The 72,089-nt window shown below is 47.5% G+C and overlaps 2 protein-coding genes and 1 long non-coding RNA gene across 3 annotated transcripts; 1 reads left to right on the top strand and 2 right to left on the bottom strand.

Moving 5' to 3' along the window:
* The first annotated feature begins 18,505 nt into the window (after window positions 1-18,505).
* On the top strand, window positions 18,506-19,126 carry LOC139832241 (uncharacterized). Its single transcript, XR_011747026.1, has 2 exons — window positions 18,506-18,676; window positions 18,859-19,126. It is a non-coding gene; the product is annotated as an uncharacterized lncRNA (long non-coding RNA).
* Window positions 19,127-19,273: 147 nt separating this feature from the next.
* Window positions 19,274-21,840, bottom strand: LOC127321062 (G-type lectin S-receptor-like serine/threonine-protein kinase SD2-5). Its single transcript, XM_051350103.2, has one exon. The coding sequence runs from the start codon at window positions 21,838-21,840 to the stop codon at window positions 19,351-19,353; it is 2,490 nt and encodes an 829-aa protein (XP_051206063.2). The 3' UTR covers window positions 19,274-19,350.
* Window positions 21,841-47,525: 25,685 nt separating this feature from the next.
* Window positions 47,526-50,547, bottom strand: LOC127321065 (U-box domain-containing protein 4). Its single transcript, XM_051350105.2, has one exon. The coding sequence runs from the start codon at window positions 50,188-50,190 to the stop codon at window positions 47,986-47,988; it is 2,205 nt and encodes a 734-aa protein (XP_051206065.1). The 5' UTR covers window positions 50,191-50,547; the 3' UTR covers window positions 47,526-47,985.
* Between the last annotated feature and the right edge of the window lie 21,542 nt (window positions 50,548-72,089).

The following is a 72,089-nucleotide window of genomic DNA, read 5'->3' as shown; positions in this document are numbered from 1 at the left end:
TTCCCATGCTTGTGCAACATGCTCAGTATCCAATTGTTTAAAATTCATTATGCTACTCCTCAAAGATATAATTTTAGCAGGGGGATAATATCTACCAATAAAAGCATCCTTGCATTTAGTCCATGAATCAATACTATTCTTAGGTAGAGATAGCAACCAATTTTTAGCTCTTCCTCTTAATGAGAAAGGAAACAATTTTAATTTTATAATGTCACCATCTACATCCTTATACTTTTGCATTTCGCAAAGTTCAACAAAGTTATTGAGATGGGCAGCAGCATCATCAGAACTAACACCAGAAAATTGCTCTCGCATAACAAGATTTAGTAAAGCATGTTTAATTTCAAAGAATTCTGCTGCAGTAGCAGGTGGAGCAATAGGCGTGCATAAGAAATCATTATTATTTGTGGTTGTGAAGTCACACAACTTAGTATTTTCAGGAGTACCCATTTTAGCAATAGTAAATAAAGTAAACTAGATAAAGTAAATGCAAGTAACTAATTTTTTTGTGTTTTTGATATAGCAAACAAGATAGCAAATAAAGTAAAACTAGCAACTAATTTTTTTTGTATTTTGATTTAGTGCAGCAAACAAAGTAGTAAATAAAATAAAGCAAGATAAAAACAAAGTAAAGAGATTGGGATGTGGAGACTCCCCTTGCAGCGTGTCTTGATCTCCCCGGTAACGGCGCCAGAAATTTAGCTTGACACGCGTACAACACGCGACCGTTGGGAACCCCAAGTGGAAGGTGTGATGCGTACAGCAGTAAGTTTCCCTCAGTTAGAAACCGAGGTTTATCGAACCAGTAGGAGTCAAGAAGCACGTTGAAGGTTGATGGCGGCGAGATGTAGTGCGGCGCAACACCAGGGATTCCGGCGCCAACGTGGAACCTGCACAACACAACCAAAGCACTTTGCCCCAACGAAACAGTGAGGTTGTCAACCTCACCGGCTTGCTCTAACAAAGGATTAGATGTATAGTGTGGATGATGATTGTTTGCAGAAAACAGTAGAACAAGTATTGCAGTAGATTGTATCGATGTAAAAGAATAGGACCGGGGTCCACAGTTCACTAGAGGTGTCTCTCCCATAAGATAAATAGCATGTTGGGTGAACAAATTACAGTTGGGCAATTGACAAATAGAGAGGGCATGACAATGCACATACATGATATGATGAGTATTGTGAGATTTAATTGGGCATTACGACAAAGTACATAGACCGCTATCCAGCATGCATCTATGCCTAAAAAGTCCACCTTCAGGTTATCATCCGAACCCCTTCCAGTATTAAGTTGCAAACAACAGACAATTGCATTAAGTATGGTGCGTAATGTAATCAATAACTACATCCTCGGACATAGCATCAATATTTTATCCCTAGTGGCAACAGCACATCCACAACCTTAGGAGTTTCTGTCACTCCCCCAGATTCAATAGAGGCATGAACCCACTATCGAGCATAAATACTCCCTCTTGGAGTTACAAGCATCAACTTGGCCAAAGCATCTACTAGTAACGGAGAGCATGCAAGATCATAAACAACACATAGATAGATTGATAATCAACATAACATAGTATTCTCTATCCATCGGATCCCAACAAACACAACATATAGCATTACAGATAGATGATCTTGATCATGTTAGGAAGCTCACAAGACCCGACAATGAAGCATAATGAGGAGAAGACAACCATCTAGCTACTGCTATGGACCCATAGTCCAGGGGTGAACTACTCACTCATCACTCCGGAGGCGACCATGGCGGTGTAGAGTCCTCCGGGAGATGATTCCCCTCTCCGGCAGGGTGCCGGAGGCGATCTCCTGAATCCCCCGAGATGGGATTGGCGGCGGCGGCGTCTCTGGAAGGTTTTCCGTATCGTGGCTCTCGGTACTGGGGGTTTCGCGACGAAGACTATATGTAGGCGGAAGGGCAGGTCAGGGGGCCTCACGGGGGCCCCACACGCTAGGGCCGCGCGGGCCCCCCTAGGCCGCGCCGCCCTAGTGTGGTAGCGCCCCGTGGCCCCACTTCGTCTTCCCTTCGGTCTTCTGGAAGCTTCGTGTGAAAATAGGCCCCTGGGCGTTGATTTCGTCCAATTCTGGGAATATTTCCTTACTAGGATTTCTGAAACCAAAAACAGCAGAAAACAGCAACTGGCTCTTCGGCATCTCGTTAATAGGTTAGTGCCGGAAAATGCATAAATATGACATAAAGTATGCATAAAACATGTAGATATCATCAATAATGTGGCATGGAACATAAGAAATTATCGATACGTCGGAGACGTATCACCGGCCGTGAAGAAGACAACCGCCCGGAAGAAGCCCACCGCTCCCACGCCCGCGATCGCCGACACGCCGCCCATCGTGCACGAGGTGCTTGATAATAATCTCGCAACATCATTCATGGGGCTTCTCCAAGAAGCGGAGGTGGACATCAGGGCTGCTCCTCTCGAGTCTTTTGGTTTTGGTGGTGAGGAGGAGGAAGAGGGTGATGGCGAGGAGAAAGAGGGTGATGATGAGGAGGTGACCGAGATAGAGGAGGAGATGTTCACCGCCGTTGGCCACTCCACCCCGCGATCGACAAACTATACCGAGGCCGAAGATATTCTCTTGGTTCGTGCTTGGGAAAGCGTGGGGATGGATGCAAACACGGGTACTGATCAAACCGGTAAACGATATTGGCAACGCATAGAAGACACCTATTGCAAGATCAAGCCGAAGACCGGTGGGTACATCTCTCGTTCATACCGGTCGCTTCAAGGCCGATGGGAGTTGATGAAGCCGTGTTGTGCTCGTTGGAGTGCGGCAATGGACCAAGTGATGAATGCACCGCCTAGTGGATGCGTGGAGAGTGACTATGTGAGTACATATGTGCTCATTTTTTATTTTCTTGCATTGTTGGGTTCATATGTGAGTACATATGTGTACATATGTTTGTTTACTATGCTATTGGTGGGTTTGTAGGAGACAATTGCCGGTTTGAGGTACAAGGAGATGCCCGCTTCCAAGGGCAAATCATTCTCATTTAAGCATGCTTGGGCAATTCTTCAAACTTTTGACAAGTGGAAGTTGAGGGATCAAGAGACCGCACCCAAGAAGGCGGCAATGCTTAGGATGGATGATAGTGATGAGGAGGAAAGAACTTGTGCAAGCCCGAGGGAACCAACAAGGCAAAGCTAAGGATCAAGATGGAAGGAGAGGCGTCAAACTTAAGAGAGAAGATGGAGCAAATGATGAAGTCTAGGGAGACATTGACAATGAAGACATTGAAGACAAAGCTTCTTATCACCGAGAAGCTTGCACAAGTTGAAGCACGGCGTGAACAAGCGAAGCGCAAGGCCGATATGGAGGAGAGGATGCTCAAGCTCAAGGAAGCAAAGGCATGGAAAGAGATCATGACCGAGGAGAAGGAGCACATGATGATGTGCAAAAAGGACATGGATGAAGACCAATTGGCATGGTGGAAGGAGACCAAGGAGGACATCGCCGAGAGGAAGAGGCTACTTCGTGGTGCGTCCTCTACTCTTCGAGGTGACACTCCGATGAGTTGTTGTGGCGATGGCGGTGTGGAGGACTCCACCACCGGTGCCTATGGAGGTGCTTGAGGCGATGGCGGTGTGGAGGAGATGGTGCCGAGGTGCAACTTTTTGGTGACGGTGTCGATGAGAGGTGGAAGATGATGATTTTGTGATGTAAACTATTAAACCATGCATCAATGATTTTCATTTCCTAGTTGTTTCAATGTTGTTTGTGTTTTTCTAGTGATAATTGTGATATGTCATATGACAATTAGAAGGGTTGGGGTTGGGGCAAAGACTAGAACCCTCAAACCCAACCCTTATAATATTAAGGGTTGGGTTTGAGGGTTCTAGTCTTTGCCTCTGTTTTTCAACCTCTAAAACTGCCAAAAAATACCCATTCTCAACCCTTAAACTGGTTTGAGGATTTGAGTGTTTAGGGTACTAGTACTAGTGATGCTCTAAGAAGGGCAAGAACTCGCACGCGAGCAGGGAGATCTCATCTCACACACAATTCTTTTTGAACTAGCTACCTAAGCGTCCTTCTCTGGCTAGGACGTACGTACCCGTGGAGCATCGATGGTGATGGTTGTTATAGCGGTGTTGTTGGTGGCGACGGCATCTTGGTCCGTGGAGGGCCAAACACCGGAGTGCCAGACGATGGGGTGCGTCGTCGACAAGGCGGAGATGTTCTTGTGTTTGCTAGTGGGCGACGGAGCTCATCCCTGGAACTATATTAGAAGCTGCTGCCAGGTTTTGAGGAGTAAAGTCAACTGTTACCTGCAGTGCGCCCTCGGCAAGGAACTCCGACCGACGATTGAAGGGCTTCATGTCAGGAGATGCTTCAGAGCAGGGATCACTTGCCCAACCGATGGACCCTGATTTCGGCTGATATGCTTCTTCCTAGAGTTTCCCTTCCGGGGCCTAGCTACTTTCTTGTATCCTACATTCATACGCTCCATCACGCATGAATCCGAGTTACTATTGTTATACCCTTTTCCTTTCTGTCTTTCCCATTCTCCAGACTCGCATGATGCCCTTTTCGAGACTATCTGCTTCTTCCTAAAGTTTCCCTTCTACTGCGCGATATTTTATTAAACCTTGTACCTCATGTATTGCCGTATTGGTTATAATAACATCTTTATGCTACGGGATAGATCTTTATGCTACGGGATAGTGAGATATTTTTTTCCAACTGTTGTGGTACCAAATGCTATTGGGTTAGCTTTGTTGTGACCTAAGCTGAGCCAGTGCCTTGAGATAATTGCATCCTTAGAGCAACTCTAGAACATCCCTAAAAAGATCTAGAATGTGGGCAGTAAAAGTAATGCAGCCTCAACACGGCCCACAAGCATCATGAGGCCCATGTCCCACCTGCTCCCGTCGTAGACTCACAGTCACTCTTCCCGTCCCCACAGGCGGAGAAAAATCAGGACACCATCCAAATCCCACGGCGGCCGGAGACGGGTGACCCCGTACCCTCTTCACCTTCGCCTTCTTCCTCCAGGAGATATTTTTGAGCCGCGTCGTGCACCAAGCTCGAAGAGTTCGCCGGCGGTGGTGCGGCGCGGCGAGGAGAGGAGAGAGCGGCCATCGGCGCCCACAATGGGGATGGAGGAGGAATGGTTCTAGGAAGGTTTCCCGGTGCTGGTGCAGTTGCCGGGAGAGCCTGAAAGTGCCGGCCACGCGCAGAGAGGATGGGAGGCAGAAGGGAGACGCTTAGGGGTGGACACAAAGCTCAAGGCTCGAGGCTCGGCTCGGCTCGGGCTCGACTCGGCTCGAAGGTTGGACAAGCCAAGCCTAAACCTTTCGATCAAGGCTCGAGGCTCGACAAGCCCGCTCGATGAAGCTCGCGAGCCGGCTCGAAAGCTCGATGTAATAAAAAAGATTGCCACTATCTTTGCTAAAAATGTAACAAGGATATCAAATTACCAATAACACCATAACAAGGATATTGGTATATAACAAGTTTAAAACACAAATACCACTTGGTCCAAACAGAGCGGCATATATTAAAAATAGAATTTAAAAAATCGTTATCAAATAATATCGAACCAAATTGTCTATAGCATGCTTAACGTTCTGCAACCATCCTGCTCAAGTAGGAAAGGGAGTGAAATTTTCCTTTTGAGTTTTCTCAGCGTTTAGAGCTCCTTATCCTTGTCTGTATACTATAAGTTAAATAACGAGGGTAGAATAGATATTTGATGCGGTAATTTCTTGCTTGATCTCCCAGAAATAGTGAGAACTAGACTAAACAAAAAGAAAGACCCTCAACATATACTCTGTAGAGGCAAACACCGACAGCTATCAGGTGGACAAGAGCTGAAAATGTAAATTCGATCAAACCAAAATATACATGCCTAAAGATATCAATATGCCTCACTATGTTTCAGCTAATCCAATATTGCCATCTAACAGTTGGTATCGTGTACAGCCAGGCCTTGCCTTGTAGCTTTGGAGTATGGACCATCCAACGAGTTGGCGACGTACTGAAACAGAGCAGGCTGCAGCCTAACAGTTGGTATCGTATCAATTTGTTCGCCTACTGAAACACGAGCACCCAAGGGAGGCAGCGGACCGTAGACTGCTGGTGCGCGCTGGCCGTAGTCGCGCGGCCCCGCCGCAAGCAATTCAGTGGATCGGGACGGGCAGATGGGGGCGGTGATCCAGTGGGTCTGGTCGCGGCGGGCGGCGGACGGCGTAGTCGAGAAGAACCACGAGCGGAGGGACTCGGGGTTGCTCGGAGATGCATAGACTGTTGATGGACAGAGTGAGGCAGAGTGGAGGTGGTTGCGCTTGCGCCGGCGGCGGACGAGGAACCCTAGGCTGGGATCTTTCTATCGCTGGTTGATTTGCTCGAGCGAAACAGAGAGATCGGTCATAGGTGAGTACTGGCATCAATGAGTGAGTGGCGGATGGTTGTACGGAAAGAGAGTGGCGACGCGGCGGGCGATTCAATTTCAACCCAATCTGGGCCGGCGACGCCGTCGGTAGGGGATGACCGGCGGGCGGTGGCGCCGCGGTCCGCACCTCCGCGTGGGACAGGGGCTCCCCGCGGCAGGTTCTGGGCGCTGGATGTTGGCTGGAGCGACGGTGACGAGGGGACGTGCTGGACCTCGTCGGACGACGGCCCTGAGGCCGGAGAGGACTCGGGATCTGACGGGGAGATAGATGAAGCGAACAAGCGGCGGAGTGCGGCGCCGGTGACCCTGGAGGGATTCATCTGCCGGGCGGCGGAGCTTGGGGGAAAGCTCCGACACGGGCCGAGGGTGGCCTTTGCGCCGGGCGGCCGGGGGGCGCGTGTCCAATCTGCTCGCAGTTCGAGGTTTCTCCGGCTGGGGGACGTGAGGCTCGAGACGGCTTGTCGTCGGGCGCGGCCTGGTGGAAACGTCGGTGGGAGGATGAGGTCGGCGGAGCCTCTCGCTGCGGCGGCGGCGGCGCTGGGGCGAACGGAGGTGGTAGGGGAGGATCCCCCAACCCTGGCTGCGCTCGTGGGGGAGCGGGCCACCGGTCCTGGGCCTGGGGATAGCGGCCCACTTGGGCCTGTTGTGATGGAGCCTGTGGCTCTTCTTTGCTCACCGACGGGCTGGGAAGGTGGGCTTCTGTCTGAGGTGGAAGGCCCGCTTGGCCCAGCGGTGGCCTCGAACCAGCTGGCCTTTCGGCCTGGGCCCAATCCGGCGGTGCCGAAATGCTTCCAGTGGCTGTGGATGCCTAAAGGATGCTGCTCCCCCGATCTAGGGTTTCCAGCCCGATTCAGTGAGGTCAAACAGCAGCTCTCTAATCCTCTTGCCCCTCCTCACAGACTTCTTCGGAGAACCACCGGCCCAGCGCCCCTTGTACGCTCCTTCGTCGACGTGGTCATGGACCGCGGGGCGGACGACGGCCGCAAGCGGCGGTTCGATGGGGACCTGCGGCTGGAGGGGGAGGGATTCGGGCGGAGGGACGGCGGCGGGAGGTTTGGCGACGGGAATGGCGGGGGCGGCGGTGGGAGACAAGACGGCGGCGGAAGATTCGGCGGCGACGGCTCGTTCGGGGGCGGAGGTGGCCAAGGCGGCCGCGGATTCAGCACCAACAACAGGGACGGAGGGTTCGACCGTGACCGCGTCGGCGGCGGCGGTGGCCGCGATGGTGGTGCTGGAGGCGGCCGGGATGGCAGCCGGGCTGGCGGTGGCGGTTGGCGCGACGACGGAGGGAGACAGGACGGCGGGGCAAGATTCTTGGATGGGGAGCAGAGCTACCGCTATCAGGAGAGGGGGTGGGACAGGGAGTCGCCCCCGCCATGGTGGAGGGAGCAGCGGCTCCGTGAGGAAGCGCTGGCCAAGAGGCCGGCAGACCAGAGCGCGTCCAGGGGGCAGGGCGACCGCGATGGCTCACTTGGTCAGGGCGACCGTGAGCGCGGGCAGCGTCCACAGATGAGGAACAAAGGGGGGAAGAAGATGGGCGCCGGGGCGGCGGCTCCCCAAGCGGCAAAGGGCAAGTCCAAGACCAATCCGTCACGGGCAGGGGCTCCGGTGGGCGGCGAATGCTTCAAGTGCGGCCGCGAAGGGCACTTCCAATCGGAGTGTCTCTTCCAGCCTCTCTGTGTGCTGTGCAGCGAGGAAGGACACACGTCGGCGCATTGCCCGTCGAGGGGGAAAAACATGCGCTTGATCTCTATGGGACATGCGATCAACGGCGGAGGTTTTTTCAACATCGATGTCGAACCACTTGGTGCTGCCCAGAACCCCGGGGAGGTGCTCTCGGCTATCATCAAGTTCAAGGATGCTCCCCTCTCTAAGGAAGCGCTGGCGGAGGAGATGAAGAAGCTGGTGGATGAGACGTGGGATTGGCAGGTTTGCAAGTTGACTGAGATGGAGTTCTCGGTCGTCTTCCCGTCAAAGGCCACTCTCCGTCTGGCGACGGCTAGCGGCAAGCTCTACCTGCCCTTCAGCGAGAAGAATACGGAGATTCGGGAGGCTTTCCTTGCGCCGAAGCCGACCCAGATTCTTCCCTCGGCTTGGGTTAAGCTGACGGGTGTGCCTGAGGACTTGATGACCAAGGAGAGGCTGATGGCGGCTTTTGTGATGATTGGGTGCCCCATTGATGTGGATGAACTTTCGATCATGAAGAGAGATCGCGAGCCGATTCGCATGCGTTTCCAGGGCAGGTTTCCAGAGCGCATCACGGGGTCCGTCCAGCTGTTTGTCAATGGAGAGGGGTACACCATTGGTCTGCAGGTGGAGGCCGGCCCTCGGGGGGCTGCTGGAGGAGCAGGGGATCCTCCGCCACCTCCGCCTCGGGATGACGGAGACGAATATGACTAGGATTACATATCGTCCGATGGGGAGTGGAACAAACACGGACGCCGGAAGAAGAAAGACGACTCGAACAAGGCTTGCATTGGCTCGGAGAAGGACAAGACGGTGGCTGCGGGGACAGCGGGCACTAAAACCGCGGGCTCCAACAGCGCCCCACCTGCGTTGAGGGCTCGAGATGGGCTTTGGGAGGCGGACGTCCAGCTCTTTGACCAATACGGGTCAAACCTGGGGCTGGGCCTCCGGGCAACGTCCAGGGAGGACGAAAGGCGCTCGCCGCCGCCGCTGTTGGTGAACAAGCAAGGGGCCCCTGAGCCCATCGAGCTGGTGGTGGTGGACCCTGATGAGTCTTCACTCTCTGCGGAGACAGACTCACAGGTTACAGACCCGTTGGCGTCGTGGGTGGCTGAGAGCCCACCTGAGCCTCCACTCAAGATCACCAAGCGAGGCACCTCTCGTGACATTCTGGAGGGTGCAGCTCTGTCGGAGGAGGCTGGAGAGGGGACGGTCGTGGAGCTGATGGCGGCTGAGGGGGCGGCGGTGCGGGAGAAGGGAGGGGAGCTGGACACCGGGAACCATGACCTGCGCGCGGAGGCTCTGGCGGACCTGCCCCTGGCGCAGGGACGGCGCTCCTTGGCGGTGGCCGTCTCCTCGAGGAAGGTGAAGAAGCTGGTGGCTCCCACGCCGGTGCGCAAGAGCGGGAGGAACCAAGGCGCGGCGGCGGGCACACCGATCCTGGAGTTGGCACAGCGCTTGGCGGCGGAGAAGAACCTGGAGACGAACAAGGCCAAGCCTAAAGGTAACAGCTCGTCGGCTCGGGATATCCTTTCCGATTCGCATATTTTGTCTGTCGTTAGGGATAGCTGCTTGGTGTTCCATCCGAGGGTGGGAGCTCCTTTGGAAGCCATCTCCCTTATTCGTGCCAAGGAGAAGGCACAAGAGGCGCTTGCGGCGACAAGGAGGCGATTGGACTTGGAGGAAGAAGCTAGGTTGGCGGCCAGGGAGGCTGCCATACCTACTGCGGTTGCGCCGACGGAGGGTTCGCCCTCGGCTGCGACGCATGCCAACGCCAGGGAGGCGGTGGCCGGCCTACGGGAACTTGGCACGGACCAGGACACGGACACGGTGGGGGAGGGGGAGAAGGGCTCTCCTCCTACTGGGAGACCAATTCGCAAGTGTGTCAAAGGACGGAGGCCTCAGACGTGTGTCCGCAAAGGACGGCCCAAGAAGACCGCGTCCAAATGAGGACCCTTATTTATAACCTGAGGGGCTTTGGGCGACTAGGGCGTCGCACCCAGCTCAAAGACTATATGCGGCAGGAGCGTGTGGACGTTTTAGGTTTACAAGAGACCATTAGGCAAGACTTCTCGGCAGCGGAACTACGCAGCTTAGAATGCGGGGGCCAATTTGGGTGGAATTGGCTGCCAGCCAACGGACATTCCGGGGGGATGCTCCTCGGCTTCAGGGATGAAGGCTTCGAGGTTGGCACTTGGAGGAAAGGGGAATTCTTCCTGAGTACGGACATTCTTCAGCGGAATGTCAACCGCAAATGGTCCTTCATTTTGGTTTATGGGCCTGCGGATCATTCCAGGACGGAGGATTTCCTGGGGGAACTCGAGAGGGAGGTTACCTCGTGCACCTTACCAGTGGTGGTGGGGGGTGACTTTAATCTGATTAGACGGCAACAGGACAAGAGTAACGAGATGGTGAATTGGCCCAGGATCCGTCGTTTTAATGACGCGAATGCGGCCATGTCACTTAGGGAACTGAATCGTGCAGGGGCACGTTTCACGTGGACGAACAACCAACTGGATCCGATCCGCTCGGTGCTGGATCGGGTGTTCGTTTCACCATCCTGGGAGGCGATGTTCCCCTTGTGCACGCTATCGGCGATCACAAGGATTGGTTCTGACCATAACCCCTTGCTGCTGGACGATGGATCCATGGGCATTAAGAGGCAGGCGCGCTTCTTCTTCCAAACTTGGTGGTTCGGAGTTCCGGGCTTTGCGGACATGCTTAAGCATAAAATGGGGGGTCTCATGTCTGGGGGCAGGCCACAAAGATGCAGTATTGACACGTGGTTCTGCGTGGCGAGGGGCCTGCGCAAATTTCTCAAAGGCTGGGGAGCCAATCTTGGGAAGGAAAGGCGGGAGGTCCGACAAGGGTTGTTGCAACAGGTGGCAGCCTTGGATGCTACGGCTGATGCTACAGGGTTGGACGAGGAGGGATGGGCCCTCCGATACCACCTCGAGGACCAGATCATTCATCTGGATGAGCTGCAGGAGGAGTACTGGCGACAGCGCAGTCGAGTACAATGGACGCTCAAAGGGGACTCCTGCACCGCCTACTTTCACGCCATTGCTAACGGGAGACGTAGGAAATGTCTGATCCCCCGTCTTTGTGGGGACGAAGGGGATATTACGGATCAGGAAGAGATGATGGGACATATATATCAGTTCTACTCGGCCTTGATGGGTGCGGAAGGGGAGGAGAGGGTCTTTTCCCTAGCCCCTGACTTATGGGATGAGTCTGCCCGGGTTTCTTCTGAAGAGAACACAGGGCTAGAGATCACCTTCACCCCTGAGGACCTTGATGAGGTGTTGGCATCTATGAAGCCTGACTCGGCTCCAGGCCCGGATGGCCTGCCTGTTACTTTCTTCAAGAGGTTCTGGGACATTTTGAAAGGGCCAATCCTGCAGATTTTGAACGACTTTGCCCTAGGGAGGGTGGACATCGCCAGGCTCAATTTCGGTATTATATCCCTCATTCCGAAAGTTAAAGGGGCAGACAATATCAAGCAGTTCAGACCGATTGCGCTGATCAATGTTATTTTCAAGTTCGTTGCTAAGGCGTACGCGATTAGACTTGCTCCGATAGCTAATAGGACGATCGACCGTACCCAGACGGCCTTTATTAAAGGCAGGAGCTTACACGAGGGCGTGTTAGCGCTTCATGAGATCTCACACGAGCTGAGAACCAAGAACTTACAGGGTCTCCTTCTTAAACTGGACTTTGAGAAGGCCTATGACTGTGTGAGTTGGGATTTCCTGAGGGAAGTCTTGCTGAGGAAGGGATTCTCAGCGTTGGTGGTTCATCGCCTCCTGCAGCTGGTGTCAGGGGGACATACTGCGGTTAATGTGAATGGGGAGGTTGGACCCTTCTTTCGGAATGCCAGGGGAGTGCGACAAGGGGATCCCCTCTCCCCTATCCTGTTCGATTTTGTGGTGGACTCGTTGGCGGCAATACTATCGCGGGCGAATATGGCGGGACATATCCGTGGGGTTGTTCCACATCTCATTCCGGGGGGAGTGACGCATCTTCAGTATGCGGATGACACGATGATTCTTATTGAACCTACGCGGTTGGGGGTGGCAAATCTTAAACTTCTTCTGCTGTGTTTCGAAAACATGTCTGGCTTGAAGATAAACTTCAATAAGAGCGAGGCTCTTGTGACAGGGGTCACGCCTGAGGAGCAGCAGGGAATCGCGGACGCTCTGAACTGTAAGCTGGGAGCTTACCCGTTTCGCTACCTGGGGATGCCAGTAAGCGACAAACGCCTCTCGGTGGGCGACTGGATCTTCCTTACAGAAAAGGTTAGCCACAGGGTGGATCCTTGGCAGGGGCTGCTCTTGGCATCGGCAGGGCGCCTTGAGCTGACTAATTCCTGTTTGTCTACCCTTCCGATGTTCGCTATGGGTCTATATCTCCTCTATGACACTACTCATGGGGAAATGGACAAGGCTAGGGCCCGGTTCTTTTGGGAAGGGACAGTGAACAAGAGGAAATACCACATGGTGGATTGGGCCACGGTGTGTAGGCCTAAGGAGGCCGGGGGTTTGGGGATCCTCAATACGAAGAAAATGAATATTGCCTTGATGCTCCGGTGGATATGGAGGCTTTACCAGAATGAGGAGGGTCTTTGGGTGGACCTCCTAAAAGCTAAGTACTTAGGAGATCACGATCTATTCTCCCCGATGGTTAAAACTAAGGGATCTCAATTCTGGAACTCCATCCAGAAGCTGAAGTGGCATTTTAAGCTGGGAGCTCGCCACAAGGTTCGGAATGGCAGGCGAACATACTTCTGGTTGGACTGGTGGACGGGCAGGGGCCCTTTACACCAGCTGTTTCCTAAGCTGTTTGCCTGCTGCGACAACCACTTCGCCACGGTGGCGGCTGTGAGGTCGGCCGAGGGATGGCACATTCGATTCCGTAGGACGTTTGGCCTTGAGGAGAGGGTGGAATGGGAGAATTTATGCAGGATTTTTGACCTTCACCCGATCTATACTGACGAGGACCAGATTCTGTGGGCGCTTGAACCATCTGGGGTATATTCGACTCACTCGATGTATCTTCGGATGTCTCAAGGTGCCTCCGTCACATACTTTAGGGAAGTATGGAAGACCAAGGTTCCCCCAAAGATAAGGGTATTTCTGTGGCAACTGATTAGGGGGAGGCTCCCTTCGGCGGACCAGGTCGCTAGAAGGAATGGCCCTACTGACGGCAGTTGCACGCTTTGTGGTGAGCTGGAGGATGGCGATCATATTTTCTTTAGATGCCATCTAGCTCGCTTTTTGTGGGCTGGAGTTAGGGAACTCCTACCATGCTCTTGGAATCCGACAGGGGTCGGTGACTTTATCACCATCGCCCAGGGGCTCTCGGCTCCCTTGCGTAGGATAGCTTGGTTCACGTTTGCGCGCTTTGTTGGTCGCTTTGGAACATTCGTAACAAGCTAACTATGGAAGGGAAGACGATTTCCAGCCCTGCTGATGCGCTTTACAAAATGTCTATATATATGCAGAGTTGGAGGGTTCTGGCCAGACGGAGGGACAGAGCGGTGCTGGACGAGGTGCGGGACGGGGTTAGGCGTCTCCATGCAAGGACGAGAAGGGAGGGACAGGCTATGGCGGCTGACGTGTAGCTTCCTACCAGTTCCATGTCTTGTTCTTTGTATCTTCTAGAGCCTGTTGGCTGGGGTTGTAAACTTTGAGGCCTTTGAACTTCTTGGTAGGCATCTGCGTGTGTGTGGAGTTTGGGTACCAGACTTGTTCGCTGTTATGTTGAATGTTGCCATGAGGGCTTTATATATAAAGCCGGGTCATGAGGCCTTCTGTTTAAAAAAACAGAGAGATCGAGGCAGAGGGACAGGCAGCCTGGGCTCTGGTGGCGAGCTCGCGAGCCATCCGAGCCGAGCCACGAGCCCACCGAGCCGAGCCACGAGCCTCCTTTTACAGAAAAGTTTCAGCACAAGCCGAGCCAGGCTTGGCTCGAGTTTTGTCGAGCCCGAACGAGCCGAGCCACAAGCCGGCTCGGCTCGGCTCGATTCCACCCCTAGAGACGCTGGTCGGAGCAACGAAGTGAGGTGGATTCGCCGGCGGGAGCATCTGGTAAGTGGCGCAGCTGAACTTTTAGTCCCACATTGCCAGTTTAGGGAGATTTCCACCAATGTTCAGCTAGGCTACTATCAGCAAGTAGCATCAGATAGAGGGGTTAGATTAGGAGCGAATTAGCTAGGGTCTAGTGTTGGGAGGAGTGGGCATTATGTGCCGCGGGACAGTGCGGGAAGCGGGCACAGGATTTTGACCATAGGATTGTATTCAAAGTAAAAAAAATCCAAAATATGAAGGTTTGCAATTATTCCATACGGAACTCAAAATTGCAGGTTTTATTTATCATAATTGCGTCATGTCCATCTAAAATAAATTACAAAATAATAGAGGTATAAATCGCAACATAACTTTGCAATTCTCATTGGAAGGCGAACAATTTATTCACCAATCAATCAATAATAACTATCAATTCTGAAGATATTGATTGATGTTCGGCTCGGGGGCTAGAACAAATTGCCGGGCACGTAATGCGCCGTACACTCCTGCAGGCTGCAGCCCTGTTGCAGGCAGCTAACAGAGAGGTTGCCAAAGAGCACATTTGGTAAATAATCGTGAGTCCGGGTTCCTCATGTGTTGTGTAGCTAGTTTCACAGTTGGAAAGAATTGGACCAGATGGAGCCGTGTGCAATTCAATTGGACTATGGGCCTACGTATGGAAGGCAAAGCAGTGAGCCGAGTGGGCTGTGCGGGCGCTCGTGATGTCGAAGGCGCGCGAGAGACAGATAAAAGGTGAATAACACCTCAATAACAAACTTACTCATGCAGACGGTATAGAGAAAAATGTTTTATGCCAAAAATTAATGGGTATTCATGTCAATACCCATGAATTGAGCTGGGTCTGCCCCTGGGAGCGGAGCGGTAGGGGTTGTGGCCTATGCCCGCCCCTCCGGATGGTCAGGGGTTGGACAAGTTAATATCTGAGTCCGCAGATGACTCGAAGGACATGTCGCTGAAGATCTTGGTGAGCTTTTCGCTTGCCCTGGTGCTGATGAAGCGTGGCGAAGAAGTCTCCTCGTCGCCTGACTCGATTGACGATGTTGAACTCGAAAAATCGGAATCGACCGCCGATAATCCCGATGAGATCGGAATTTCGAGACGATACGCTCCTTCTTTCTCGACGCGAAAGTGGAACCTTCCGAACGTCATCTCCATAGGCTCCTCCAGATACGCATATGCATCCAAACGGGAGGGCGGGTGAGGAACAAAATCGACTAGATCAGTTTCGATCTGTTTACCTCTATCCATTGCGTTGCTTGCTGTTGACGAAGTCGACGATCTTGAACGTGCCATCGAGATCAGATCCTTGACGCCTCTAATCCCCACGGTCGGCGCCAATTGACAAGGGATTAACTTGTCAATGCCTACGGGTTGTAGACTAGGGTTTTAGTCGGAAGTAGAGGGCAAGTAGATCTCGAAGGTTTCAGCCGAAAAGTGCTCGACGATATGAAAACTAGGGGTTGTGAGACAATGAATCGATGCTTTCTTTGTCCCTCGACTCCCCCTTATATAGGAGGCGGAGCCGAGGGATTCGTGATACACAAGTTACATAGTACGGGAGGGTTTCCAACTCATCCCGCAAGATTACAAATATTATCTCCTAATACAACTCTAGCTTTCTTTAATAGTAATTTGGGCTTCCGATTCTTCTTATCCTTCGGGTCGTGGGCCTTCAGTAAACCCCGGGTACCATCTTCGGCAGGCCCATTGGGGATGCCTATGTCAGTATGCCCGACGGTGGTTGGTGAGGGTTGGGGGGTTAGCTATGCCTTCGAGGAGGGTATGGCTAGTGGATCGAAAAATGGGGCACTAAAAAGCAAGGCTGTTTTTTTTGTTGCAGGTCCAATATTTTTGTCTATATCTGCAACAAGTATTTAGGACCGGATGAATTAGTTTAAAAAGCAGCAGTACATAATAGTTTAAAATTATAGGCTGTGACTAATTCTGAGTCGAATTCCCAGTCAGGTGATGTCATCAAATCTCAGCTGCAACCCACGATGCAACTCATGACTAGCACAAATCATGAAGCAATCCAACGGTTCGGGGGCAGTTGCAATCCATGTTGCAACTCATAACTAGCACAAATCATGAAGCAATCTAGCAGCTCATACATTTTTCCTCAGTTGCAACTCATGTTAGTAAGAATCCCAGATGCAATCCTATGGTCTAGGAGTTCGACTAAGAATTAGCAAAACTGCAAATTATAATATAATAATTGTAGATAGTAAATAATAGAAATAATTATATGTTCTCTGCCAAATCACCTGTTTTTTGTCCACTCACGAATAGCTTAAAATTATAATATAATTGTAGATAGTAAATAATAGAATAATTAAATGTCCTCTGCCAAACCACCTGTTTTTTTGTCCACTCGTGAATAGCTTTTACAATCGCCGAGCCTGTCCATTTCAAGCGTTGCGACATTGGAAATAACATGTTCTTTGGTTCTGTTTGCAGAGATTCTGTGCCTGCAAATTTTGATTCCAACTTGGCTTTTCCCAGCTGAAACTTGAACTAATGCACAAGAACATTTGCCATATGCGTAATTTCAACTATAACATATAAATTACAGCCTGCTACTTTTTTTTTTGAGATGTACAGCCTGGTACTGAATGGATGCATGCATGGTTCTCACCCATAAAGGGTAAACCGTAATTTAATGCTATTGATGCTTCCCTTAGAATGACTGATGTCTAAACGCGTAATTGTGCAACAACACACCAAGCTGGTGCATGGATTTGTGCTAACACCTACATTATCAGGAATAGCCGGCGCTAGTGGGAGGGTATACCCGGCAGGACGGCGCTATGCCGTTTCATCTATAATAAGGTTTTCAATATGTGTAAAATTTTCTTTAGACTACTGGGAGTGATGTTTTACCACATGGGAGCGTATGCTTCCTTTATCTTGAAATACATGTTAGACACATTTTAAAATGTCAAAAAAATTGAAACAAAAATTTCGCATGTACATCTTCATGTGCTACGCGCTCACAAAGTCGTTTCATGAAAAATCGATATGTCATGTGGCGTGTGTAAAAAAGACAAAATTCGGTGCTGAAACAAAGACTTGTCACAAGATAAATTTTCTCTTTTTCGCTTAGACTACAAAAAATATCATTTTTTCGTGAAACTTGACGAATACACATATGTTATGGAGATGTACATGTAAATTTTTTTGTCAAATTTTTTTGACACTTGGAAATATGTTTTTATGGTAGAGGGATCATACGCACCCGGGAGCCGAATTGAGTTTCTGCTACTGAAGTATATGACATGTTATTTAGCATATTGTAGTGCGGAGGTCCTATAATTACTACCATCACCTGAGCTTTGATGCTGTTTTTTTTCCTTTTCGGCATATCTTCCCCTTCATGTACTGGCTATGTTGCCATTTGAGCAAAAAGTTAGCTTGATCTCAGTAAAAGTTAGTTTGCTCCAAATACAAGACATGTACTTCATACTAAAAGAATAAACAGTGATAAATGATAGAATCTGCAGTCAGCCCTTAGAAGCGCACAAGATTAAGAAATGAGCATTCCTGAAAACACTTCCTGCTCGGAATTCAACCACAGTGTTTCTCACAACTTGCCGTTACCACTTCAGCTGGAATAGTAGTTGACTAGTTGCTCACAATATGCTTCCTGTTTTGATGTGCAGGTTCCAACAGTTTGGCTGGAGAAGGGTTGGGGCGACATTGCAAAGCGTGTACATGGTGTCGTCCACTTGGTTCTTCGGGCCCCTGATCTGGAGTAGTTCCTGAGAACTGAGTGCTAGCTCAGTGGCAAGGCTAGCGAGTGCGCAGCCAGCTCACCTGGGTTCGAATCCCCACCTAGCGGTAATTTCGCTGGGAGGGCGGACTAAAAACCGGGTTATCATCCATAGCGTCCATCCACTGGGACCTGGGAGAGTCTCATCCTACCTAACAGCGTATAGCCAAGGCAGGGATCATTCCCCCGTTGGTCAACGTTTTTGGAGTAGTTCCTTGGTACTATACCAGTGATAGTCACAAGGATGCTTTGGCCAATCCAATGTTTTCGGAGACCATATTGATAATGGCGCCAAGTAAGGCAGCTTAACATCTATTTTGTTTCTGTTAGCTCTAGTATTTCCAGGCTTCCTAGTTTTGATCTGCTATGCTATTGTTTACAGGTTCTTTACATGTTGGAGAATGAGATGTTCATGAGAATTAAGCAGCAAGGACTTGGCATAACTCCTAAGACCCTTATTGTATGTTTGAGAGAACAATGTTGGATGCTTGTCAGTGTGTTGTGAGTGACTAGCTAATGACCAACCAAGTTTGTGCAGGTAACCAGGCTGTTGCCTGATGCTGTTGGAACTAACTAGATGCACGCAGCATCTTGAGTAGGTTATTGGAACTGAGCATTCCGTGTTGCGTTCAGAAATGAGAATGGGATCCTCCGTAAGTGGATATCGCCTTTTGATGTCTGGCCATTCTTGGAGACATACACGAAGGTAAGTGCTTAGAGCTTCGTACAGAGCTTAACATAAAATGCAGAAAAAGTCGGGAGAGAAATGCAGAACAAGCCTGATCTCATTATTTTCAACTGTCCTTGCGCACTGGTTGGGAGCTACCCTGCAAGTGTGTTTTACCTGCACCTGTCTCACTAAACACTTTTTCCCCCTCGCACGTGCAGGGTGCAGCCCAAGTTCATTGAAATCATCAGCGCCACCACAGTGAAGGCGTGGAAAATGCTGAAGAGGAGCCAACTCCTTTTCTCCTGTACTATGTAGGCTAGTAATTTCATGGAGGAGCTGACAAGCTACTGCTCTAATTACTTGTTAAGGATTTGCAAAATTTTGCTTGAAGAGAAATGAAAGAACACGACTATTTGTGAACATGTAGGGGAAAGATATATATGATACATATGAAGAATATAGAATTTCCTAAAGATGGCAATCAAATACATTATGCATATTAGTGGTGAAAATAAAAACGTAAGTGAAACTACCTCTGTGTCTCTGCATGTCCAGCTATTGGTTTATGAAACTCTGAATTAAGAAAAGCTCTATGTTCATTTGTACATTGCATATGTTAAGAAACAAATTTACAGAAGAGTGTCACACAGTAGTTGCAACTTAGGAATCACAACCATTCTTTGATTTTAACCTACATTCCCTAAAGCATGTCATCTTGCTGATACTGGCACGGGGGAGAGAGGGGATGAAGCGTCAAATATCTCATCTCTGCTAGTTGTCTCAAAGCTTGCGGTGCTTTCTGTATCCATGGCACCTTCCAACACCTTCACAACCTGTGACATTGCTGGTCGTTTGCTGACCTCACGCTGCAAGCACCAGACTGCAAGCTTGATTACTTCAATCATTTCTGCTCCATGCAATTGGACATCTTCATTATGATTTTCCACTATATCCAGGACTTGCCCAACCTTCATTTTCTCTTGCAGTAGGTTAATCAGATTGGTGCCTCCTTCAGGCTGGTTACTGTCCAGGATTTTCCTTCGGCTCACAATTTCCAGCAGCACAACGCCAAAGCTGTATATGTCAGCCTTCTCAGTAATTGTTGATGTCAACCACTCTGGTGCTAAGTAGCCCCTTGTTCCTCTTACTTTGGTCATCACATGGCTTTGATCTCTATCGATAAGCTTTGCTAAGCCAAAATCAGAGATCTTTGCATTAAATTTTTCATCAAGGAGGATATTTCCAGGCTTTATATCAAGGTGAACAATCTTCTGTCGACATTCTTCATGAAGATAGGCCAATCCCTTCGCAACATCAAGGATAATTTTGTATCGAGATGCCCAACTGAGGGAATCACTTTGGTTTTTCTTGAAGATCCATTTGTCCAGAGACCCATTGCTCATATGCTCGTAAACAAGGAGCCTGTGTAATTTATCAGAGCAGTAACCAATCAATCTAACAAGATTGATATGATGAATGCTGCCAATTGTGATGACTTCGGCCATGAACTCTTCCTTCCCATTCCCAAGGTCGCGCAGGCATTTGACAGCAATTTTCACGTTTCCAAGTTTTCCTTCATACACTGGTCCAAATCCTCCTTGCCCAAGCTTTTTGCTGAAGTTATTGGTTGCTTGCTTCAGCTGTTTATAGGTGAACCGTGTTGGCATCCCAGGAATTCCTTTAAATGGATCGTCCTCTTGCATCCGCTTTGATATTGCCCTCTTAATGAAGAGAATCAGCAGGGCGATGATTGCTACTAGAACAGGAACGCCAACATGGTAAGCAGTTAAATGCAAGTCGTTACTCGGTGCTGGTGGAGGTAACATCTGCACTTTGATATATGCCGACAAGTTATATCCAATAGTTCCAGGCTTGTAACTCATAAGTGAAAAAATCTTTGGCATCAGATAGCAAGAACCATATGAATCATTTTGATACCGGAAAAAGACTGCTTTGCATGTACAGGCCTTCAAACATGCCTCCTTGCAACTTTCTTCATGAGTAGCCCAGCTATTTCCAAGATTGAAGTATGTGACGCCTGTGAGAGGCAAAAGCTGTTGATGCTGTATAAAGTCACAAGAGAGAGGAATGGCTAGTGAACAGCCCATATCAGGGTGCCGATCATCCAGCTGACGAAAAGGTGCATCTCCTGAATTTCCAATTGGGCAACTACACTGTCCTTGTGAACAAATTCCATACTCTCCACATACTGTAGGATATGCACATTCATCAGGGTACACATCAAGAACATCAACCAGAGACTCCCATGAGATACCACCCCAACCATAAACCCGCAGATGCCCATCATCCTCGAGGCTTATGAGCTGTGCTGAAGATGGCCACGGCAATGGTATATCGAACAACTTGATGTCCGTGTTGTTTAAGCTGCCAAATGCTGAGAGGCTACCTTGCAAGAAGGAAATGTAAGCTGTGCCATTCTTAACTTCACCAGAGGATATGTTCATCTTTGATTGAACCATTGCATCAGTAACATTGAACCTTTTCTGATAGTAGAACTCTGGAGGATCTCCATTGACGAAAGAATACAGGCCATGGTCAAGCACGGTGAGGTAGAACTGACCTTGAGTCCAGTTTGTGGAAACTGAAGTAAGCCTCTGCCCTTGCCTCAGCGACTGCCCAATAAGGAGCGTGTCGGTAGGGTGCTCGAACGATTCCCACACCATCTTCCCCACCGCATCGAAGAGAATCAGGTTGCCAGTCTGAGCAAGATTCATACCGACGACGGGGCTGCCTGATGTGTTTGTGGACCAGACCGGTGAGCCATCAAAGTCTCGGAGTACAAGATTGCCGTCCCGGGTGATCTGGACTGATGCATTCTCCTTCACCGGATGGTACCTGTTGGCTGCCCACACGACCCTTGGTGGTGCTGAGGCATTGATGGCTGCGGCGCTGGTATCACCAACGGATACAGAGAAGACCGCGAAGAGGAAAGTGTCGCAGGGAGAGGTGCAGATGAAGCCGCAGGCAAAGGATGGACCATACCCAACCGGGTTTTGCCTGAAAAGAATGGCTCTGATCATCGAACCGGCGGCATAGGTCGCGTTGTAGGGGATGGTGGCATTGTTGTTGGTCCAAAGAGAAGGAAGGTTGGCAATGGGGCTGGGGTAATCAATGGACCAAGCTTGGGAGAAGGGAATGGATAGTGTGAAGAGGATGAACATGCTTCCCGCCCAAGGCATGGCCAGCTTGGGAGTTCTTGGATGGAACATGGAGGTATTTGCAGATTGTGTGATCTTTTGGTCTGTACAATGGAAGTTGTAGGGATGATATCAGAGAGGGGCGAGATGTCTAAGGAGAATCAACGTTTCAAAATGATTGTTGCCCGTGTATCAGGTTAAAGAATTGGCATATGGACGAGTGGAGACTTAGTGGTGTTCAACTCCTGCTCCTCCTCGAAATAGGCTTTCGCCCCGCTATATTAATATAGCAACCGACCGATACAACAAGCACGCTGGGACCGCAGCACAACCAAAGCCCAAAAGAACACAAGAGAAAGAGGAAAAAGAAAATAATGCCAACACCGGCAGCTTGACAAGAACAAAAACGACTCGCAACCGCTGCGCCCTCCGGAGAATTCCACCACACTCCAAGCACACACCGAAACGCCGCATATCAAGCAACACCTTCAACAAGGAAAACGACGACAACGCCGCTGCTGCCCGGACTAATCCTAGGGTTTCCCCCGATACGCGGAAGGGATTGGGGAAGAGGGACAACCGACGCCCTTCAGGAAGGTAGGGCGACACCCACAGGCATCGCCGCGCCGGTGTCGGGCATGCCGACTAGGATTTCTCCCGCCCACCAAACCCACAAACCCGGACGATTCGGCGTGCTCCACCTGACGTGCCACCCACCAGCATACGCCACCACGGTCTTGAAGTCATCCTCGCCGTCTCGCTGTGGTCACCGGAGCAGGGCCTAGACGTAGAGAAGAGCAGCAGCCGGGTCGGGGGAAGCAGACACCTCAGCCGCATGGGAGGGAACTACCTCCACCGCGACACCTTCGCGGTCGCCGACCGGACATGGCAACGAGGTCACACCAGGCCCACACTGGCCCGGCCGGGCCCTCAGACCCGCAAAGTTCTCATGGCCATGCTGCAGCAGGGCGGCCGGAGCACTGCCGCCACCCAGCCACCGCCGCCGCGCTCCTCTACCTCCAGGGAGCTTCGCCAGCGCGCCAGAGGCAGGCGGCCCGTCCAGCCCAGATGGGCCCCAACCTGGGCCCAGATCTGGGCCGAACAAGCCCTGCGTAGCACCACCGCCGGCGTCGCTCCGCCGCCAACGACGACGCCGCCGCCCCTCCTACCACCCGGCGTGCGGGTCTCACGCCGCCACGCCGAACCGCCGCCGGCCGAAGAGCACCTCCCGGCCGCACCCACCCCGCGCGGGCGCAGCGCCGAGAGGGGAATGTCGAGGGGCCGCCGCCGCCGGCGCCTCCCGGGCCTAGCCCGGCGACGCACCATTTGGCAACTCCTGCTGATGCTTTGCCACCATTTGGCAACGTTGTTCTTGCTTTCTTGACAATGCACCAATGCAATGTACCAATGCCAGCAGACGCAACACCCTCGTCAACCATCCAAATTACTATAAAGCCAGGAATCAGCCATGACCATGTGATTTATTGAAACCAAGCCGGCATTTGAGTCGAGTCTTATTGTGCAAGGTCTATCATTTAGTACGGCCGACACTGTGGGGTTCAAGGATCAGCTGAGCTTCGGATTGGACAGACAGACTTGTTCCGGTTATCGGAATTCAGTCGTGCCGGGCACTATTTTTTGGATGAACTAAAAAAAGTCATGTACAGCACTCATGAAGGGTTCAACTTCCTCACCGACATATGCATTTGTTTGGGACCATGCTAGTTCATCCTAGCATCCTACTGTGCGATCTTCTATGCCAACCTAGTACCTATCTATATTTATTCGCAAAAAAAGTACCTATCTATATTTCAACAACGAAGCAGGTCAGCGACAACCTACCGCAAGCAACATTATTTGGTCCTTGCTCCCCTATTTCTCTGATATTCACCTGCAATGGTTCGAAAGAAAACAATACAGACAAACTTGATGAAATGTTTAAAATGCTTCTGGATGGAAAAGAAAGTCTCTCCATCCAACTACTCATATTGTTTGTCTAATGGGCTGATTTGGTATAAAAGTATATCTTGTTATATTATTGGTTCCCATGAATATGCAAGCATTTATATAAGAGGTCGTTTGGTATCCATCGTTTGGACCTGGAATTCTGGAATTCATTTTGGAATTCCATAGGTGGGCTGTTTGGTTGTCGCAGAATTGGATCATCATTTCATTTAGGAAATCCAGCAAAATGACACCATGGGTAAACACAATTCCAAGCTGAGACCTGTCATTTGCAATTCTTGTGGAAGCCATTTACAAATTCAATATTGAATTATGTTGTCATTTGCAATTCCTGTGACAACCAAACAAGTGTCCATTTCTAGAATTACAATGTAAATGAAATGAATGCATGTATTTATTTCAAAATGCTACAAATGAAATGAAAGCCTGGCTTCCAAACGACTCCTAAGAGATCTTTGTTTCCGTGTGTGCCTGCGTATTTTGTGACATCAGACTCAGAGAAGCTGCTGCGTCAAGAACGACGAGGGCAAATATCGCGCCAGTCATCTAGACCTTTCGGTACAAAATTCAGAAGTAAACATGCACGAGAGCCCATACGAACGGAACTCCTTTAATATACCGATGACACAATTTTATTTATGAATTATGACTTGGAGAAAGCAAGAAATCTAAAGTTTATTCTTTCAGCATTCGAGTACGGTCTTAAGATTAATTTCCGTAAAAATGAATTGTTCTGTTTCGGTGAAGCCAAAGACGATGCTAACCTATATGCCGTGTTATTCGGATGTGGGCTTGGGTGTTTTCCAATTAGCTATCTGTTGGATAATTAGGCACAATTTCCATGATTAATTCCATAATATTAAGCATGACGACAATAACTACTAACATGTGAAACTCGAACATACTAGATGCAGTGATCAACATGAACAGTAGCAGAGCAACCAGTACAACATTCATCGCTAAACAGATCGAGATATGTCGCACGTACCGATCTGGTGGAGGTGGCGGTGAAGGTGTAGCAGACGATGTTGCATCAGTAACGTTGTTGATGACAACGTTGTTGACGACGGGACGACGGGTCAAAGTAGACGGCGTTGTAGACGACGGTAGGCAGCACCGCCCGACTTGGACGGAAGGCGACCCGTGATGAAGAGCTTGAGCAGTCGCGCAGAGCGCTTCCCAAAAACCTAATTCGCTCTCTCCCGTACAGGATCGCAAGGACGAGCGGTTCCGGAGACCTGCTCTCCCGTTCGCCGATGCACGTCGGCGCGCGGGATGGAGTAGGCTACGATGGCGGCGCAAGCAGAGAGAGGTGGAAACCCTAACTCGTGTATATGATCTATTTCTGCGGTAGCCGGGCAGGAGATTATATAGGCTCGGGAAACCCTAGGCAACGTGGGCCACACCCACGTCGCACGAACGTTTCGAGTCGGTTACAGATAGCCCACGATCCGGGAGCGACCCGAACTGACTAACTGCGACGCGTCCGTCTAGGACTGTTCGTTTTCCTGAGCTGCAAAAAGTAAGGAAAGTCTCGGTTCGAGGCTCAATCCACTCACCACGAGCGCGGCGCGCGCGTCGTGACGTGTCGTGTCGTGTCGTGTCGAGTCGAGACGAGCGAGCGAGGAGGAGGAGGAGCGCGCGTGTAGCACTCCTATTCTCACTCACTTACTAGTGGTGGAACAACCCACCTTATAAGGTGGTCTAACTTCCTCCCAACTTTCCATGTGGGACTAAACTTCCCACCTCTTGCCACTCCCTAGTGAGCTGCCACCAACTTGAGCTCAAACTCACAAGGCTGCCACTATGTGGGCTTTGAGATTTATAGGAAAAACTAAAATCTAATTTGGGCCACTAAAAGTGGGCCCAAAATTTCAACAATCCCCCACCAGATCTCAAATCCCATTTAGAGATTTACCAATACTCACTACTTGTTTATATACCAGTGTTTTAGCGGAGACTGTTAAGTTGAACTTCCGCCTAGAACCTTAAGCTACATCCATTCACACTTGAACAATGGACTAAGCCTTGAATTGCAAGTTTTGCGTGAACAGGGTTTCACTCAAAGTCATGATCAGTACATGGCTGCCAGTAGCCTACCCCGCGGGTGAAGCATATGCTTCATACTTCGTGGTCTCTTCATGAGTTTACTAGAAATCACCCAAATCTCATAGATTGCGACGTTTAACAATCAGACTCATATAGGTGTGTTATTTCAAGAATGCTCTGTAGGACAGCATCTTTGCTATAATAGCCAACATAAACACATTAAGGCTTGTTGCCAACCTGCCTTACAGCAATTGAGAGTTGTGCATCTTCACATAGAGAGGGTTACATAATACTCTCCTCAATTAAACCACTAGTTTGTTCTTCCTAGGTCCTAATTCACGGGATCTCCGATCACAAAGGTTGGGTTACCACTATGGTGTAACATCAACGGGTCTCAAACCCATCTCCCTCGAAGCACTTTCTATCACATTACGTGATAGTCCCTTTGTAAAGGGATCTGCCAGGTTTTTGTCTGTTTGAATATATGTAACAGTTATTACTCCGGAGTTTCGCAATTTCCTGACAGACTTCAAACGTCTCTTGACGTGTCTTGATGACTTCGCGTTATCCTTAGAATTGTTCACTTTGACAATTACAGTTTGATTGTCACAGTTCAAAAGGATTGCCGGTACAGGTTTTTCAACCACAGGCAAGTCCATCAAGAGCTCACGCAACCATTCTGATTCAACAGTGGTTGTGTCCAAAGCAGTAAGTTCTGCTTCCATAGTTGACCTCGTCAATATGGTTTGCTTACAAGATCTCCATGATACTGCGCCACCTCCAAAGGTAAATACATACCCACTTGTGGCGTACAGATCAGCTACATCTGAGATCCAATTCGAATCACTATATCCTTCAAGCACAGCTGGGTGCCCTGAATAGTGAATCCCATAACTCATTGTACCACATAGGTAGCGCATGACCCTATCAAGTGTATGCCAATGATCAGTACCCGGGTTTGACATGAACCTACTCAACTTGCTAACAGCAAAAGAGATGTCGGGTCTAGTCGCGCTCGCTAAGTACATGAGTGAGCCAACGATCTGAGAATATCTCAATTGATCTATGGCAATCCTCCGGTTCTTGCGTAGTGTCACATTGGGATCATAAGGTGTTGGAGAAGACTTGCTATCAATATAGCCGAACCGGCTCAAGATCTTCTCAACATAATGAGATTGCGTTAGAGTAATCCCACTCTCATTCTTAATCAGCTTGATGTTCAGAATCACATCAGCTTCTCCCAGATCTTTCATATCAAAGCTCTTTGACAAGAAAGACTTGACCTCGTGTATTACTCTCAGGTTTGTACCAAAGATCAGAATATCATCCACATACAAACATAGTATAACACCTTCGCCCCCACCATGGCGATAGTAAACACACTTATCAGCCTCATTGACAACAAAGCCTACAGAAGTTAAAGTTCTGTCAAACTTCTCATGCCATTGCTTAGGTGCTTGTTTCAGGCCATATAAAGATTTCAGCAACTTGCACACCTTTCTTTCTTCACCTCTTACTACAAACCCATCAGGCTGATCCATATAGATTTCCTCTTCCAACTCTCCATTAAGGAAAGCTGTCTTTACGTCCATTTGATGAACGATAAGACCATAGGAGGCAGCCATGGATAGTAGTACTCGAATGGTGGTAAGTCTAGCGACAGGTGAATAGGTGTCGAAGTAATCTTCGCCTTCTCTCTGTGTGTAGCCTTTCGCTACAAGCCGCGCCTTGTACTTTTCAATAGTACCATCAGGTCTTAGCTTCTTCTTGAACACCCATTTGCAGCCCACAGGGCTTGCATCCATGGGGTCGTTCTGATAGCTCCCAAGTTCCATTAGAAAGAATCGAGTCCATCTCGTTATGGACAGCTTCTTTCCAGTCATCTGCATCTGGAGATGCATATGCCTCTGCAATGGACGTGGGAGTATCATCCACAAGGTACACAATGAAATCATCACCAAAGGATTTTTCAATCCTTCGTCTCTTGCTCCGTTTAGGAGCTTCATTGTCATCCTTCTCAGTAACATTCTCATGTGATTGTTCAAAATACTCATTAGATGTCTTGGACTCGGGAATTATCTCAAAGAGAAATTTTAGCAATGCTATGCATATCTTTCATAGGAAACATATTCTCAAAAAATGTTGCATCACGAGATTCCATAATAGTATCAACATGCATATCAGGTACCTCGGATTGAACTACTAAAAATATATATCCTACACTCCGACGAGCATAACCTAGAAAGATACAATCCACTGTCTTTGGTCCAAGTTTGCGCTTCTTAGTAATTGGAATATTGACTTTCGCCAAACATCCCCATGTGCGCAAATACGAAAGTGATGGTTTTCTCCCAGCCCACTCCTCGTAAGGGGTTTTATCTTTATTCTTGTTAGGAACTCTATTCAGGACATGACATGAAGTCAACAAAGCCTCCCCCACCATGCCTTTGATAAACCAACGGTGGCTAACATGGAATTCACCAAGTCGGTCGGCGTGCGGTTTTTCCTCTCGGCAACCCCATTTGATTGGGGTGAATAGGGAGGCGTCCTCTCATGAATAATATCATGTTCCTCACATAATTCATCAAAGATTTTAGGAAAATATTCGCCACCACGATCCGACCTGAGACGCTTGATCTTTCTCTCTAGTTGATTTTCAACTTCGGCCTTATAAATTTTAAAGTAGTCTAAAGCTTCATCTTTAGTTCGCAACAAATAAACATAGCAAAATCTAGTCGCATCATCAATCAATGTCATGAAATATCTCTTTCCACCTTTTGTCAACACACCATTCATCTCGCATAGATCAGAATGTATGAGTTCTAGAGGTGCCAAGTTTCTCTCCTCGGCCGCCTTGTGAGGCTTCTGAGGTTGCTTCGATTGCACACAACTATGGCACTTAGAACCTTTGGCAATAGTGAAATTCGGAATTAAACTTAAACTGGATAGCCGAGACATTAAACCAAAATTAATGTGACATAAACGAGAATGCCAAACACTTGGTATCATCACTAACATTGCCACAGATATGGTTCACGAGACTTATTACTGAAATCGAAGCGAAAAGCGGAACAAGCCTCCGCACTCATAGCCTTTACCAATAAATTGTCCAAACTTGGAAACAACTACTTTATTCGACTCTAAAACAACCTTAAACCCATCTCTGCATAGAAGGGAGCCGCTAACGAGATTCTTGTTCATAGTAGGGACATGCTGCACGTTCCTCAGCTGCACGATCTTCCCCGAAGTGAACTTCAGATCTACCGTGCCAACACCACGAACAGAAGCATGTGACCCATTCCCCATCAAGACGGAAGAATCCCGGGCGACCTGGTAAGAAGTGAACATGGATATGTCAGCACACACATGAACATTAGCACCTGTATCAATCCACCAACATGGAGATTGAAATACCGAAAGAACAGTAAAGAGATTACCGTACCCATCAGCATTGCTAGCGGTCACCGTGTTGACTTGCCTCGCCTTTTTCTTGCGGTCTGCCCTCTCTGGACAATCCTTAGAAAAGTGGCCAGTCTCTCCACATGTAAAGCAGCTCAGACCTGCTTTGTTTATCATCTTCTTCTTCTTGAAGGTTGTAGTCTTCATAGGCTTATTGAAGGAGGGCTTGTTATTCCCTTTGTTCTTGCTGTAGGGTTTCTTCTGCACCATGTTGGCGCTAGACTGACCCTCTCCTTTCTCAGTATTATCCTTAGCCCAAGCTTTCTCCTCAACATCAAGAGATGCTATCAGATTTTCAACTGATATCTCGTGTCTCTTGTGTTTGAGAGTTGTGGCAAAGTTCCTCCATGAAGGGGGCAACTTAGCGATGATGCATCCAGCCACAAACTTGTCAGGTAAGGCACACTTAAGGAGTTCAAGCTCTTTCGCAATGCACTGTATCTCATGAGCTTGTTCGACTACAGAACGGTTGTTAACCATCCTGATGTCATGGAAGCTCTCCATGATGTACGATTCATCGCACGCATCGGTTGCACCGAACTTAGCATTCAGTGCATCCCAGAGCTCTTTACCATCTGTTATGTGCATGTACACATCACACAGACGATCAGCAAGAATACTTAGAACGCATCCGACGAAGAGATTATTGTTTTCCTTGAACTTGTTCTGATCTTGGTCAGATATAGTTCCTTCAGGTAAACCATCAGTAACTTCGAACACTTTCAGATGAGTAAGCCAGAGCATGGCCTTATACTGCCACCTCTTAAAGTGCACACCGGTAAACTTATCCGGCCTCAGTGCATCAGCAAAACCAGCCATTGTTAACTCAGGAAATTGCCTACAATTAGGTTTTTGGATTGTTGGATAATTAGGCACAATTTCCATGATTAATTCCATAATATTAAGCATGACGACAGTAACTACTAACATGTGAAACTCGAACATACTAGATGCAGTGATCAACATGAACAGTAGCAGAGCAACCAGTACAACATCCATCGCTAAACAGATCGACATATGTCACACGTACCGATCTGGTGGAGGTGGCGGTGAAGGTGTAGCAGACGATGTTGCAGCAGTAACGTTGTTGATGACAATGTTGTTGACGACGGGGACGACGGGTCGAAGTAGACGGAGTTGTAGACGACGGTAGGCAGCACCGCCCGACTTGGACGGAAGGCGACCCGTGATGAAGAGCTTGAGCAGTCGCGCAGAGCGCTTCCCAAAAACCTAATTCGCTCTCTCCCGTACAGGATCGCAAGGACGAGCGGTTCCGGAGACCTGCTCTCCCGTTCGCCGATGCACGTCGGCGTGCGGGATGGAGTAGGCTACGATGGCGGCGCAAGCAGAGAGAGGTGGAAACCCTAACTCGTGTATATGATCTATTTCTGCGTTAGCCGAGCAGAAGATTATATAGGCTCGGGAAATCCTAGGCAACGTGGGCCACACCCACGTCGCACGAACGTTTCGAGTCGGTTACAGATAGCCCACGATCCGGGAGCGACCCGAACTGACTAACTGCGACGCGTCCGTCTAGGACTCTGTTCGTTTTCCTGAGCTGCAAAAAGTTAGGAAAGTCTCGGCTCGAGGCTCAATCCACTCACCAAGAGCGCGGCGCGCGTGACGTGTCATGTCGAGTCGAGTCGAGACGAGCGAGCGAGGAGGAGGAGGAGCGCACGTGTAGCACTCCTATTCTCACTCACTTACTAGTGGTGGAACAACCCACCTTATAAGGTGGTCTAACTTCCTCCCAACTTTCCATGTGGAACTAAACTTCCCACCTCTTGTCACTCCCTAGTGAGCTGCCACCAACTTGGGCTCAAACTCACAAGGCTGCCACTATGTGGGCTTTGAGATTTATAGGAAAAACTGAAATCTAATTTGGGCCACTAAAAGTGGGCCCAAAATTTCAACACTATCTTGGTATTCCGATTCATTATCGGAGACTGACGTTGGCTGAACAGAAAATTGTTGAGGAAAGATTTCAGAAATGTCTTAGTAGCTGGAAAGGAAAATCATTATCCCTCGGGGGAAGATCAGTTCTCATAATTACAATACGAATATGGTGATATATATGATATCTTTCTTCCAGTTGCCTAAAGGAGCCTTGCATAGATTGGATTATTCCCGTTCAAGAATCTTTTGGCAAGGGGATAATGAGAAAAAAAATCAGTTGACGAAATGGAGTGTTGTTTACCGTCCAAAAGATTAAGGTGGACTTAGTGTTCATGATCTTGAAGTTAAAAACAGGGTCTTGCTAGGTAAATGGCTAGCCAGGTTGTTAACAGAGGCTGGAGTATGACAACAACTATTGCGAAACAAAGTATGTGGGTTCAAAAGTAATATCTCAGGATTTTTTGGAAACTATGAGATTCGCACTTTTAGGCTGGCAATATGGCAACTAAGAAGCATTTTTTCCATTTGGTTCTTTCTTCATTAGGGATGGGTCTGAGATAAGGTTCTGGGAGGATAGATGGTTGGGTACAACTACTCTTCGAGAACAATATCCAGCTTTGTACAATATTGTTCGACATAAGGTAGATACCTTACAGAATGTGATGGAAACTTCTCCACCCTCTATGTCGTTCAGGCGTGATCTTATTAGCACCCGAATGGCTACTTGGAATGAATTGCTACATAGGTTAGTTTCAATCCAGTTGGTTCAGGGAGCCGATAAATTTCGTTGGAGCCTTAGCAGGAATGGTATATTCTCGGCCAGCTGCATGTACAAAGCTTTAATTATACCTAGTCAATCGGTTGTTAATAATAAAACCATCTGGAAGATGAAAATACCTATGAAAACAAAAGTCTTTGCATGGTATCTTCGTTAGGTGTGTTATAAGTAAAGATAACCTTGCAAAACGCAACTGGCAGGGTTGTACGAAATGTGTTTTGTGTCATGAAGAAGAGATAATTGTTAGGAAATATGCGTGTTGTATTACCAGGGGGGCCAAAAGCCACAATATATAGTACATGTACAGGTGCACATATGCAGAAAGCCCCCTAACATATGGGGAAACTACAATAGACAAATATATACATCTAACATCCCCCCTCAAACTCATGGTGGATCCACAACACTGAGTTTGGAGAGTAAGAAATCATGCTGCGCTCGAGTCTGTGCCTTCGTAAAGAAATCCGCCAACTGCAAATCTGAAGGCACATAATGAACCGCAACAACATCATCCTGTACCTGTGCACATGTGTAAAAAGCATCAACACCGATATGCTTGGTCAGCTCATGCTTGACCGGATCACGTGCAATACTGATAGCACCTGTACTATCAGACAAAAGTGGAGTGGGTGTCGTAACAGAGACCCCAAAATCTGCAAGCAACCACCGTAACCAAGTCACCTTAGCAATCAACAAAGCCATAGCTCGCAACTCAGTCTCAACATTCGAACGGGAAACTGCGACCTGTTTCTTCGTCTTCCAAGCAACAAGCGAACCACCAAGAAACACACAGTAAGCAGAAAGCGAACGACGATCCGTAGGATCACTCGCCCATGTAGCATCCGAATAGCACTGGAGCTGGAGAGAGCTGGAACGGGGAAAGAAAAGGCGACGAGTGATCGTGCCACGAAGATAACGAAGAACACGGAGGAGATGACAATAGTGAACAGTGGTAGGAGCTGAGACAAACTGACTCAGAATATGAACAGGATAAGAAATATCAGGACGAGTGACAGCAAGATAAACAAGACTCCCAACAAGATGGCGATAACGGGGGGGGGGGGGGAGGGGGGGATCAGGAAGAGGATCATCATCAGTAGGACGAAGCTTAACATTAAGCTCCATAGGGGTATCGACTGTGCGCTCATCCCCAAGAGCAGCACGAGCAAGAAGATCCTGAATGTACTTTTCCTGAGAGATAGAAAAGCCATCAGAAGTGGAGGAAACCTCAATGCCAAGAAAATAGCGAAGAGGACCAAGATCAGTCATAAAAAACTGATCACGAAGATGAGCCTTGACGAAGGCAATATACTCAGGATCATCACCAGTAATGATCATATCATCAACATAGAGAAGAAGAAGAGTACGTCCACGAGGAGAAGTGTGAACGAAAAGTGCTGGATCATGAAGACTAGGAGAGAAACCAGCAGCAGTCACCACAGAGGCGAAGCGCTCAAACCAGGCACGAGGGGCCTGTTTGAGAACATAGAGAGAACGTCAAAGACGACAAACCATCCCATCGGGAACAGAATACCCAGGAGGAGGCTGCATGTAAACCTCATCACTCAACTCGCCATTAAGAAAAGCATTCTGAACATCAAGCTGAGAGACAGAGAAAGAGGGAGTAGAAAGGGCGCCTCTACTAGAAACAGGAATAGAGGTACCATCAGCCGTGACAACACGGACAGGAGAAATAAGAGACCGAAGAGCAGACAGAATAGAGGACTCAGAGGTCATATGAAAGGAAGCTCCAGAATCCAGATACCACGGGGACGTACCTGACTGTGTAGAAAGTGGTGGTCGCGCAGTGCCAGACGAGCCAGTCACAGAACCAGCAGCGCCCGGCGAGGAAGAGTCTGTAGTAGCGAGCAGGCCACGAAGACCCCTGAGAATGTCCTGATCAGAGAGTGCAACTGCAGAAGATCCTGAAGAGCCAGCCTGCTGACGATCCTGGAACTGCGGACGTAAACTGGGATCCCGCGTCCAGCAGGTGGAGGAAGTGTGGCCAACCTTGCCACAGTAGGTGCAATGAGGACGAGGGCGGAGACTCGGACCGCGAGGCTGCTGACGTAAACTGGAATCCCAAGCATCAAGCAGGCAGTGAAGCTGCGCTATCTCATGCGCAGAGAGGGGCGCGACTGGAGAGGTCGACATACAATCAGGTGCCGACAAGGAGCTATCACCCACACGTACAGAGGCCACCAAAGGGGGCGACAGAGAGCAACACGCCGATGAAGACAGAGTCGGCAAAGCACGGTCATAACCACGTGAAGAGGCCGCGAAAGTCGATGTAGAGTGGCAGGCCGACGTAGACGGAGTCGACGAAGTGCGGCCATAACCGCGGGAAGAGGCTGCAAAAGTCGATGTAGAGCGGCGGGCCGACGTAGTTGAAGTCGGCGAAGCGCGGGCAGAGCCGCATGAAGAGGCCGTAAAAGTCGATGTAGAGCGGCAGGCCGAGGGAGACAAAATCGGCGAAGCGCGGCCAGAGCCGCGGGAAGAAGCCGCGAAAGTCGGTGTAGAGCGGCGAGCCGACGTAGACGGAGTCGGTGAAGCGCGGGCAGAGCCGCGTGAAGAGGCCGCAAACGGCGACGAAGAATGGCTAGCCGTCATACACGGAGGCAGCGGACAAAGACCAAGTACCGAAGGGAGGCCCAAAGATAAGGCGGGATCAGCGGAAGAAGACATCGGATAACAACAGCCGACGACAGTATTTTTTTCTGTTTATTTTTTTTTTTGATTTTTTTTTTACCTCAGATGGAAGTCAATTGCAGGAAGGAGATCGATCTCAGCACGGCCACGCGCGGGCCGATCGGAGAGCAGGGAGATCGATCGGGGGGCAGCAGGGAGATTGAGCCAGCAGGAAGGAGATTGAGTCAGCAGGAAGATTGGCCACGCAGGGAGATTGATCGGGAGCCAGCAGGGAGATCGATCGTGCGGCCGGAGAGCAGGGACGGGCGACGGGCGACGCGCAGCAGGATCGATCGGGCCAAGCCACGTGCGGGACGGGCGACGGGCAGCAGGATCGATCGGGCCAGGCCACGCGCGGGACGGGTGACGGAGAGCAGGCGGCTGATATGTCTCCGACGTATCGATAATTTCTTATGTTCCATGCCACATTATTGATGATATCTACATGTTTTATGCATACTTTACATCATATTTATGCATTTTCTGGAACTAACCTATTGACGAGATGCCGAAGAGCCGATTCTTTGTTTTCTGCTGTTTTTGGTTTCAGAAATCCTAGTAAGGAAATATTCTCGGAATTGGACGAAATCAACGCCCAGGGGCCTATTTTTACACGAAGCTTCCAGAAGACCGGAGAGCTGACGAAGTGGGGCCACGAGGTGGCCAGACGATAGGGCGGCGCGGCCCAGGTCTTGGCCGCGCGGCCCTGTCATCTGGGCCCCTCGTGACGCCCCTTGACCTGCCCTTCCGCCTACAAATAGCTTTCGTCGCGAAACCCCCAGTACCGAGAGCCACGATACGGAAAACCTTCCAGAGACGCCGCCGCCGCCAATCCCATCTCGGGGGATTCAAGAGATCGCCTTCGGCACCCTGCCGGAGAGGGGATTCATCTCCCGGAGGACTCTACACCGCCATGGTCGCCTCCGGAGTGATGAGTGAGTAGTCTACCCCTGGACTATGGGTCCATAGCAGTAGCTAGATGGTTGTCTTATCCTTATGTGCTTCATTGTCGGATCTTGTGAGCTGCCGAACATGATCAAGATCATCTATCTGTAATGCTATATGTTGTGTTTGTTGGGATCCGATGGATAGAGAATACTATGTTATGTTGATTATCAATTTATATCTATGTGTTGTTTATGATCTTGCATGCTCTCCGTTATTAGTAGAGGCTCTGGCCAAGTTGATGCTAGTAACTCCAAGAGGGAGTATTTATGCTCGATAGTGGGTTCATGTCTCCGTGAATGCTGGGAGTGAGAAACCTCTAAGGTTATGGATGTACTGTTGCCACTAGGGATAAAACATTGATGCTATGTCCGAGGATGTAGTTATTGATTACATTACGCACCATACTTAATACAATTGTCTGTTGTTTGCAACTTAATACTGGAAGGGGTTCGGATGATAACCTGAAGGTGGACTTTTTAGGCATAGATGCATGCTGGATAGCGGTCTATGTACTTTGTCGTAATGCCCAATTAAATCTCACAATACTCATCATATCATGTATGTGCATGGTCATGTCCTCTCTATTTGTCAATTGCCCAACTGTAATTTGTTCACCCAACATGCTAATTATTTTATGGGAGAGACACCTCTAGTGAACTGTGGACCCCGGTCCTATTCTTTACATCTGAAATACAATCTACTGCAATTGTTCTACTGTTCTCTGCAAACAATCATCATCCACACTATACATCTAATCCTTTGTTACAGCAAGCCGGTGAGATTTACAACCTCACTGTTTCGTTGGGGCAAAGTACTTTGGTTGTGTTGTGCAGATTCCACGTTGGCGCTGGAATCTCTGGTGTTGCGCCGCACTACATCTCGCCGCCATCAACCTTCAACGTGCTTCTTGGCTCCTACTGGTTCGATAAACCTTGGTTTCATACTGAGGGAAAACTTGCTCCTGTACGCATCACACCTTCCTCTTGGGGTTCCCAACGGTCGCGTGCTGTACGCATATCAAGACTGTTTTCTGGCGCCGTTGCCGGGGAGATCAAGACACGCTGCAAGGGGAGTCTCCACATCACAATCTCTTTACTTTGTTTTTGTCTTGCTTTATTTTATTTACTACTTTGTTTGCTGCACTAAAACAAAACACAAAAAAATTAGTTGCTAGTTTTACTTTATTTGCTATCTTGTTTGCTATATCAAAAACACAAAAAAATTAGTTACTTGTATTTTATTTAGTTACTTGCATTTTACTTTTGCTACCATGTCTAGTTCTGCACTTGTTACTTCTTCACCTGTAGAATTAGTCTTCACTTTTAAACAAGGGGATGAGGAGAGTTTTAAAGATGCTTGGGCCAGAATTTTTACTTCTTATCGTAAAGCTGAACCTCAAATGACTCTAAGTTTGCTCCTTAGTAATTTTTATTTTGGTCTTATGATTCGCTATAGATATGCCTTGGATGCTTTAGTGGGAGGAGATTTCCTTCATTGCAATGGGGATCAAGCTTTTAATGCCATAAAGAAGTTGGTTGCATCACATGATTCAGCTAATAACTTTGATTCAGCCCTTATTAGCATTTATAATAGATTAAACAATCTTGAGACAAGTGCATCTCGCTTAAATGACAACTATCGCTATGTTCGTAACCGTCTTGAACAAGTTTTAGTGAACTCTGAACCTTCATTATGGGATCCTACTGTTAAAATTGTTATCGGTGATCAAACTCTTCATGCCAATTGTGATATTATGTCTGAATTTTGTTCTTATGCCTAAGAGTATTCATGAATCTTTGCAACTCTGGGGATTCGTTGAAGGAGGAGAAGAAATAACTCTTATTGATAACTCTGTTATAATTCCTAAGGGAATAGCCGCAGGTGTGCATACAACCATTCTTGGAAGAACAATATCCATTGATTATCTCGTTATTGAATGTGTAGGAACAGGACAAATCACACTCGGAAGATCCCTGCTGAAACTATTGGGAGCAGTTATAGATATGGGAGAAGGCACCCTGAAATTCACCTCTACACCGGAGGGAAGACATGTATTCCCTAAATCAAAGAGTAAGAAAAAGAACAAGAAAGGTAAGGGTAAAGCCCAAGGTAATGTTGATACACCATCTTTTGATAACACTTGATACACACTTTCTGCGCCTAGCTGAAAGGCGTTAAAGAAAAGCTCTTATGGGAGACAACCCATGTTTTTACTACAGTACCTTTATTTTATATTTGAGTCTTGGAAGTTGTTTACTACTGTAGCAACCTCTCCTTATCTTAGTTTTGTACATTGTTGTGCCAAGTAAAGTCGTTGATAGTAAGGTTCATACTAGATTTGAATTACTGCGCAGAAACAGATTTCTTTACTGTCACGAATCTGGGCAAAATTCTCTGTAGGTAACTCAGAAAATTATGCCAATTTACGTGAGTGATCCTCAGATATGTACGCAACTTTCATTCAATATGAGCATTTTCATTTGAGCAAGTCTGGTGCCTCAATAAAATTCGTATTTACGAACTGTTCTGTTTTGACAGATTCTGCCTTTTATTTCGCATTGCTTCTTTTGCTATGTTCGATGGATATTTCGATTCCATTGACTTTCAGTAGCTTTGTGCAATGTTCAGAAGTGTTAAGAATGATTATGTCACCTCTGAACATGTATATTTTGGTTGTGCACTAACTCTCTAATGAGTTGTTTTGAGTTTGGTGTGGAGGAAGTTTTCAAGGATCAAGAGAGGGAGATGATACAACATGATCAAGGAGAGTGAAAGCTCTAAGCTTGGGGATGCCCCGGTGGTTCACCCCTGCATATATCAAGAAGACTCAAGCGTCTAAGCTTGGGGATGCCCAAGGCATCCCCTTCTTTCATCGACAACATTATCAGGTTCCTCCCCTGAAACTATATTTTTATTCCATCACATCTTATGTGCTTTGCTTGGAGCGTCGGTTTGTTTTTGTTTTTGTTTTGTTTGAATAAAATGGATCCTAGCATTCATTGTGTGTGAGAGAGACACGCTCCGCTATTGCATATGGACAAATATGTCCTTAGGCTTTACTCATAGTATTCATGGCGAAGTTTCTTCTTCGTTAAATTGTTATATGGTTGGAATTGGAAAATGCTACATGTAGTAATTGCTATAATGTCTTGGATAATGTGATACTTGGCAATTGTTGTGCTCATGTTTAAGCTCTTGCATCATATACTTTGCACCCATTAATGAAAAAATACATAGAGCATGCTAAAATTTGGTTTGCATAATTGGTCTCTCTAAGGTCTAGATAATTTCTAGTATTGAGTTTGAACAACAAGGAAGACGGTGCAGAGTCTTATAATGTTTACAATATGTCTTTTATGTGAGTTTTGCTGCACCGCTTCATCCTTGTGTTTGTTTCAAATAGCCTTGCTAGCCTAAAACCTTGTATCGAGAGGAATACTTCTCATGCATCCAAAATCCTTGAGCCAACCACTATGCCATTTGTGTCCACCATACCTACCTACTACATGGTATTTCTCCGCCATTCCAAAGTAAATTGCTTGAGTGCTACCTTTAAAATTTCTAATCCTCTACCTTTGCAATATATAGCTCATGGGACAAATAGCCTAAAAACTATTGTGGTATCGAATATGTACTTATGCACTTTATCTCTTATTAAGTTGCTTGCTGTGCGATAACCATGTTCCTGGGGACGCCATCAACTACTCTTTGTTGAATATCATGTGAGTTGCTATGCATGTTCGTCTTGTCTGAAGTAAGGGAGATTTACCACCAAAATGGTTAGAGCATTGCATATTGTTAGAGAAGAACATTGGGCCGCTAACTAAAGCCATGATCCATGGTGGAAGTTTCGAGTTTTGGACAAATATCCTCAATCTCATATGAGAAAATTAATTGTTGTTGAATGCTTATGCATAAAAGAGGAGTCCATTATCTGTTGTCTATGTTGTCCCGGTATGGATGTCTAAGTTGAGAATAATCAATAGCGAGAAATCCGATGCGAGCTTTCTCCTTAGACCTTTGTACAGGCGGCATAGAGGTACCCCTTTGTGACACTTGGTTAAAACATGTGCATTGCGATGATAATCCAGGTAATCCGAGCTAATTAGGACAAGGTGCAGGCACTATTAGTATACTATGCATGAGGCTTGCAACTTGTAAGATATAATTTACATAACACATATGCTTTATTACTACCGTTGACAAAATTGTTTCTTGTTTTCAAAATCAAAGCTCTAGCACAAATATAGCAATCGATGCTTTCCTCTTTGAAGGACCTTTCTTCTACTTTTATTGTTGAGTCAGTTCACCTATCTCTCTCCACCTCAAGAAGCAAACACTTGTGTGAACTGTGCATTGATTCCTACATACTTGCATATTGCACTTGTTATATTACTTTGCATTGACAACTATCCATGAGATATACATGTTATAAGTTGAAAGCAACCGCTAAAACTTCATCTTCCTTTGTGTTGCTTCAATGCCTTTACTTTGAATTATTGCTTTATGAGTTAACTCTTATGCAAGACTTATTGATGCTTGTCTTGAAGTACTATTCATGAAAAGTCTTTGCTATATGATTCAGTTATTTACTCATGTCATTTACATTGTTTGGATCGCTGCATTCATTACATATGCTTACAATAGTATGATCAAGGTTATGATGGCATGTCACTCCAGAAATTATCTTTGTTATCGTTTACCTGCTCGGGACGAGCAGAAACTAAGCTTGGGGATGTTGATACGTCTCCGACGTATCGATAATTTCTTATGTTCCATGCCACATTATTGATGATATCTACATGTTTAATGCATACTTTACATCATATTTATGCATTTTCTGGAACTAACCTATTGACGAGATGCCGAAGAGCCAGTTGCTGTTTTCTGCTGTTTTTGGTTTCAGAAATCCTAGTAAGGAAATATTCTCGGAATTGGACGAAATCAACGCCCAGGGGCCTATTTTTACACGAAGCTTCTAGAAGACCGGAGAGCTGACGAAGTGGGGCCACGAGGTGGCCAGACGATAGGGCGGCGTGGCCCAGGTCTTGGCCGCGCGGCCCTGTCATCTGGGCCCCTCGTGACGCCCCTTGACCTGCCCTTCCGCCTACAAATAGCCTTCGTCGCGAAACCCCCAGTACCGAGAGCCACGATACGGAAAACCTTCCAGAGACGCCGCCGCCGCCAATCCCATCTCGGGGGATTCAGGAGATCGCCTCCGGTACCCTGCCGGAGAGGGGATTCATCTCCCGGAGGACTCTACACCGCCATGGTCGCCTCCGGAGTGAAGAGTGAGTAGTCTACCCCTGGACTATGGGTCCATAGCAGTAGCTAGATGGTTGTCTTCTCCTTATGTGCTTCATTGTCGGATCTTGTGAGCTGCCGAACATGATCAAGATCATCTATCTGTAATGCTATGTGTTGTGTTTGTTGGGATCCGATGGATAGAGAATACTATGTAATGTTGATTATCAATTTATATCTATGTGTTGTTTATGATCTTGCATGCTCTCCGTTATTAGTAGAGGCTCTGGCCAAGTTGATGCTAGTAACTCCAAGAGGGAGTATTTATGCTCGATAGTGGGTTCATGTCTCCGTGAATCTGGGGGAGTGACAGAAACCTCTAAGGTTATGGATGTACTGTTGCCACTAGGGATAAAACATTGATGCTATGTCCGAGGATGTAGTTATTGATTATATTACGCACCATACTTAATGCAATTGTCTGTTGTTTGCAACTTAATACTGGAAGGGGTTCGGATGATAACCTGAAGGTGGACTTTTTAGGCATAGATGCATGCTGGATAGCGGTCTATGTACTTTGTCGTAATGCCCAATTAAATCTCACAATACTCATCATATCATGTATGTGCATGGTCATGCCCTCTCTATTTGTCAATTGCCCAACTGTAATTTGTTCACCCAACATGCTAATTATCTTATGGGAGAGACACCTCTAGTGAACTGTGGACCCCGGTCCTATTCTTTACATCTGAAATACAATCTACTGCAATTGTTCTACTGTTCTCTGCAAACAATCATCATCCACACTATACATCTAATCCTTTGTTACAGCAAGCCGGTGAGATTGACAACCTCCCTGTTTCGTTGGGGCAAAGTACTTTGGTTGTGTTGTGCAGGTTCCACGTTGGCGCCGGAATCCCTGGTGTTGCGCCGCACTACATCTCGCCGCCATCAACCTTCAACGTGCTTCTTGGCTCCTACTGGTTCGATAAACCTTGGTTTCATACTGAGGGAAAACTTGCTGCTGTACGCATCACACCTTCCTCTTGGGGTTCCCAACGGTCGCGTGCTGTACGCGTATCAGCGACGCGGGACGAAGAGCAGCCAGGACGCGCGGGACGAACAGGACGAGGGACGGACGGGCCGACGGAACAAGCAACGTCGGCACGGAAATTTAGAGGATCAATTTCCTTTTGGCTCTGATACCATGTTAGGAAATATACGTGTTGTATTACAAGGGGGCCAAAGGCCACAATATATAGTACATGTACAGGTGCACATATGCAGAAAGCCCCCTAACATATGGGGAAACTACAATAGACAAATATATACATCTAACAATAATAAAATATTTTTTCTTCAATTGTCGGGCTACTAGGTCTATATGGTCAATCATTCAGATAGGTTATACCTTATATCCACCTCGCATCATTACAAATATTTTTGGCAATTGGCTAAATAGGGTGGAGTGTAGGTATAAAACGCTTATCAGGGTGGACGCGATTGATGTTGTATGGTCGCTTTCGCTATGTAGAAATGACAAGGTTTTCAATGATAAAAACTCTTCCCACTTGCAGGTTGTTTACCGCTCTATGGCTTTGCTCCGTTCATGGTCGCCACATCAACGATTGGAGGATCGCGACCTCTTTACGGAGGTGTCTACACGGTTGGAGAATACGGCCAAAGAGTTTATTTCTAAACATGGATGGCTGCATAATAGGCGTCTTGCGGCCAATGAAACTTAGCCGTGTTCGCTCTTTTCAGTTTCTTCTGTGGATAATTTTATTCGTTCTTTTTGGATACTTGAACGGCTGTGTGCATCCTAATTATGCAGAGCATGGATGTAATGCTTAAAAACTTTTGAGTAATAAACCACGCTTTATAAAAAAAAAGGCGTGAAACAACATGCTAGCAAGTTATCTAGGGGTCAAGCAACTTTCATTTTGTAAACTCTTTTGCCTTTTCAATAAAATTGAGAAAATACACAGTGGAGCCACTGTTCAGCTTCAAAAAAGTTATCTCGGGGTCAGGTAACGAAGCAGTTTGACTTTCTTTCCTTTGTACTAGTAAAAAATAAATAAATAAGCTGGATCGTGGCAATGGAATGACCTCATCACGGATGGAGATTTCTTGCACTCGAGCACCAATGATCCTGCCATGTGGCGTTTCTATGAGCCATTCGTTTTTGGTGTGGATACCTCTGCCAGAGTGAGTTTCATTGAATACATAGTGCTGGAAATGAGATATACGAGAGGGTTTTAGGTGAGACATATGCTTGGCGGTACATGGGTCACACCTGCTCTTCAGGTGTCAGACCATTTATTCAGTCAAATGGTATACCTCATTGTGCACTGCACCTTCACTTTCCATTTGCAAATTTCAGTTCACAGACCAAAGTATATAAATTATTTCACGATTAAAACACCAATTTTTGAGGTCAGGCAATAATTATCCAAATTTTGGGCAAAGTAAATTTGGTAGAAATAAAGTAAACTGCAGATTCATTAACCAATTCCACGAAGAAAATACAAATGATACTCCTTGAAATTGCGCTGCAGATTGTTTTTAAAAATTGCACGGTACATGAGCATTTTAATTTGAATTAACCCCTGCAATTTTCTTTCGAAACAACCACATGTGTCAGCGAGTTGTTCTCCAACATTCGCATGATACATCAAAATTCAAAAAAAAAGAGGGGCACGGAAATAGAGAGCACAACTTTGATCATAAATAAAAATTCGTATTACTTACCATTTTTAGCTCGTGAGAAAAATAAATACAATCTGCTTCATATAAAGAACTACTTCCCTATCTAAGCAGAACTTTATTAAATTTGACCAACTTCTTTACACAAAAATAGCAATACATGTGATAGGAGTGGACAAATGGAGGCTGATCTATACGTACCCCTTTATTTTAAATTTTTTTTTTTGGAAATTATGTTTATAAGTTTCAAAAAATATGTAAAAAATCTTCGATGTAGCCAATGATGATGATTTTTTTTTTTGCAAAATCTTATTGTGAAATTTGTTGTATTTTAGGCCACACAAAAATGACATATATGTGTGGATCTGAGTATAGTGAATAGTGCACATTTCAAAATTATAAAACTTGTAAGATTCGGTCATTTATGTGTATTTTAAAATACAAAGAATTTTACATTGAGATTTTCCACGTTTGTACCATGCATCATTAGCTACATCTAAAACAAATCTGTTTTTTTGAAACTATAACTTTCACTTTTTGAAAACAAAGAGCTATATGTAGCTCGGCCAGCCTCCATTTGCAGTTTTTGTATATGTGACACCAAATAAGGATATTATGAAACTACGTGTTAAGATGAATCTAGCTATACAAATTTAGGCTCTTCACACACATTTTCTTGTAATGTAGTTTTTTTGCATAAGCATATGCACCCAAGATTTAAAAAAAGTGCATTTCCGAATTAACAATGTTTACTCAATGTAAAGGAAACATAATTAGCAGTGATTTTGCACAAAAAATATTATTTATATTGTGCTCCGAGCAACGACACAACCTTGAGCTGGGAAATAGTCTAGGACTGACCGAATGTTAAGACTAGCCCCAATGAGAGTATCATAAGTAGTATCATACATGCTATGTTGGCAAAAATCTGATATGTCACATCAATTAATGAGGTGAGAGATGAGAGTAGTATCATAATATGATACCGTATCATGACACATACACCTAGAAAACTTAATGACAAATACATCATGTACACACATTTGCATTGAGATTCTACAAAATATTAAATATAACATAAATATGATACCATATTATGATACTATGCATTGTGGAAGTGGTATCATAAACTAGTATCATGTGCATGATAGTACTATATGATACTTCCTATTGTGACTAGTCTAAGGCTGGTGCCAATGCACCGCCCGACTCCCGCCCCGCCACGTCAGCTTTTCTCTCACTCTCACCCCACTCTCACCCCATCTTGCCAATGCATGGGCTATAGTCCCCACTCTCACTTCTCTCTCCTCCACATCACCATTTCTTTTCCACATTAAGTTATTTCACTCGATTTTGTTTAGACATTCAAAATAATGCAAGAAATTATTTTATTCAACTTAAAATGTTACCGATTACATAATAATTAATAAAATTGCATAATAAATATTAAAAATTACATAATAAATAAAAATACAAATTATATTTCTTGTTTTTCTAAATAGCCTATATGACAAGTGTGTACTTGTGTTTGTATTTTGAACTGAAAGAGTAAAAAAAGGAAAGAAAATAAAAGAAGGAAAGAAAATAAAATAAAAACTGACATTTAAAGAATAAAAGAAGGAAAGAAAAAAAGAAAAAAAGAAAAAAACCGACCACCGCGTCTTCTTCTACCTCTCGCCCGCGTTGCCCCGCCTCTCGCCCCTCCTCTCGCCCACCCCGCCATCGCGCCGCCCCGCCTCTCGCCCCTCTCCCGCCTCCCTCTCGCCGCCAACGCGGGTGCCAGCCGGGCGGGAGCGGGCGCTAGCGCCGGCGCCCCCGCCGCGCCCCTCCCTCTCGTCCCGCCCGCCTCCCGCCCCTCTCCCGCCCCGCCCCGGGCGGTACCGCCCCGCCACCCGCCCGCGTTGGCACCAGCCTAAGACTGTACAACAATGGCAGCATGCTGCCGCTCCACTCGCACAACTACACGAACACATTAAATGAACACCTAAAATAATACTGCTCGTCTAGAGCTATACGTGCAGATATACAGTACATAAACTGTGCCTGTACCATCAGAATGCAACCAGCTGGATGGACTGATAGAGGAAATGAACGGTGCACAAAACTTCACGTGGCCGACAGCACTGATGCTCGTGTGCTAGAAACACTTTCTTCCTCATCACAGCCTTCCGCTTCTGGAGTTCCTATTCTTCCTCATTCCTATTCTTACAAGTGACCGTGTTGTGATTCACATGGTTAGGTTCGGGGTCCTGATGAAATCCTTCAGCTCCGACCGTCTTGTAACCCTTTCTGCATAATAAAGCTCATTTTTACCCGCAAAAAAAGGTTGCCTGAAGTTCAAAAAAAATCAGTTTGACTTTCTTTCCTTTCGCTTCTGCAGTTCTGATTGCTTCCCAATTGCAATGTCTAATATTTTCTTTGTTGTAAAAGAAAACAATACCTCCATTATCCCAGGAGCTATTCAGATCTTCAGTACAAAATTCAGGAGTAAACATGCACGAGAGCCCATACAAACGAAACTCCTGTACTTATGTGTGAAACGCATGCTAGCAAGTTATCTCGGGGGTCAAGTAATTAAGCAGTTTGACTTTCTTTCCTTTGTACTAGTAAAAAATAAATAAATAAACTGAATCGTGGCAATGGAATGACCTCATCACAGCCTTTCGCTTCTGCATTTCTGATTGCTTCCGAATTGCAATGTCTAATGGTTTCTTTGCTGTAAAAGAAAACAATACCTCCATTATCCCAGGAGCTATTTTTCCCGTCTCTTCTGACATACGAAAGGGTCTCAGTTTTGGTCTCTCAATCTCACCAGGATGATGCTTTCAGATTACTGCGCGCCATCGGCAGGTGATATTGGGCTCCACATGCTAGCCACCTGAACTATGACAACCACGAAATCAGGACTACGAATAATCCTCTTCTGCCGCACGAAAAATGCCCTGTGTATTTGGTCACTCAACTTCATGTTGCTCTCCAGGATGATGCTGTCGAACTCTAAACGCCGTCGGCAGGTGCCATTAGACTCCATCCACATGTCAGCGAACACAACTAGAAGAACCACACAATCGGCGCCATGAATAATCCTGATACGTATCTCCAGTTCCACGACGAAGATGCTCCAGTCCAGCACATCGCCCTCCTGGAATAGAAGAAATTTCAGAACCAGTTCTCCTTGTCCCTCCCAAGTCCCAAGTCAAACGCAGGGTCCAGCTCAAAAACGACACCCCCAGGGCGACATGTATGAAACAACTTGGGGACTTGCAACCGGTTTATCTCGTGAACGCGGCGAAAAGACGGACGGCGAGGTCTTCCTCGAGCACAAAGCTGCTGAGGATTTTACACGTTTTGTGTTTTCAATATGACCCTGGGCCGAAAAAGTTGCTGCAAAAACAGATTATCGTGGAGCACGTTTTACACCAGCAGGCGTTGCTGTGTTACCTTTCTGCAGATAATGATCAAGCGAACCGCAGCAACCTTTTCAGATAGGGATTTGCGTCCCATATGTGAACTCGTTCAGCCAAATTTCCCGCCTAATCAGAGCATCAGGTGCTGCAAAACGGCCATGCCATAAAACCTGGATTATCTTGCAAATATGTGACGATGGATGGTTCTTTGGGTCTGTCTAACTAATGAAGCTGTCCCTCCAACAGAAGTCTTCAACCATGGTGGTTGCAACTTGGAAACAGACAAGTGGATCTCCATAATTCAGACGAAAAACAGGCGATTTCGCACCAGGGAACACAGTATTCCACACGGTTTGCCATGAAGGACACCCAAGATGGTGACTGGGAACCAAGAACATAAAGCAATGCAACTGTTGTTAGCAGGTCCCCTTGAAGATCCTGTTATCCTTCCAGATCAGCGCCTTCATTACATTACATGAGCATGATATATGGAGAAGGGTCACTTCCAATAATAGGCTCATGACAGCGAACAAAGATGCCTCATCTCCAAAAGCTCCTTTTGGGAACAAATAAAGTTGGCACCCAGATTTCTTCTACAAAGCTACCTGATATTCAATCTGTTTTTCTGTTACAACTTTCTATTACAATGGTACAATACCACCAATGAAATGATTTGTCATTCCCTTCCATTGTTACACCTCAACACAAGCTACAAATTATTATCCCAGTAGTTTACAACAAGTAGCGTTTGTGTTCTTTTTTCCCCCATAAATTGAACAAAAATGGAACAATGTCCAAGCTTGCAAACAAAACATCAAGCTGGAGCTCTACATGTACATCTAGTAGACTAGTACTATATGTATGGGCACCAGTTATCCACATTTTCCCCCACACAGACAGACAGACACAGGCGTGATGTATCGCAAGTATTAATTCCTTTGGATTAAATTTCGTATACCTTTTCATCCTGAGCATGAAATGAAAGAATCATTGGGCAAAACTCGCCAGCCAGCCAGATGTAAGATTATGCCGGGATGCCAGATTCACCTACGGCACGGGCACTGATATTGAAACAGGGTTCGACAACTCTCCGCTGCCAAAGCTCGCGGCGCGCCTCAGCGAGCTGTTCCCTACCAAAGAATGATCGACCACTCTTAAGTTAGTCCCTAGGGACATTGCTGACGGCATTTGGCTCCTCTGGCACAGCTTGACGATCAAGCTCGCTTTCTTCTTGGCGCGCTTCGTTCCAGTCAGCGTGATGTTCTGTATTACCGTGTTCAGCCCCGGAAGCTTTGCTACTCTCCGCACCAAGGTCGTGCCTCCACGGCGACAGATCTCGTATAGAGCTGACACTGCATTCTCCTTGCCCTTTGGAGTTCCTCGCCTCATTAATCCGACGAGGCTGGTGATCACGGTTTCAGAGCTCCCAACAAGATGCACAACGGAAGGTTGCTTCATCAAAAGAGCCAGAGCACCGGCGGCTTCCTCTGACACGGTGTCGTTCCTCAGGGCTTCGATTAAGGCTACAACCGCGCTTGACTCAAGCATCCGGCTTGAGCTCTCTGGATGCGTCGAGAGGTTGAATAGCGCCATCACCGCATCTTTCCTCCCCCTCGGCGTCCCCTTTTTCAGCATAGAGGCCAGCTTCTCCAGAGCTCCTGGCTCGTTGGTGATCATCTTCTTGTAGTCATGGACGACGGAGAGGCTAAACAGAGTTGCTGCTGCGTTCTCCTTGGCCTCGGTAGTCCACCCATTCTGCAACACGTTGACGATGAGCCGCAAGCAACCCTCCTGCTCCATGATCCGTGTCTTGTTCGGCTCGTAGATGGACAGGTTGAGCAGCGCCGTCACCGCGTTCTCCTGCGCCATCTGATCCGTCGACGGGAGCAGCCTGCAGAGCAACGGGATGGCGCCGAGCTCGGCGATGAATGCCCGGTTATGCTTCCCGGCCTTGGCGAGCAGCCTGATCTCCTTGGCAGCGACAGCCTTTGCGGTGTCGGAATCCTCCACCAGCATCCTGACCAGAATCCTGGCGGTGGCCTTGTTGGCCTCGACGGCTGCCTTGCTGCTGCAGGCGGTGGCGACGCATTCGGCCATCCCCTCGTTGCTCTCGGGCGAGTCGTACTGGAAGCAGTAGACCCCGCACCACTGGGAGATCAAGCTGCGGAGCGCGCGGTTGGGCACGAGGCGGTTGTCCGCCAGCACCTGGCCTGAGTTGGGGCAGGTGGAGTGGCCCTCCCCGATCCACTGGATGATGGAGGGGCGGTCGTAGGTCTGGCCGGTGGAGACCACGACGGGGTCGCGCATGAGGTCGAGGGAGATCGGGCAGGAGAACTCCTTGGGCACCGAGAAGGAGGTGTCGTCGCATCCGCTGCCGCCCCAGGAGGGAAGGCGCTGCACGTTGCCCGCCGACGGCCAGTAGCGGGCGGCCCTGGCGTTGGCGGGGTCGAAGAGGGAGAAGAGGCTGTAGCGGAGCAGCGCGAGCACGCCGCCGACGAGGAGCAGGTCCGTGTCCTCCTCCTGGCTGAGGATTTGCTCGTCGAGGTACTCGATCTCGGCCTGGCAGGAGGCGGCGTCGGAGATTCCGATGCTGGCGAGGAGGGATTTGAGCAGGGTGGCGTCGGGCGGGTGGCCGAGCTCGAAGTGGTGCAGCGCGGCGAGCAGGCGGTCCCGCAGCAAGGCCTCGTCCGGGTCGTGGTACTGCGCCGGCGCGCGGCGGCTGCAGTGGGCGCGGAGGAGGTTCAGATGGCCGGCCGCGTCCGGGGAGAGGCGGAGGGAGGCGGCGGGGAGCACGTCGAGCACGACGGCCAGCTCGGCGTCGAGGTCGCGGAAGGAGGCGGCGAGGTGCGGGCCCCGGAGCAGCGCCCAGGCGCGGCCGGCGGAGGCGACGTGGGAGACGAGCAGCTCGGCGCGGAAGAGCACGACGTAGAGCTCCCGGAAGCAGAGGTCGGCGGCGTCGGAGAAGCGCGGCGGCGGGGATGCGTTGTTGTCGTGGTGGAGGAGGAGCGAGGAGAGGAGCGCGTCGAGGAGGGCGAGGCGGCGGGCGAGCGCCGCGAGGTTCCGCGGCTGGGAGGGTGGGCGCGGTGTGTTGAGGAGGCCCGCGGCGAGGGAGGAGAGGGCGCGGAGCAGCGGCGCGCCTGAGAGGCCGCTGGGCGCGAAGAAGGCGCCGGCCAGCGGGAGGCGCCTCCTGCGCGGCGTCGGGCGGCGCAGCAGGAACTCGACCGGCGACGAGGCCGACGCCGGCGCGTCCATGGCCTCCCTGCAAGCGAGGACCACCTCTCCTCCACCCTTCTAGAGAGAGAGAGCGAGAAAACAAATATGGAAATTCGTCCGGGCTTTTGTTGGATCCTTGCGTTTGACGAGGTGATTAGGTGGGCGTTGGAGAGGTTAGGTGGAGAGCGGAGACGGCGGAAATGGTCAGTCAGTCCGGCGCGAGCGCACCTGCCCCCTCCGTCGCGTTGCGCAGCGCAGGCGAGCGGTGGCGGAGCGAGGGAGTCGGAGGAAGTCGGAGAAGAAGAAGGCGAGCCGGAGGAGGAGGACGGCCGACCACGGATTGGGCTTTCTATGCCGCTGACATGTCAACCTTCTTCGCCTTCATCGGGATCTACGGTTTTCTTTTCTTTTTTCTTTGTTCGGCGCGCGGTGTGGGCATGACGCTACGCGCACAGCTGTCGCGAGCCGCCGGTTTCGTTGACAGGTGGGCCCGCGCGCGCGTGGGCGCTTGGAATAAACGAGTGGTGCGCTTGCGTTTCGGGATGCCGTCGGTTCATTTTTGCCAGGGAGGGTATTAACTTCCATCTCTTTGCACCACATAAAACACGAGGATAATAAAGAGCCTGCGTTTCAGTTAATCCAGACCAAACTTAGCCAATCAATTTCTCATATTGTTTACACAAATAATTCGATAATATACCAAGACGAATGTTTACACATTCACACATGTCTCAACAACTTGCTCCACGAACATATGGTGTAGTTTTACTGAATTTTCTCCGTCAACTCTACAAGTTTATTTACATAAATATATAAGATACAAAAATAGGATTCAACTATTCCTCAGTCAATCGAGAATTAGCTTCGTTCTCAGTCTGATGATGCCCATCAAAACTCTATTGCAACTCATAATTTGCATAAATCACGACACAAATCAAATGGTGTAGGAGTTGGCTAAGAACAAGTGAATGAGCCGATGAAATTGCCCCACAAAATATTGCTGCCATTTAGGGTAGCTATGTATCTTGTTGTTTTCTAATTACTACTAATTCAAAGTTTAATGTCAGTTTTATTTATTGTAGAGTTTTCATCACTCAAAGAATAAAAAAGTTATTTTTCTATTACTACCTCTCTTCCAATGAACAATGCTTATATTGTTTATAAAAAAGTTAAATTATTTAAAATTTAACAAAGTCTTTACAAAATGTCATTAACAGCAAAAATATATAATCTATATCAATACAACATCGTGCATTTCATAGGTTTTAATTAAGTTTTGGTCCAACTTTACTTGTGACTTAACTAATATAAAATAATGAGCTTTATTATTCATTAGAATAGGGGGTATGTTTCTCTCACTTATGCAGGGGATACTTAAATCACACAATGCTTTAAAACTGAAGAGGAGCGGTAGCAGTAGGCCTTGGCATTCAAAATGAAAGATTGATGGTACCGGGCCCCGTGCCTTAGGTTGAGTTGGGAGATGCTGCTACGCAACGCTCTTAAAGTCAACGGATTCGTCTCATTGCTGACACCGCAAACAGGCATGGCAGGCAGTGGAGAAAACGACCTACGTATGGCTACCGGGCCCGCATGGTAGGCCCTGTACCCCCACCTAGTAGTATGATCCCGCGCCATCTTGCCTGACCCTAGCACGAGTGACAGAGCTACTGCCCTCTCATCCGTCACCATCCACATTCCTCTTCCCTAGGCAAATTTCCTTTGAAATTTATAACAGGATCTCGTGCGTGTAGGAGTATGTAGAGGTACTTGTATCATAAGTACAAGAACTTGCACTGTATGTGCATTTTCATACAACATCTTGCAAAACGTGTTTAGGTGGTATAAAAACTTGTCCTAGATATGCACCGCTGGTACAAATTGTGTCTGGAGCTGCCATGCGTCCCTGGTCCACGGTCAAAACATTTTTTGCAGAGAAGTCCTTATTGAATTCCTCTTCTCTAGGCAAATTTGCTTTGGAATTTATGACAGGATATTGTGCGAGTATGTAACTACCTCCGCAGATGGATGAAAAGTTATCGTGCTAAGTTTTTAAAGGACCAACGCAGTAGAGAAACAACCATTGCAAATGATGAGAACCTTAGATTAGAAGAGCTAAACATGTAACCACATCGATAAACACGAAAACGTACTAGATCCTAGGAGATCCACCGAACACAAACCTTCACACACACCATCCGTTGACGCTAGACGCACCACTAGAGTGAGCATAGGTCGGGAACGACCTTATTCTACCATCAGGATTAGCCGCCACCTCATCATCTTGAATAAGACATTGAAAAACAGCCTATAAAGAAGAACCATAACTCCCCCACCGACGAGGGACCATTGTCCCTCACGCCTCCGAGGCCCGAAGGCCGCCGGATGTGAAGTAGATTGGCGTCGTCAACCCTAGATGGGTTTTCGGTAGAAAGAAAACTTAGCTACGACAGAAAGAAAACTTAGCTACGACAATTAGGTATGTTCTATGCTATCTTGTCTTTTCTGTCACTAAACTAGATATGAATGAACACCGAAACATGTGCCCTCTACACTAGATTTGTTATATCAATGCCTTCTCGACTCTAGGATGATATTCCACCCATCCACAATTATATGGCATCTTAGTTTTGCGTGATCTAACTTTAACTATTATTTTTGTTAGTAAAACACGAGAAAATACCATAAATCATATTAGTGGAAGCTTTATTCGAATATAAATTCAACAATTTACTTTCATTACACATAATTCACGTATTCGTTGGTCAAAATAATTGTCAAAACCAGACTTTCAAATGTGCGCGAGTCATGTAACTATACGGATTTTTTCTTTTTGAAATGGGGAAAAAGATTTTTCATCTCATTAATTAAGAAACGATTTTCACAAATATTACAATCGAGCAGCTCGAACCCACAAGTCTACTCTCGCAGTATGATTAAACCTAAATGTTTCACACCCGCAACGCTCCATAGAGCCGCCTCTACTTCGATTTGGTCCATAATTACCGTAGGCATGGTAGACACACTGTGGAAAACCCTCTCGTTACGCTCGTTCCAAATCTCCCAAGTGGTGAGCATGACAAGAGATGCGAAGGATTTTCTTCTAGCGACATTGGTGCAGATGACCGACTTCCACAACTCCTTAACCGAAATGCACTTTGCCCAAAGCGACGTGTCCAATGTGAGCAGTCCAAGCCAGGACAGTCATGTTCCAGTCCAGATTGTGTAACGACATTTAAAGAATAGGTAAATCGCGGTATCATCTTTTTGGTTGCAAAGCTTGCACCGCCCTCAATTTGGCCATCCACGGTTTTGAAGACGGTGGGCCATACGTGCGACAATTATTGAGAGTGAGACACCCAAAGAGTTTGGATTTAGATGGAGCCCAATTCTTTCAAACCGGTTCAGGTATGTAAGAGTTAACCATGCCTTTCACATTGTGTGTTGTATGCCGAAGCCGCCGAGTATTCCCCCCAGGTAGTGGATTTCCAACCAATGTCATCCGCGGTGCCCTTCAGAAAGTGGACCTTGGCGGTGCATATTGTGGTGTCAAGTGGCGTCCTGCTTTAGTCCCGCAATTACATGATTTAGGCAAAAGTGACTCAAGATTCAAGCTAGAAATAATGAAGAGTGTGAACAAACTTCATCCCGCATCCTGCCTGCATTGACGCCCTTAGTGCATATTTTGGTGACCCAAAAAATCGTGTGTGATGGCCTTGAAATTTTTCCTCGAGGAGATGGCAAAAAAGGGCAATATATGTAGTTTTTATTCAACACTTTAACATTTTTATACTAATACTATGTTTGTACGGTTACTTTGACCCCTTAGTAGATTTCTTGCTGTCTTAGTAGAACCCATTTCTATGGAGGAAAAAAAAAGTAGACACGCGCTTTGGATACCGGACAGAGTTCATTTTCGAGTGGACGCCAACTCCACTTTCTCTCGTAAAATCTGAAGCCTTTAGCCAAAAGAAAAGTTGTAGGGAACCAGAAAAAAAAGAGGTAGGGTTTGTATTCCATTTCAGGCTTTGCACTCGGAAATGGACTGCAGCTTGGTCCGCAGCATCTATCTGTCTGTCCCCTCCGGGCACCATCCGATGTCGCGCGGCCGCTCGCCCGGCCACGTCAGCGCGTCCCCACACGGCAGCTCGTCTACTCATTTCTCTTTGACCAGTCGTCAGATCAAGTCGCGTTTCAACCGGCAGTTAAATGACTGTTCAATCAGGCAGGAAGTTCTCGCCAAACGTCGAGTTCGTGATTACTACCGAACGTTGATCTCTGAAGAAAATTGTTTGTGGGAGTAGGATTCAGAGTAGCCGCCAAATCAAACCGTTCTTCCTCTGCGTCTGCATATCCACCGGCTGACGATGCGTCACAATCATTGAACTTTTCCGTGGTCAATCCATCTGCCGTACCGCAGATAAGAGGATGATTTCCGCAATGATCTGGCGGAGCAGTATCAGATATTCAGATAGTACTTGCGTAGTTACGTGCCATTTGGCTATTGCCTCTTCTGCCCGGCAATGGATTGCTGCCAGCAACGGGTTTACACAGAAATAGTACTAATGCACTTATTTGTCTCCACATCCTACGTACTAAGCAAGATACGAGGCTAAACTAACACGGAAAGGACATGTGATTTAGAAATAACACATGGATTTAGAGAACCAATATGTGATTGGATGGTTAGCAGCGTTGTGGCACCTACAATCCATCATAGTTCAAATCTTAGATTTAACACTTTGGTGTCTCGTTAAAAGTTGGAGTATTCTTCACTCTCATAGAAGTAACGTGTGCACCCGTGCATCCATAGGGATGAGTGTATATTTATATGTGTGAGCGTCTGCGCATGTGTTGTGTTTCGAAAAAAAAACTCATGTGTTTGCAACGTGTTTTGCAGCTGTGTGTGTCTGCGAGAGCGCTGGTTTTGGCATTGGCGCATGCATTGTCCACCAAGTTTATGGAACTGTTTGTTTTTGCTACTCGGGACAAGAATATAAAATGTACTTCCTCCGTCATAAAATGATGTGTCCCAACTTTATTAAAATATACATGTATCTATACACGAAAACATGTCTACATACATGCATATCTAGACATCCTTTTATAAATGGAGAGAGTACAAAAATTAAATAACAATCACGCCGATTGAACATATGTTTAAGAAAAGTGAACCCACTAGATTTGATCCGTGCAACAACAAAAAAAGGTTCTAGATTTAACATGAGTGATCGCATTACCTGGATTTAACCGGCAACATTCTTCCAATAACGAGGAGGCTATATGGTGGCTTCTTAAACCTCATAATATACCGGCTCAGCCTATGGGAAATGCTCGTGAGGGTTGAATGATTATGCGCTCATAAGGGTGAGTCCAAAAAAACATGTTGAACAAAAAAAAGTTGGTGAGCTGCAGATAATTCTATCCAAAACAACTTCTGGCGTCTGCCACTGCAAAATCTTCTTCCTAATCATTTTTCTGCACGTAAGTGGTGCATATTTGTTTGAGGGGGACAGGTTTGGCACGGCTGCTGCAGAAGCCAACTTGTCGAGAAGTCTGTTTGACAGACTGATTTTTCCTTATGTTCTGGTTGGCTGGCTGTTTCGAGCAGTCTTGATTAAGCGCATGTGACGTTGATCACGGTTTATTTATTCACAATATTAAAAGTCAAGTCTACGGTACCGGCCATGACCCAAATTCTAGAGGCGTGGACGCCTTGTAAAATCGCTTGGAACGCAGGATTACGAGAGTGCAGCGCAAAGCAACGGCCCAGAAATGGAATGAGTTCGTTCAAGCTCAACAACGTGCGTTCAGTTTCTTACGAGGAAAAATGTACTCTTGCAATTATTGGTTGACTATGTAAGAGGATTAACGGTTCGATAGAGAAATTTATTTCATATGGGAAAGAAGTACTTTTTACGGTTTTGCTATGTCTCAGTTAACAGAAGTTTTTAAGTCTAAGTCACTTGTAAAAAAGTGCTTCAGTTGCACTTTTCTGTTAAAAAAGTGCAATTGCACTTTTCTGCCAGAAATGTGCAACTGTAACGAGTTGCACTTTTCTTTGAACTGCAGTTGCACTTTTATGAGGTGACTGAGACTTAAGAAAATCTCAGTCAACTTAGACATAGACACACCCTACTTTTTAAAGCGATAGCACACGATATACCAACATATGCAAAGTCAGTATCTAAGATTTTAAAACAAAATTGTAAATAAATTATGGATGTGATGTCCCAGTATTGGTGGGGTGATGATGCAAAATCGAAGAAGGATGCACTGGCTGGAGTGGTGAAAATGTGTATCCCAAAGAAAGAGAGAGTGATGGGGTTTCGTGATATTCACCGCTTTAACCTTGCCCTTAGCTAAACAGGCGTGACGTCTTGTTCATGAGTCAGATTCTCTATGTACAAGAGTGCTTTGAGCCAGGTACTTCAATTCTGATGACCTCCGTCAGTTTCTTACTAGGAAACATGTACTTTTCAATTCTTGGTTGAGTATGTAGGAGTATTAATGGTTGGAAAGATAATCATGGAATCATGGAATCATGGTTGTAAGAGTATTAATGGTTGTAAGAGTATTAATTGTTGGAAGGACATATGCGATGTCGGTCTTTAAGATTCCAAAAAAAAAAAATTTACAAAGGAATCATGGATGTGATGTCCTAATACTTGTGGGGTGATGATGCAAATCGAAGAAGGATGCACTTTCTTTTGGAAAATTTGTATCCCAAAGAAAGAGGGAGAGACGGGACTTTGTGATATTCACTTCTTTAACCTTGCCTTCCAGAGAAACAGGCACATCGTCTTGTTCAGGAGCTAGATTCTCTGCTTGCAAGAGTGCCTCAATCCAGGTACTTCCCTTCCGGCGATCTCCAAAATGTAGAATAAAGAACTGATTACATGACAAAGAATATGGTGTGGTGTCCAAAATTTGAAGAAAGGATAAATGTGATTCTATTAATATTTAGGATCATAAATGGATTCCCAGTAATTTCTCTCGGATAGTATTTACCAGTAAATGCCAAAATGTGATTACTATGGTGTGTGACTTGATAAACCCAACTACAGTTTAGTGGGATGAAGCACTTATTGATAAGACTTTTTGAAAGATTGATGCATGCCAAATCATGTATATTCCTTCACTTCATTATGATATAAATAATTTTGTTGTGTGGCATCTCACAAAGAATGATGTTTTCTCAGTACGTTCCTCTAGGGTCAATGAATCCTCATCCAATGTGGAAGAATATTTGGAAATTGAAAGCCCCTGCCAATATCAAAAAATTGTGTGTGTGTGTGTGTGTTGTGGGGGTGGGGTGGGGGGGGGGGGGGGGGGGGGTAATGCAAGATACTCCACCGCCTGATGTTCGAGAGTCCCGTATGCATGAATAAGTGCGACCTCCTGAATCGATTAACATCACTACCTGATGTGTGCTCAGTGCTCCGCTTCAGCTTCAGCGTTTGCCCTTCTCTCACTCTTCTCCAAAAATATCAAATACCATTCCCCTACATAATTATGCAAGATACTTGACCGCCTGATGTTCGAGAGTCCCGTATGCATGAATAAGCGCGACCTCCTGAATCGATTAGCATCACTACCTGATGTGTGCTCAGTGCTCTGCTTCCGCTTCAGCTTTTGCACTTCTCTCACTCTTCTCCAAAAATATCAAATACCATTCCCCTACATAATAAATTTCAAATATTGTACATTTTCTGCCCTCTTTGGTGTTCAGCTTGCTACTAGCCTACTACCCAAATTCCTCAGTCTATTTGTGATTTTTCAAAATCTATTGTCAATCTCCTCTTGTACTCTTGTTGTGAGTAATTTATATATTCCCATTTTTCTATTTAGACTCTTTATGTTTGGGTCGTGGTGGTACATTTTTTATGTCTTATTTTAGTTGGAACCTAGTCATATGGAGCAGGAGCTGCGGTATTTGACGATTGCTATCATATTCCATGTTATTTTGTCAAGATCCTCTTTTGAATATGTTTCAAAATAATGCAGTGGCCGATGAACCAGCAACAGAGGTTAATCGCCGCTGAATGCCTCTGTCCTTTTCTCCTCCGGCGACTTCGACGCGCCTACCAGCCGACTCCGGCGCGGAAAATCGACAATGCCCACTCTCCTTCAGCCGTCGCCCATCCAGCCGGCCGAGTCACCTATCCTCTGCCGCTAATCGGTCATGTACTCATGTGTGTGATATGTTTACTTATTTGTGGATGCGCCAGCACACTACATTTTATAGCTTCTGGAAATGTCATGTTCTGCGCGTTTTGTTATTTCTGGCGCCTGGTAAGAGCATCCCCACTCGTTTGGTCTCCCCACGCCGAAATTTGAACGAAACTACCGCCGGATTGGACGAAATTAATTCGTGGGGAGAACCATATTTCTAGTCGTCCACCCGGAGTTCGGCGGACAAAGTCGAAATTCAAACAAGTCGTCGTCCCGCTACAAATTCGATCGGTAAAAGGATCAGCCACAGATCGGCGATCGGAGGGAAATTACACTGAAACAGGGGCGTCGGCAGTCCCGTCTGGCACGGCGCTGTCACACGCCGTGGTCGAAGCGGTGGCCGACGCCGCGGCCGCAGTCGACGTTGAAGCAGCGGCAGTCGACGTCGTAGAAGGTGAGGACGACGAGGTAGGCGCCGGAGATGACGAAGAACTGGCCGGAGCAGGACGGAGGATGTCGCTGCGATGTCCCTCGTACCAATTCCTCGTCTCCTCATCCATCAGTTCCGTGTTGCCGCCGCCCATCAGGAACGCCAAGTCTGTGTTCCTCTTCTTCGCCGCGGCCGTCGTCTTTGTAGGGATTCGTTGCATAGAAAACAAAAATTTCCTACCGCGAGAACGCAATCCAAGCCAAGATGCAATCTAGAAGACGGGAGCAGCGAGGGGATGAACGAGACTCACCCTTGAAGATTTCCAAACCCTACAAGATGAGGCTCTTGTTGCTGCGGTAGACGATCACTTGCCGCTTTCAAAAGCGCGTAGAAGATCTTGACGGTGCCACAATCGGGCAACACCTCCGTACTCGGTCACACGTTCGGTGTTGATGAAGACGACGTCCTACTCCCCGTTCCAGCGGGCAGCGGAAGTAGTAGCTCCTCCTTGAATCCGGCAGCACGACGGCGTGGTGGCGGTGGCAATGGAGATCTCCGGCCGAGCTTCGCTAAGCGTTGCGGGAGAGGTGGAGGAGTGGGGCGGCTAGGGTTTGGGAGAGGGGGTGGCCGGCCTCCAAGGGGTGCGGCCAAGGTGGTGGCTTGTGGTGGCCGGCCCCCTCCCCTTGCCCCTCATTATATAGGTGGAACCCCCAAGTGTTGGACTACAAGTCTTCGAATAAGACCCCAACCCAAAACCTTCCATGTGTAGGGAAACCTACCCAAGGTGGGATTCCCACCTCAAGTGGGACTCCCACCCTTCCATGAGGGGGGGGGTGGCCGGCCCCCTTGGTGGAGTCCACCTGGGACTCCACCCCTCTAGGGTTGGCCGGCCATGGGAGGTGGAGTCCCTTCGGGACTCCGCCTTCCAAAGTGATTTCTTCCGGACTTTTCTAGAACCTTCTAGAACCTTCCATAAATGCACCGGATCATTTTCAAACTTATAAAATGACTTCCTATATATGAATCTTATTCTCCGGACCATTCCAGAACTCCTCGTGATGTCCGGGATCCCATCCGAGACTTCGAACAAAACTTCGAACTCCATTCCATATTCAAGTTCTACTAATACGACATCAAACCTTAAGTGTGTCACCCTACGGTTCGCGAACTATGTAGACATGGTTGAGAACTCTCTCCGACCAATAACCAATAGCGGGATCTGGAGATCCATAATGGCTCCCACATATTCAACGATGACTTAGTGATCGAATGAACCATTCACATACGATACCGATTCCCTTTGTCACGCGATATTTTACTTGTCCGAGGTTTGATCATCGGTATCTCTCTATACCTTGTTCAACCTCGTCTCCTGACAAGTACTCTTTACTCGTACCGTGGTATGTGGTCTCTTATGAACTATTCATATGCTTGCAAGCTATTTAGACGACATTCCACCGAGAGGGCCCAGAGTATATCTATCCGTCATCAGGATGGACAAATCCCACTGTTGATCCATATGCCTCAACTCATACTTTCCGGATACTTAATCCCACCTTTATAACCACCCATTTACGCAGTGGCATTTGATGTAATCAAAGTACCTTTCCGGTATAAGTGATTTACATGATCTCATGGTCGAAAGGACTAGGTAACTATGTATCGAAAGATTATAGCAAATAACTTAATGACATGATCTTATGCTACGCTTAATTGGGTGTGTCCATTACATCATTCATATAATGATATAACCTTGTTATTAATAACATCCAATGTTCATGATTATGAAACTATAATCATCTATTAATCAACAAGCTAGTTAAGAGGCTTACTAGGGACTCATTGTTGTTTACATAACACACATGTATCAATGTTTCGGTTAATACAATTATAGCATGGTATATAAACATTTATCATAAACATAAAGATATATAATAACCACTTTTATTATTGTCTCTTGGGCATATCTCCAACAGTCTCCCACTTGCACTAGAGTCAATAATCTAGATTACATTGTAAGGTACCTAACACCCATGGCATTCTGGTGTTGGTCATGCTTTGCCCTAGGGAGAGCTTTAGTCAACGGATCTGCTACATTCAGATCAGTGTGTACTTTGCAAATCTTTACTTCTCCATCTTCGATGTACTCGCGAATCGAATGATAACGCAGCTTGATATGCTTCAGCCTCTTGTGTGACCTTGGTTCTTGTGCATTGGCGATGGCACCCATGTTGTCACAGTAGATGACTAGTGGGTCCAATGCACTAGGAACCACACCGAGCTCTACAATGAACCTCTTCATCCATACCGCATCTGATGAAGCCTCTGAAGCCGCTATGTACTCCGATTTTGTTGAAGACTTCGCCACCGTGCACTGCTTCGAGCTTGCCCAGCTTACTGCAGCACCATTCAATATAAACACGTACCCAGACTGAGACTTAGAGTCATCAGGATTAGTGTTCCAACTTGCATCGGTGTAACTTGTTACAACGAGCTCTTGGTCACCTCCATAACAAAGAAACATATCCTTAGTTCTTTTCAAGTACTTCAGGATATTCTTGACCGCTGTCCAGTGTTCCATTCCTGGATCACTTTGATATCTGCTAGTCAAACTAACAACATGTGCTATATCCGGTCTAGTACATAGCATGGCATAGATGATAGAGCCTACTTCCGAGGCATAGGGGATCTGATTCATCCTTTCTCTTTCTTCTGCCGTAGCTGGTCCTTGAGTCTTACTCAAGACCTTGCCTGGTAACATAGGTAAGAACCCTTTCTTACTTTCGTCCATTCTAAACTTCTTTAGAATCTTGTCCAGGTATGTACTCTGTGATAGCCCTATTAGACGTCTTGATCTATCTCTATAAATCTTGATGCCTAATATGTACGATGCTTCACCAAGGTCTTTCATTGAAAAACTATTATTCAAATAACCTTTTACACTGCTTAATAGTTCTATATCATTCTCAATCAATAATATGTCATCTACATATAATATCAGGAACGCTACAGAGCTCCCACTCACTTTCTTGTAAATACAGGCCTCTCCATGACACTGTATAAACCCGAAGTCTTTGATCACCTTATCAAAGCATCGGTTCCAACTTCTTGATGCTTGCTTCAGTCCATAAATTGAATGCTGAAGTTTGCATACCTTGTTAGCATTTTGTTATCACCGGATTTTAACCAAGTCAGGAGGTGGGCCGTGATTGAGATGGGCTTGGAAAATATACACGGGAAATATTCATGAATCGGCCTCGTGCAAGGGTTTGGGCTAGATTGCCCGTGTATCTGTAAATTATAGTAGGTTACGTGTCGGTTAGAATTAAAAGATAGAGTTTAGCTCGTGCACGGTTGGGATTATTCCCAAGTTAGAAAGTCTACGGACTATAAATATGTATCTAGGGTTATTGAGAAAGAAGGACGAACACGTTCACAACAAACCAATCTAGGCGCATCGCCACCCCTTGTTTCGAGGGTTTCTTCCGGGTAAGCGCTATGCTGCCTAGATCGCATCTTGCGATCTAGGCAGTATCTTGTTTATTCGTTGTTCATGTGTTGCTCGTACTGAAGCCTTTTTTATGGCGAGCAACACCATTATCATAGATATGTTAGGGTTTGCATCGATATTTACTTGATGTATTCGCTTAGCTTTGCTATCCCTAGATATCTAGCTGTCCTTACACCTATCTTAGGTGTAAGGACAGCACCTTGCTTAGTCTTTATTCAGTAGATTCGATCTGTTACAGTTGTTCCTTGTTCTTCAAGGATTAGTTTAATATCCATATAGTTAGGCCTTGCAAACGGGTTGAAGGATCCAGTAGGGCGTGAGGTACGGTTTGCTGATCCTAGAAGGGATGTTCCGAGGATCAACTTCATGTTGGTTTTTAGCCTTTTCTAGGGTTGATTTTCCGTCATCTTTCGTACCTGCCAGGCTCAATTACGTGTAAGATGTTCCGGTTGTGTGGTGAAAACCCTAAATCGTCGTAGATCGTTTTAGCTTAGTATTGATCAAGCAGGACCACCATGTTATCGTAGATCCAATACGAATCATGGGTGGATCGGCTCCATGAGCCGATTCACAGGATAACCTGAGAGCCGATCGAGGCTCGTATTTAATGTTTACGTGTATGCCATGCAGGAAACTAGTCGAAGCAATCCATCACCTTCCTGACCAGGTATAGGTCAGGTGGCACGCCCTTGCACCAGCTCGGACGTGTGCCGGAGCATTGCGGGCCGTCGCCCGAGGGACCAGGGCCCACCAGCAGTCCTGGGAGCCTCCCGGCTCTACGTGTTGCCCGTCGCTGCTCGCCGGTGGGTTTTGGTGGTCAACACATTCTGGCACGCTCGGTGGGACATTCTTCTACATCAACTGCATCAACATCTGCATCAGAGATGGCGGAAGACCCAGTCACGTACGAAGATCTGACTGAGGAGTATAAGAAGAAGTATGACGAGATCAAAGCTCTCTTCGAAGCCGACCTCATCGGCTCTTTCTAGAGGACCCGCTCACACGGTATTAGGTGGAAAGGGTTCTCAGCTGAAGGCGCTCTTGATGAAGTGGATCTGTCTACTTCTTCAGAAGAACGCACCAGAGCTCTACGCCAGGAAGTTAACTACATGGTAGCTCATTCGCTACACCGTCATTCCGAGAGCCTGGTGAACGCTTTCGAGCGCGTTGCGCTTCGCGTGGTCCAGGAAATCATGAAGCATCAGTACTCTCCGTCAGGACCTACACTAGGGACTCACCAAGGAGAGATACCGCTCTACACCAGACCGCAGCTGCCGTTCTCGCTAGCAGCTCCAGAGCCGCCGGGTTCACCGGCGTTCGTCGTCTACAAGATTGGAGGCGACCCTGCTGATTACCAGTTCATGCTGGAACCACCTAAGGAAATCCCGCATGGATACACGTGCATGTACGTGCCAGACTGCAACAACTTGGCGCGCACGAACCAGACTACAGCAGGAGGAATTTCTGGAGCCACAAGAGGAATTTCTGGAGCCACAGGAGCAATTACTGGAGGAGACGCCGATAAACAGGCGTGGCTAGCTAAATATGCCACCGCAACAGATCAGCAAAATTCAACCCCAGCAGCTCCTACAGTGGACCAGATCAGTGCAATCTTGAGAGACCAGTTCGGCATGGTGCCGAAAAGGAGGGCAATCGGCTATTCCAAGCCGTACCCCAACGAGTATGATTTGATTCCACTGCCGCCCAAGTATCGGCTCCCTGAGTTCTCAAAGTTTAGTGGCTCAGAAGGCTCTAGCTCAATTGAACACGTGAGCCGATATTTGACACAGTTGGGCATGATCTCAGCATCAGACCCGCTACGCGTAAGGTTTTTTGCGCAGTCTCTCACGGGATCGGCTTTTGGATGGTACACCTCGCTGCCACCAGATTCAATCCGGACGTGGAAGCAGATGGAAGAGCAGTTCCACATGCAATATCACTCAGAAGCTTCCGAGGCTGGCGTTGCCGATCTGGCACAAGTACGACAGAGGCGTGGAGAAACAGTGTCAGAATACATTCAGCGCTTCAGGAACATGAGGAACCGATGCTATTCGGCTCGTTTGAATGAGAAATAAGCAGTTGATCTGGCAGTGGTAGGTCTTGCGTCGCCAATCAAGGACATGGCTTCCCAAGCGGAGTACACTTCACTGGCGCATATGGTTCAAAAACTTTCATTGTATGAACAGCGCCACCCAGAAGTGTACCAGGACAAATTCAAACGCGCGGTAAGCCTGGTTGAGACAGAAGAGGATGAAGACTCTGCAGGAGACCAGGAAGTAGCCGTGGCTGAGTGGGCTCGGGGGGCAAACCCCGTGTCCTGCAAGTGGGTTAAACCACAAGGTCCTGCAAAAGGGTTTGACTTCGACGTGAGCAAAGCTGAGCAGATTTTTGATCTTTTGCTTAAGGAGAAGCAGCTGAAGTTACCCGAAGGCCATAGAATTCCTACGGTGCAAGAGATGAACGGAAGACCATACTGCAAGTGGCATCATTCGTTCACCCATACCACCAGCGACTGCAAAGTGTTGCGTCAGCAGATCCAAATGGCGATAGAACAAGGCCGCCTGATTTTCAGCCAGTATGCCATGAAAGTGGACACACAACCGTTCCCCGCCCTCAACATGGTGGAGTGCAATCATCTCGTGAGACGCCAGCCAAATCTCTCGTTCAGTATTAACATGGCAGGGCCTGTATACCACCCTGGCAAGGACAAAGAAGAGAGCAGTCGTTCTCGTGGCAAGGACAAGGGGGAGGCCGGTTCACGCGACCGGCCCCGATATGATGACAAACGGTACGTCACCGAGGAACAAGTGAGAAGCGTGCGGTACCAACGACCACTCTCCGAGCACCTTCTTAACAAATATGAGCGTCAGTATGACCAATGCCAGCGGTACGACACGGCCGACGAAATAGATCGTCGGTCTAACGTCAACGACAGAAGATATCGTCGGTATGATGGAGACGACGAAGGATATGAGCGTCGCGCTAAGGGAAGGTCAAGGGAGCAAGAAGACATGGACCGACACTGGGATTGCCCTTTCTTTAAACACTGCTGGGACTCAGGAATGAGCCGATTGCCTACAATCGAAAGCTGCCCAGAATGTAGACCAAAGAAGAAGGACGCAGGAGACGTGTCAGTGTTCAAACGTCTAGGGCCTCTCCCATCTCGGAACAAACAAGCTGAGTCCTCTCGAGTGGAAGATCTAGAGGAGTTAGAAGATGAAGAAGAAGAAGAAGAAGATAGATACCACCGACCAAGGTGGTGCCCTGATGGACTCAGCCACTCTCAGAAGCGTAGGGTGCAGCGGCTACGTAGTTTGGAGGAAGCCGAGAGGTTATACCTGCACACGCTGAGGAAGGCGCGGCCCGATCTGACCGCGAAAATTCAGCAAACTTTGGACGAGGAGGGTCGTCCACAGAAGAAAGAATGGCGCCCCAAACCAAAGAAAGCCGATGATAAGACATCGGCTGGCACAAACATGGTGTTCGTACTTCCGTCAGAGTTCTGCGCTCTAAGAGCAGAAGAAGCATCGGTAGCACAACTTGATTGTGGCCCACGGCCAGTTATCTTCGAAAAGCCGCGGGAAAGAAGCTACAGACATCTGAAGGCCCTGTACTTGAAAGGTTATATCAACGGGCAGCCTGTCAACAAGATGCTGGTTGACACGGGAGCGGCAGTCAATATAATGCCATACTCCATGCTACGTCGCCTGGGACGCTCTAGCGCGGATCTGATCAAAACTAACGTCACATTGAGCGATTTCAACGGCCAAGCATCAGAAGCGCAAGGCGTTCTGAGCGTGGATCTGGCTGTAGGCCGAAAAACAATTCCCACATCATTCTTCATCGTCGACAGCAAAAGCACCTACGCTGTCCTGCTAGGGAGGGATTGGATTCACGCCAACTGCTGCATTCCATCCACAATGCACCAATGCTTGATACAGTGGGATGGAGATGAAGTGGAGGTCGTCCATGCAGATGACTCAGCCAAAATCTCAACGGCTGGCATGAACATTTGGGACGCGGTAGACCAAGAGCCACTCTCTGGAGTCAGTTTGGACGGCTGTGAGCGCATCGAAGTGACAAAAAACGGGGTGAGGCTGGTCTTATCCACCGGCCTGACAATATAGCAAGAGCAAAGTCTATGGACGTACGTGACAAGGCCGATCCATGTGATCGGCCCCAAAAAATAAGAAGTAATGATCTCAATTCAAGCATGTCACGTAGATATAGTAGAGCACGAACAAGATGTAAACCTTCATTGAGCAATGCAATCAAAATGGGGGCCGATTCCAGCAATCGGCCCATATTATCCTCGCCATACGTTTTGCCTGTGTTGAGCATCGATCTAGCAGGAGACGGAAAGCTAGGGTATGGGTTTACATCGGCTGATGAACTAGAAGAGGTTGACATTGGTCCTGGGGATAAGCCACGACCAACCTTTATCAGCAAAAAGTTAGATCCGCACTTGAGGAGCCTGATGATAGCTCTGTTGAAAGAATACCCAGATTGCTTTGCATGGGGTTACACAGAGATGACTGGGTTAGACAGGAGCATAATTGAGCATCGGCTCCCTCTCAAGAAAGGATTTCGGCCGTTCCAGCAACTAGCACGTCAGATGAAGGCCGAAATTCTTGAAGAAGTCAAGAAAGAGATCGAGAAGATGTTGGCCGCCGGGTTCATCAGGCCATGCAGGTACGCTGAATGGATTTCTAGTATCGTACCTGTAGAGAAAAGGACGGCCGATGGCGTGTCGCCATAGATTTTCGAGATCTCAACAGAGCTACTCCAAAGGATGAGTATCCAATGCCTGTAGCAGAGACATTGATCAACGCAGCTGCTGGTCATAAGGTGCTAAGTTTCATGGATGGCAATGCCGGCTACAACCAAATTTTCATGGCTCCAGAAGATATACACAAGACTGCATTCAGAGTACCAGGATCAGTGGGCTTGTTTGAATATGTGGTCATGACTTTTGGGCTGAAGAATGCCGGTGCAACATACCAAAGAGCCATGAATTACATCTTTCATGATCTGATCGGCAAGTTGGTGGAAATTTACATCGATGACGTGGTGGTCAAGTCTGTCTCCATAGAAGGACACTTGGATGATTTGCGACGCATCCTGGACCGAACTCGAAAATTCGGGCTAAGAATGAATCCAAAGAAGTGTGCTTTCGGTGTAACGGCCGGTCAGTTCTTGGGTTTTTTGGTTCATGAACGCGGAATTGAGATCGGCCTGAAGAGTCAGGAGGGAGTACGAACCATGCAGCCACCTACCACGTAGAAAGAACTCCAACGTCTCATCGGCAAAATCAACTTCGTCCGACGGTTCATATCCAATCTGTCAGGACGAATCGAGCCGTTCATGGCATTGGTGAAAATTAAATCTGATGACGAGTTTCACTGGGGGGCAGAGCAGCAGCGAGCGTTTGACGAAATTAAACAATACCTAACGACGCCGCCTGTGTTGGTTCCACCTCAGCAAGACAGACCGTTCTATATTTACTTATCAGTGGCTGACACTTCCATCGCGTCAGTGGTGGTACAACTTTATGATGGTCTGGAGAAGGTGGCTTTCTACCTCAGCAGAAGGATGTTGGATGCAGAGACAAGGTACCCTGAGATCGAGAAGTTGTGCCTCTGCCTATTTTTCACCTGCACCAAGCTTTGTCACATCTTTCTGTCAGGGGAAATTGTCGTCATATGCAAGTCAGACGTCATCAAACACATGTTGTCAGCCCCTGTGTTGAAAGGCCGACTCGGCAAATGGATGTTTGCGTTGTCAGAATTTGATCTCCGGTATCAGCCTGCGAAGGCAGTCAAGGGACAAGCATTGGCCGATCTGATTGCTGAACGAATCAACACTGACATAGCAGCACTATCTGTACGTGCATGGGCCATGTTCTTCGATGGATCGCTTGTGATGATGGTTGTGGCATCGGCATTCTACTCGTGTCGCCTCGGGGGGCAACATACTCCTTCTCAATCAGGTTATCTACCCCTTGCACCAATAATGTCGCTGAGTATGAGGCAATACGCAAGGGAATAGAGTTGCTTTTGGAAGCCGGGGCAGAAGCGGTGGAACTTTTTGGAGATTCAAAGTTGGTGATTTCCCAGCTCACAGAAGAATACAAGTGCGAAAGTGAGTCACTTTTCCCGTTATGGGTGCAATGCCGTGAGCTGATGGCACAATTTAGGTACATAAACTTTAATTGGATCCCAAGGTCACAAAATACCGAGGCCAACGACCTCGCACAGGTGGCATCAGGCTACAAGGACGTAACAGATGAAGACGATGTTTAGGTGCAGTTCCTGGAACAGGATGACTGGAGAGCCGATATCTTCAATTACTTGAAAGATTCGGCTCGGGGGGCACCTAAACGGATAAGGTACAAGGCCATGAAATATGTCCTTATAGGAGATGACATGTTCTACAGGACCTTGGAGGGGTTACTTCTCAAATGCCTGGGACCAGCCGAGTCGAATCGGCTCTTACACGGGGTACACGAAGGCGCCTGTGGAACTCACCAATCGGCTCATAAGATGAAGTGGCTGATCAGGCGATCAGGGTTTTACTAGCCCACCATGCTTGAGGACTACTTCGGGTACTATAAAGGATGCCAAGCGTGTTAGATGTTTGGGAAGATTCAGATGGTACCCGCATCAGCAATGAACCCCATCATCAAGCCTTGGCCATTTCGAGGTTCGGGCATGGATATGATCGGCAAAATCCATCTTGCATCGAGCAAAGGCCACGAGTGGATTTTGGCCATTACAGATTACTTCACTAAATGGGTGGAGGCCGTCCCTATGAAGAAGGTAAAATCGGAAGATGTTGTCAATTTTGTGAAAGAACATGTCATTCATAGATTCGGGATTCCCCAAACTATTACGACCGATGGAGGTTCGGTCTTCATTTCTAAAGAGTTCAGAAAATTCTGTGACGACATGGGAATTAATCTGATCCGATCGTCTCCATACTATGCTCAAGCAAATGGGCAAGCTGAGGCGTCCAACCAGAGCCTCATCAAGCTGATTAAGAGAAAAGTTGACGAGCACCCTAGACGTTGGCATGAGGTATTGTCAGAAGCTTTGTGGGCTTATCGCATGTCATGTCATGGGGCTATAAAAACCTCGCCATACCAGCTGGTCTATGGACAAGAAGCCGTATTGCCTTGGGAAATTACGGCTGGATCGAGACGTGTTACGTTTCAGAATGATCTAACATCTGAAGAATATGCGGCCCTGATGAGTGATAGTATTGAGGATCTAACGGAACTCAGACTTTGGTCGTTGGAGAAGATTAAAGAGAACAAAGCCAAGGTAGCTCGCGCATACAATAAGAAGGTGAGGCCAAAGGAGTTTCAGGTTGGGGATCTAGTATGGGAAGCTGTGTTGCCATTAGGAACTAAGGATAAAGCATATGGTAAATGGTCTCCTAATTGGCACGGGCCGTACAGAGTCGACCAGGTTTTGAAGGGTAATGCATATATGCTCGAGCAGCTGGATGGGGTTAAATTCCCACTAGCTGTCAATGGTCAACATCTCAAGAAATATTTCCCAAGCATGTGGGATGACGGACAGTGAAATATGGGGGCCGATGCATAAAATCGGCCAGTAAAAAAAATTACATACAAGTCGTAAGCCGATGTACAGACATCGACTTTAGAAAATATGCAAAACAACAAGATGCAAGTACAGCCGATGCACAGACATCGACTTCAGACTAAAAAGCCGATGCACAGCCATCGACTCTAGAGGAACAAGCTCAATTGAGGGATTGGGATGATTCTCCCATTGGATTCGCTGAGGAGTTGAATCTGTGCGTTTGAGATCTAAGGTTCGCGTGGCCGTGAATTGACCTGTTTGAACGGCAATTTGGGGGATCTGAGTTTATTCTCTCGGACGAAGGTTGCAGTCTACCGTGTGAATAGGCAACTGATTTGGCCTTAATCGCGTTTTATAGTAAAGGCCGATGCGTTGCCATCGGCTCTTTGCGCGTTGACTTACTTTGACAATCGGCAAAATTGATGTGAAGCAAAATCGATATAGGAACATTTTCTTCATTAATAGAAGGAATTTCTTACAGAGAAGAGCCGATTGCTCGAGGGAGGAAGAACAAAAGAGAGGTCTATTGACAATCTACTACTACTACTAGTCCTATACTAGTAGATGCTACTCTATGGGCCGTCGCTGCCCTCGTCGTCGCCGTCGAAGCTGCCGTCGGCACTGCTGCCGGCGGGCTCCTCATCGCTGCTCCCGTAGCCCTCGATGGGGGCCTCCTCCTCCTCATCGTCGTCATCATCGTCATCATCATCCGACCCGGCGCGGAAGCGCTTCGCCGGCGGGTAGTCTTCGAGGGAATCGTTGTCCTCCTCTTCTTCCTCCTCGTCGGAGGAGGTGAAGTCGTCCCAGGAGAAGCGGTCGTCCTCGCTCTCCGTCTCCAGCTCCCCTTCGGCGAGGAATTGGAGGTCGTCGTCTCCGTCGGTCAAGGACTTGTCATCCTCATACCAGACGGAGGAATCATGGTCCTCCTGGTCCCACTCCTCTGGGGCGCGGCGGTTGTACGCCGCCATCAAATCCCACTCCGGCGTGGGCTCGCGGAAGGAGGAAGATGAGGAGGAGAGAACCGATGAGGTAGAGGAGGAGGAAGAGGAAGACATGGCTACAGAGGAAGGGGGTTTTCTGCCGATGGCTAGTACAGAGCAAGGGGATGAAGAGGCGAACTGTTCGGCGCGGTTAAATAAAGGGGATATAGTGGAGATTTAATGCCACAGCGGTTTCCGAGGAAGTGGTGCCAAAAAACTGTCAAATCGTGCAGAGAAGTTGAGAAGGCAAGGCAACGTGATGAAAGGATACTGCGACGGTTCTGCTCTGCCACGACATGACCCTACGAAGAAAAAACAGAGTGGTTTTGGAATTATCATTGCCAAAACCAGGGGGGCATGTGTTATCACCAGATTTTAACCAAGTCAGGAGGTGGGCCGTGATTGAGATGGGCTTGGAAAATATACACGGGAAATATTCATGAATCGGCCTCGTGCAAGGGTTTGGGCTAGATTGCCCGTGTATCTGTAAATTATAGTAGGTTACGTGTCGGTTAGAATTAAAAGATAGAGTTTAGCTCGTGCACGGTTGGGATTATTCCCAAGTTAGAAAGTCTACAGACTATAAATATGTATCTAGGGTTATTGAGAAAGAAGGACGAACACGTTCACAACAAACCAATCTAGGCGCATCGCCACCCCTTGTTTCGAGGGTTTCTTCCGGGTAAGCGCTTGTAGGGATTCGTTGCATAGAAAACAAAAATTTTCCTACCGCGAACACGCAATCCAAGCCAAGATGCAATCTAGAAGATGGTAGCAACGAGGGGATTATCGAGTCTCACCCTTGAAGATATTCCAAAGCCTACAAGATGAGGCTCTTGTTGCTGCGGTAGACGTTCACTTGCCGCTTGCAAAAGCGCGTAGAAGATCTTGATCACGGCGCCACGAACGGGCAGCACCTTCGTACTCGGTCACACGTTCGGTTGTTGATGAAGACGACGTCCACCTCCCCGTTCCAGCGGGCAGCAGAAGTAGTAGCTCCTCTTGAATCCGACACCACGACGGCGTGGTGTCGGTGGTGGTGGAGAAATCCGGCGGAGCTTCGCTAAGCGTGCGGGAAGTAGAGGAGCGGGGCGGCTAGGGTTTTGGGAGAGGGGGGCGCCGGCCACTAAGGGGTGCGGCCACCTTGGTGGTTCTTGGGGTGGCCGCCCCCCTCCCCTTGTCCCTCATTATATAGGTGGAAGCCCCAAGTGTTGGACTACAAGTCTCCGAATAAG

The sequence above is a fragment of the Lolium perenne genome, chromosome 6 (genome assembly GCF_019359855.2).
Source record: "Lolium perenne isolate Kyuss_39 chromosome 6, Kyuss_2.0, whole genome shotgun sequence".
NCBI classification, from domain to species: Eukaryota; Viridiplantae; Streptophyta; class Magnoliopsida; order Poales; family Poaceae; genus Lolium; species Lolium perenne.
Note: the sequence above shows the minus strand (reverse complement) of the source record. Positions and strands in the feature narration are given on the sequence as shown.

Bases quoted from the DNA above. Each gene is read 5' to 3' on its own strand.
- LOC127321062 (XM_051350103.2), bottom strand. From the start codon at position 21,840: ATGCCTTGGGCGGGAAGCATGTTCATCCTCTTCACACTATCCATTCCC.
- LOC127321065 (XM_051350105.2), bottom strand. From the start codon at position 50,190: ATGGACGCGCCGGCGTCGGCCTCGTCGCCGGTCGAGTTCCTGCTGCGC.